At 39.9% G+C, this 72,089-nt stretch overlaps 2 protein-coding genes across 2 annotated transcripts; one reads left to right on the plus strand and one right to left on the minus strand.

Moving 5' to 3' along the window:
* Window positions 1-10,390: 10,390 nt before the first annotated feature.
* LOC107809927 (uncharacterized) lies at window positions 10,391-49,897 on the minus strand. Its single transcript, XM_075221496.1, has 20 exons — window positions 48,748-49,897; window positions 46,888-47,326; window positions 43,304-43,391; window positions 43,016-43,197; window positions 42,504-42,640; window positions 34,489-34,555; window positions 32,580-32,709; window positions 32,332-32,446; window positions 30,146-30,221; window positions 29,871-30,053; window positions 29,343-29,503; window positions 28,296-28,401; window positions 27,534-27,735; window positions 27,122-27,408; window positions 26,787-26,908; window positions 25,917-26,061; window positions 25,720-25,812; window positions 11,363-11,436; window positions 11,221-11,274; window positions 10,391-11,148 (listed from the first exon to the last, which is right to left on the minus strand). The coding sequence occupies exons 1-20, from the start codon at window positions 49,725-49,727 to the stop codon at window positions 10,863-10,865; spliced, it is 3,927 nt and encodes a 1,308-aa protein (XP_075077597.1). The 5' UTR covers window positions 49,728-49,897; the 3' UTR covers window positions 10,391-10,862.
* A 10,605-nt stretch (window positions 49,898-60,502) lies between these two features.
* On the plus strand, window positions 60,503-71,502 carry LOC142163813 (uncharacterized). Its single transcript, XM_075220958.1, has 6 exons — window positions 60,503-61,467; window positions 61,894-62,116; window positions 62,471-62,944; window positions 64,468-64,542; window positions 70,768-70,809; window positions 71,137-71,502. Exons 1-6 carry the CDS (start codon window positions 60,503-60,505, stop codon window positions 71,500-71,502), a joined length of 2,145 nt encoding a protein of 714 aa, XP_075077059.1.
* The last annotated feature ends 587 nt before the right edge of the window (window positions 71,503-72,089 follow it).

Genomic DNA, 72,089 nt, shown 5'->3' on the forward strand with positions numbered 1-72,089 from the left:
CATGGACTTACTTCTCAGACATGTTTTTGAGAGAGTATGTCCCTCAGAGCCTCAGGGACTCATGGCGCACGGAGTTTGAGCAGCTGCGCTAGGGATCCATGTCTGTGTCAGAGTATGCAGTCCATTTCAGTGATTTGGCCCGACATGCAACGTCCTTGGTTGCCACAGTTAGAGAGAGGGTTCGACGGTTTATTGAGGGACTCCACCCTAGTATCCAGATTAGTATGGCCAGGGAGTTGGAGATGGATATTTCTTATCAGCAGTTTGTGAGTATTGCCAGGAGATTGGAAGGCATGCTTGCCCGGGATAGAGAGGAGAGGGAGGCCAAGAGGTCTCGATAGACTAGTTCTTATTCTGGTGCTCGTGCCCCAGCAGCTCGCCATGGTAGGGGTTAAGTGAGTCGCCTCATTCATTCAGCTCTTCTAGCCAACAGTGGTGTCCCAGCCCCTTCTAGGCCCCAGGAGCCTTATTATGCACCGCCAGTATCTAGTGTGCCTCTTGCATGAGGTGTTCCTAGTGGCCAGTCCAGCAGATCTGGCCCGAGCCAGCCACAGCATTCACGCCCTCCCAGAGCTTGTTTGAGTGTGGCGACACTCGTCATATGGTGAGGGATTTCCCCAGATTTAGGAGGGGTGCACCTCCACATACTTCTCAGCCACAGTGTGCTCCACCGGGTCCTCAGGTTATGATTACAGCACCAGCTGCCACACCACCTGCTTAGCCAACCCGAGGAGGTCAGGGAGGTCGAGGTCGCCCTAGAGAGGGAGGCTAGGCCAGATATAATGCCATTCCTGCTCGTACAGAGGCAGTTGCTTCTGATTCTGTCATTACAGGTATTGTTCCAGTTTGTCATAGAGATGCGTCGGTATTATTTGACCCAGGCTCTACATATTCCTATGTGTCCTCTTATTTTGCCCCGTATTTGGGCGTATCACGGGATTCTTTGAGTTCCCCTGTTTATGTTTCTACTCTTGTGGGAGATTCTCTTATTTTGGACCTCGTGTATCGGTCGTGTTTGATTGCTCTTAGCGGTTTTGAGACCAGAACCGACTTATTATTGCTCAGCATGGTAAATTTTGATGTTATCTTGGGCATGGACTGGTTGTCGCCCCATTATGCTATTCTTGATTGTCACGCTAAGACCGTGATGCTGGCTATGCCAGGTTTACCGCTATTAGAGTAGAGAGGTACCTTAGAGTATACTCCCAGCAGAGTTATTTCATTTCTTAAAGCTCAACAAATGGTTGAGAAGGGGTGTGATGTGTATCTAGATTATGTAAGAGATGTCAGTATTGATACCCCTACAGTTGAGTCAGTTCCAGTAGTGAGGAAATTTCCAGATGTGTTTCCAGCTGATCTTCCGGGCATGCCGCCTGACAGAGATATTAAATTTGGCATTTGATTTGTTGTCGGGCACTCAGCCCATCTCTATTCCTCCATATCGTATGGCTCCTCCTAAATTGAAGGAATTGAAGGAGCAGTTATAGGAGTTGCTTCGGCCCAGTGTGTCACATTAGGGTGCTCATGTCTTATTTGTGAAGAAGAAGGATGGTTCTATACGGATGTGTATTGATTACCGCCAGTTGAACAAAGTCACAGTGAAGAACCGATATCCTTTACCTCATATTGATGACCTATTTGATCAGTTACAAGGTGCCAGAGTGTTTTCCAAGATTGACTTACGTTCAGGTTATCATCAGTTGAAAATTCGGGAGCCAGATATCCCGAAGACTGCTTTTAGGACCAGATATGGTCACTATGAGTTTCTTGTTATATCTTTTGGGCTGACCAATGCCCCGACAGCTTTTATGCACTTCATGCATAGTGTCTTCCGGCCATATCTTGACTCATTCATCATTGTGTTTATTGACGACATTCTGCTATACTCCCGGAGTCGGGAGGGTCATGAGCAGCACCCGAGGACTTTTAGGGAAAAGAAGTTATATGCAAAAATTTTAAAGTGTGAGTTTTGGCTAGAGTCAGTGGCATTATTGGGTCATATAGTATCGAGTGAGGGGATCAAGGTAGACCCAAAGAAGATTGAAGCAGTGCAGAGTTGGCCCAGACTGTCCTTAGCTGCAGAGATCCGGAGTTTTCTTGGTTTGGCGGGGTATTACCGTCGATTTATAGAGGTTTTCTCATCGATTGCAGCACCTATGACCAGGCTGACCTAGAAGGGTGCTCCATTCAAGTGGACAGAGGAATGTGAGGAGATCTTTCAGAATCTCAAGACAACTTTGACTACAGCCCTAGTGTTGGTATTGCCTACAAGTTCGGGGTCTTATACTGTATATCGTGATATATCGCGGATTGGTCTCGGTGCGATGTTGATGCAGGATGGTAGGTTGATTGCCTACGTGTCCAGACAGCTGAAGGTGTATGAAAAGAACTATCATGTCCAAGACCTTGAGTTAGCAACTATTGTTCATGCCCTGAAGATTTGGCAGCATTATTTGTACGGTGTTCCTTGTGAGCTTTACACCGATCACCAGAGTTTGCAGCATTTGTTCAAGTAGAAGGATCTTAATTTGCGTTAGAGGAGGTGGTTGGAGCTGCTTAAGGATTATGATTTCATAATTTTATACCACCCTAGGAAGGCCAATATGGTGGCCGATGCTTTGAGTTGTCGGGCAGAAGTTTGGGGAGTTTAGCATATCTACCAGTAGTAGAGAGGCCATTAGCGTTGGATGTTCAGGCCTTAGCCAGCCAGTTTGTGAGATTGAATATTTCTGAGCCGAGTCGAGTATTGGCTTGTATGGTCTCTCGGTCTTCTCTTTATGATCGTATCAAGGAGCGTCAGTATGATGACCCTCATCTGTTCGTCCTTCAGGACAGGGTTCGGCGAGGTGATGCTAGAGATATGACTATTGGTGATGACGGCATGTTGAGGATGCAGAGCCGGATATGTGTGTCCAATGTAGATAGTTTGCATGAGTTGATTCTCCAAGAGGCTCATAGCTCGTGGTACTCCATTCATTTAGGTGCCGCAAAGATGTATCAAGACTTGAGACAGCACTACTGGTAGAGGATAATGAAGAAAGACATAGTGAAGTATGTTGCTCGGTGCCGAAATTGCCAGCAGGTGAAGTATTAGCATCAGCGGCCGGGTGGGTTGCTTTAGAAGTTGGAGATTCTAGAGTGGAAATGGGAACGAATCACTATGGATTTCGTTGTTGGGCTCCCATGGACTCAGCGGAGGTTTGATGTAGTTTGGGTGATAGTGGATAGGCTGATCAAGTCGGCTCATTTCATTCCTGTGATGACTACCTACTCTTCCGAGCAGTTGGCTCGAATTTACATCCGCGAGATTGTCAGGCTTCATGGCGTACCGGTATCTATCATCTTTGATTGGGGTACGTAGTTTACATCATGGTTCTGGAGGGTTGTACAGCAGGAACTGGGTACTCGGGTTGAGTTGAGCATAACATTTCACCCTCAGACGGACGGACAGTCCGAGCGAACTATTCAGATACTAGAGTATATGCTCTGCGCTTGTGTGTTAGATTTTGGTGGTGCTTGGGACCAGTTCTTGACACTTGCAGAATTTGCTTACAACAATAGTTATCAGTCCAGTATTCAGATGGCACCGTATGAGGCTTTGTATAATGGCGGTGTCGGTCTCCGGTGGGATGGTTTGAGCCGAGAGAGGCTAAATTATTGGGTACAGACTTGGTTCAGGATGCCTTGGAGAAGGTTAAGGTGATTCAGGATAGACTTCGCACAGCCCAGTCCAGACAGAAGAGTTATGTGGACCGGAAGGTTCATGATGTTGCATTCATGGTTGGTGAGCGGGTTTTGCTCCGGGTTTCGCCTATGAAGGGTGTTATGAGGTTCGGTAAGAAGGGCAAGTTGAGCCCTGGGTATATTGGTCCTTTTGAGATTCTTCAGAGAGTTAGGGAGGTGGCTTACAGACTTACACTACCACCTAGTCTCTCTGCAGTTCATCCAGTGTTCCATGTTTCTATGCTCCGAAAGTATCATGGCGATCCGTCTCATGTGTTAGACTTCAGTTCAGTTCAGATGGAAAAGGATATATCTTATGTTAAGAAACCGGTGGCTATTTTGGACAAGCAGGTTGGAAAGCTGAGGTCAAAGGACATTGCTTCCGTGAAGGTTCAGTGGAGAGGTCATTCGATCGAGGAGGCGACTTTGGAGACCAAGCAGGATATGCGTAGCTGTTAACCTCATCTTTTCACCACTTCAGGTATGTCTCTATACTCGTTCGAGGACGAACAATTATTTTAAAATAGGGAGGATGTAACGACCCGGCCGGTCATTTTGAGAGTAATAGCCATGATCCCCTATTTACTGCTTCTCCCATATCTATTCCTGCTATTGTGACTTGCCGGGAGGTTTCGTTTTGGTTTTTAGAGTGTTTTGGGACACTTAGTCCCTAAATGGAGGTTTAAACTTTAGGATTTGGATCGTAGTCGAAATTGTGGGAAGACAACTCCGGAATGGAATTCGGTCGGTTCCGTTAGCTCCGTTAGGTGATTTTGCGGTTAGGGGCATGTCTAGATTGTGTTTTGTAGGTCTGTAGCTCAAATAGGCTTGAAATGGCTAAAATAGGAATTTAAGTTTGGAAATTTGACCTAGGAGTTGACTTTTTGATATCGGGGTAGGAATCCAGTTCCGAAAATTTTCATAGCTCTGTTATGTCATTTATGACTTGTGTGCAAACTTTGCGGTCAATCGGACGTGATTTGATAGGTTTCGGCATCGAATGTAGAAGTTGTAAATTCTTAAGTTTCATTAAGCTTGAATTAGGTTGTGAATTGTGATTTTAGCATTGTTTGATGTGATTTGAGGTTTCAAATAAGTTCTTATGATGTTTTAGGACTTGTTGGTATTTTTGGTTGAGGTCCCGAGGGCCTCGGGTGAGTTTCGGATGGTTAACAGATCAAAAGTTGGACCTAAACAGTTGTTGCAAAAGCTGCTGCAATTTTCTTCTACTAGAAATACAGAAATCGAAGGCCAGGATCGAGGGCCATGATCGAGGCACAGGATCGAAGGCCAAAATCGAGGAACATGATCGAAGGCGAGGATCGAAGCCATGATCGATGCCCAGGATCGAAGGTCAGGATCGAGGCCCAGGATCGAAGTCATGATCGATGCCTAGGATCGAAGGTCAGGATCGAGGCCCATGATCGAGGGCCATGATCGAGAGCCAGGATCGAGGCAGGACCGAGGGCTGCCTGGACAGATTTATAAAACATGGGACTTCATCCCCTGTGCCATTTTTGACGCATTGGAGCTTGGGGAGAGGCAATTTTTGGGAGATTTTCAGAGAGAGCATCGGGGTAAGTGTTCTTAACTCAATTATGATTAGATTACCCGAATCCATCATTTATTTTCACCATTTAATTAGTGTTTTGAGATTAAAATTTGGAAAAAAATTAGAAATCTCATAGAAACGAATTTTTGAGATTTCGGAGTCAATCCGGAGTCGAATTTGAATTAAACTGGTATGGTTGGACTCGTAATTGAATGGGTTATCGGATTTTGTGAGTTTTGCCGGATTCTGAGACGTGGGCCCCACGGGCAATTTTTGAGTTAATTTTGGATTTTTATTGAAAATGTAGTATTTTCTTATGAAATTGATTCCTATAATTTTTGTTGACTGTATCGAATTATTTTGGATAGATTCGAGCCATTCAGAGTCGAATATTCATGGAAAAGGCATTCTTACCGATTGATTGAGCTTGGTTCGAGGTAAGTGGCTTGCCTAACTTTGTGTGGGAGAAACTCCACGTAGGATTTGTACTGTTTTTGATATATGAGTGTTGTGTACGTGAGGTGACGAGTACGTACACGGGCTAATTGTGTAAAAACCCAATTTTTGTACTAAGTAATAACCTGATCTCCTTCTTATTTGAGTTCCATCAGAATGTGTGATATCCGGTTAGACTAGAATAGCATGCCTACTTGCCTTAATTGTTTACTTGAACTACATGCAACATGTTTAGTGAATTTACCTGCCTTTCCTTAACTGGTACTTAGGTTGAACCGTAGAATTTTGTGTCGTAACTATTGAATTCTATTGTTTGACTGCATATTTACTTTGGGACTACGGAACGGTATTTCGGGAGATCCCCATGTACTGCATATTTACTTTAGGACTACGAAACGATATTCTGGGAGATCCCCCTGTACTGTATATTTATTTTGGGACTACGGAACGGTATTCCGGGAGATCCTCCTGTTCTGCACATTTACGTTGGGACTACGAGACGGTATCTCAGGAAATCCCCTGTTGTTATCTCTGTGTACTGAGTTGTTGTCTTCTATTATTTCATTCTTGTTAAATTTCAATATTTATTCATTTGCGATATTTCATTCTATCTTGTGTTATTATATATATACCGGTAAGGCCCTGACCTGACCTCGTCACTACTCGACCGAGGTTAGGCTTGGCACTTACTGGGTACCGATTGTGGTGTACTCATGTTACTCTCCTACACATATTTTTCGTGTGCAAATCCAGGTACTCCTTATCAGCCGCACTATCAGTGAGCCGGGACAGCTTTGGAGATTTCAAGGTATATATGTCGCGTCCGCAGACCTCGGAGTCCCCTTCTACTCTTCCCCATGTCCATTATCTTCTGGGTTTTTTCTTTTGATAGACTCTGATGTAAGAAACACTAGATTTTCCTCCTGTAGTTTGTGATTCACGATGTTCCGAGTTTTGGAAATGTTGTGTAGTATATTGAGGAGTTGGTTATTGTACATGCCAAGTGGCATGGTACTCAGTTATAGTGTTATTGCTACAGTTAGTTATTAAATTTATGTTTTTATTTTATTTATTTCGCAAAATGTTAGACTTACCTAGTCATAGAGACTAGGTGCCGTCACGACATCATACGGAGGGAAAATTGGGTCGTGATAGGAAGTGAGCTTGAGAACGAGGTAAATCTCTTGTCTAACCTTGTAAGAGGGAACTCATCCCCTTCGGTGTATCTTGTTGTGTACTACTTGTGTGGGGAGCTACGTACGCACTGGGTGACGAGAGTCTGTGCATAGCAATATTTCATAAAATGTCCGGGTAGTCTTAGATCCACATCATGCTTTAATTGTATTGTTATGTTTGTTATGCATATTAATTGTATTTAATAGAGCTGAAACTAGGGAATTTAAAGTTGCAAATTTCCAATTTAGATTTCTTATTTTTGAGAAGAATTGAGGAATACATAATAACTCTGAGAAATCCATGTCCACTAGCATCGCAAGTACTTCCACGAACGAGGTAAACTTCTCTACTCTCATGGGAGCGGGTCGTTCGCCTTGGCAGTATAATATATGCATCTATGGTCAGTACCGTTCGATCCTCGGCAGTACACATAGTATTTTGGATTGGTCCGTATGACCTCGACATAAATCATGCGTGATATTACTCGGAGCCCGATTACACTTGATATTATGTTATGGCTTGAGAGATTATAATTTATTTAATGACCGAAATCGATTTGGAACTAGTATGTGTTAGATGGAGATTTTGGGATAATCAGTTAACGGATCATTTATTCACTGTCTTCTATTGTATTATTTTATTATTCACATATTCCATGCCTATTTAGAATTTTTATATTTTATTATTGGCCCGTAGTAAGTGTCAATGTCGACCCCTCGTCACTATTTCTTCGAGATTAGACGGGATACTTACATGGTACATGTTGTTTATGTACTCATGCTACACTTCTGCACTAATCGTGCAGGGTTTGAGGCAGGTGCATCTGGCAGTCATCCAGGCGCGCACCCACGTTACCCTGAGGCTTAGTGGTGAGCTACTCTCTGAGGCCGTTCTGCAGCACCCGCAGTCTCTCTTTTATATTTACTTTCTGTCTACTCTAGTTGAGACAGTAGTTTAGTGTTTTGTGTATTCTACTAGTTGCTCATACATTTGTGACACCAGGTCTTGAAAACATACTAGTAGACTTTATTGCTTTTAGCATTTATTTCATTGCATTTGCTCTTTCATTAGTTTTCGCTTTACTTTATTAAATTTTTCACTTCTCACTTATTTAATAAATAAAAATCAACTACTTTGAAATTATTAAAAAGAATAAATACAAGGTTAATTCACCATTGGCTTGCCTAGCAGCGACGTTGGGCATCATCACGGCCTATAAGAAAAATTGGGTCGTGACACTATATTATAAGCGGGAACACCTCTAAGTGAGAAGTCGAAATACCAAAATGTCCAGATAAGTTTGATCGACACTATTGTCCTTCTATTAAACATTACTGTTATACTATTTTTGGACAAGAATGTAAAAATAATTTATAATAAATAACAATAAATTAAATAATCTTGCTAATAATGTGAATTTTGAAGGAAATGAAGAGCCTGCTATTCAATTTCATCATTTATGTAGGTCTACTGAATCAAAAGCTGTGAAACATCATTGTTGTCGGTTCATTGAATTAGGAGCAATATGAAGAGTCAGAATTTTCTTTACCACACACAAATATGTCACCAAGAAGTTGCGACCAGTCTATCCAGTTCCCTCGGAGAATTGAGAAACTGCATACAAATAATTTGCTTACAAGTTCATATATAATATTGGGATTAAATGGTACATGGCAAACAAGACTTTTCATTTATCTTAGGTGATTTGTAGGGAGAAACAATGGAATTGCTATGCTGCAGTTGCAGACCCAGCTTCCTGGTGCTGCTCCTCTTTACTATCACTCAGCTTCCACACGAACGGCAATGTGGTTGGACTCATAGAGACAATTTAGGATTAGTTGTGTATCACTTCTTGGTTGGATTTTTGTCTGTAAGTTATGAACTTGAACTTTCTTTGTGACTCAATCGGACAAGCATTGAGACAAAATATCTTGATATATATTGTCATTCTAAAGTATCATTAATATAGCACGTATATATTTTATTTGTTCCTTGATAAGCATGTTCATAATATGCTAGAAATTCATACACATGTGCTTCAATCTCCAGTATATTATGCTGGAACTTTTCGTGTATTGGAGTTCCAGTATAATATGCTAGAAGTTCATACACAGGTGCATCAATGTCCAGTATATTATGCTGGAACTTTCCGTGTTACAGTAAAATAGTGATTATTTTTCAGTGATTTTGCAAACGCTGGCTATTTTTCAATTACCAGTCCGAAAACTGGCTAGATTCAAAAAAAAAAACTTAAATTTGCTCCAAACGCGCCGATACTCTTCCTAACCCCTCAGGTCTCCTCCAAATCATCCCAACAAGTCTAAATACCCTATATGGACTTGTCCAAAGGCTCACAATACGAATGGTTGCAACGCAAAATCAACTCTCAAGTTAAATTTATGAATCTTAAATTTTCAATTTTCATGCAATAGTGCCGAATCGCCCCAGCCCCTCCAATCCTAATCTGAATATACGTACAAGTCCAAAATCAATCATACCAACTTATAGGAATTTTCAAATGATTTTGAGACCGTTTACTCAAAAATGTTGATTTTGATCAACTTTCTTCACTTAAGGCCTCTTGTTAGGAACTAAGTGCTCCAAATCATTTTCGAACCTCTCGATCGGACCTGAACCAACCATACTTAAGTCATAAATTTACCAAAATAATTGGTTGTGTCGTTACACCATGTGCCAATAAAACGTATCAGATGAAGCAATCAAACAAATATCCCCGCTTTTTCATTCTCTTTCTGATCACCCAAAAAAAAAAGATCTCCCCTTCCCCGGTTCTGCCTATTTCTTCTCCTTCCCTCCTATTCGTCTTCTTCTTTATCGAAAACAAATTATTCAAACCTTTTACCTTTACAATCAAAATATCAAAAGCCTCTCTTCTTAAAAATGTGAAATAGAACAATCATTCGCACTCCAAATTGAATTTCTCTGTTCAGATTTTTATACACTTTTAGTTGCACATCCGGTGTAGCTAAAAATTATAGTTGTTTCGTTATGTAAGAAAACAACACAACGACAGACAACAAAAAAAAGAATACGGGGTAAAACACATGTTTTTGCCATATCAGGTGGAATAAAGTACCTCACCCGCTCAAAAATTTGGGTAAAATACACGTTTTTGGTTCAGGAGATGCACGGCGCCTGCAACCATATGCAAATTGGACGTTTCAAGTCGATTTGATTAGATTTTTCTCGAATACACCTACCGTCCTTTGTTAAACTATTCTCAAAAAAGTATTAGAACTTAGAAGGTCTCATTGAAAAGGATGAATTTGAATCCTGAAGTTATCAGTCAAACAACTTGATACTCCAAGTCCAAGACAAATAATCTTGGACTCCAAATCATTCACGTTGATGCAATTACGTGCAACAGTTATAAAGCTCAAGCATGCTTCTGACGGTTTGCTAGTTCATCGTGCATAAAAATGAACTACCACTTTGATGGTTTTATTGGTTATGAAATAACAATGAACTCAATGATTCAATGCCTATTATATAATTATAGTCAATCAATCAATATACAGCAGTTCCATTTAATACAAAAGAATTGATCTTGTAATCTGGCTAGCTTTCAAAGGACGTGTATTAAGGAACAAACTTCTAAACAGAACAATCGTTCATCTCAGTGGAATGAATTTACGAGTGGTAGTATACATGTCAAAAAAACATCTCCCACCAGGTTAAAAGCGTCGTCACCAATTCAGTCAGGATTGACCCACAAAGAACTGCAGATTACTTTCTCTATTGGATAAGTGCGACAGGCCAAATATTTTCAAACTGATACCAAACTGTAGTTCCGGCAAGGCTCTTGGCGCTTAAATGTCTCGAGGTTTAGGCTCAAATGTATGGTTCGGGGGAAGGGAAGCTTGTCTTGGTGACTCGGATAGTTGAGCCCGATATCTTAAGACGCACTGCAAAAGATATGCCAACCAAGTTTTTCTCAGTCAGAGAATGGTTGGGAGTCCATGCAAAGATGGACTAGTTTTCTCTGGTATTGTCCATAGTATTCACCGACTGCAATGACATCTTCACTTTCTGGGTTCAGTCCCGGCAAGTTAACCAACTTATCTGAAGATCTTAATTCATCATCCAAGCTAGATAGATATTCACTATGGATTTCCCGGCAAGCAAGTATAAACATGGCTGCTGTATCTGGTTGTTGTGCCCCACGAAGAGCAGCCAATGCCTCTGGCAATGCACCAGCAGCAACATACAAGATAAGTGCCCTGCATTGAGTTATTACTAGATAAGAAAACCATTGATTTTCTGGAAAATATCAGATGAAGAGATGATGATACCTCCAAATGTTGTGTTCAGAATGAAGAACATGCTGAGCCCACCTTAGCAAAACCCTGCAGGACAGACATTTTAACTTTTCCATATTGACAAGTATACTACTAATAATATCCACGTTCTCTTTAATCAAAGATAGGTATTAACCTTGCATAATCAGTTCCTTTTAAATGTGTTGCCGCTAATGTTGCAGCATCAGTCCAGCATCCAGCATCTTGTAACTGCCAAATAGATAGAACGTGAAATTAGCCAAAAAGTAGAGAAATATGAATGTGGCCTATCACTTGGAGTTGCAAAATCTGCACGCTAATGTAAGGCATAATCTCAGAACAATAAATTAGTAAGAGGAAACCAAACTCGTAGCAACTAGAGGATGCCCCTCTTGGAAGACCACAAAGATGAAAACACAACCCAGCTATGGGTGCATTTAGCACAAACAAGATTATTTTCGATGGAAAATGTTTTTGTGTAAATGTTTTACCTCGGAAAAACATTTTCTGGTATTTAGTAGGGTATAAGTGTAAATGGCACATGTTAAATTTAAAAGTGGAAGATAGGTTTTGATGATAGTGTTTGGTGATATCTTTGAGTATCAAAGATTGATTATAATGTTTTTCAAATGAAAATTTTAACAATACGGTTCACGAGTTGGTTGAAGCAAGTGATAATGAGTAAGAGTTGGGATACTTGCAGAAAAGAATGACATTTTCCCAAAAGCAAGGGAAGTCATTTCACCACTTTGATGAAAAATACTTTCTTTAAGAAAGAGTTCCCCACAAGGAAAAAGCAGTTTTGGTCCATGAGTTACTGCTTTACTCTAATTTTGTTCTCTGTATTATTAGCCTAAGTGCATATGATCTTTAAATTTATAACCTTTTTGAAGCTGGTTTGTTGCACGGAAACAGTGTATTTAAAGGCGCGCTTAAAGCGTGCTTAAGCCCTGAAGCGAGGCTCAAAACATGTTGAGCGCTTCGCTTCGCTTTGTGGGCGCTTCAGTGTTGCATCAAGGCTCTAAACCATACTTTTCCTTTCCAATGAGTGTAATCCTGAAAAGACGACACTAAATAATTGATTCTTCACTTTATCATAATTTTTTTCCAATTTCTTTGTCCATATATTTGTTATTCATGCTTATAATTATTGGTGTTAGACTACATATACATATTTTTACTCTTTCTCTAGTTGTGCCTTTTTTCATTAAAGCCCACGCTTTATTTGCGCTTTGCGCTTAAAGCCCCAACAGACCTTGGAGCTTTTTTTTGCACTTTTCGCCTTTGATAACACTGATTGAGTCTATTGCACTTTAATGTTTCCCAAGGGCAATTCTAGACTTCGGAACTGATTGTTGAATTCTAAACTTGCTTCTTCCCAGCACCTATAAATTCGTAAAGGAACATTATCTCTAGATATGATATGACGATAACTAGGATGTCTCTCAAAGACATTGAACCTTCCTGAAGAGATTACAACCATTAATCTCCAGGCATGCTATACTTTCTAATCATCTAAATGCCTCCAATTTCATCATAATGGCCAGTCAGATCGGAGAAACAAAATCGAGAACTGCACTTTGATTCTTATCAATAAATGATCCTGCTTCCCTTCCAATCGACAGTAGTAACTCCATAAGAAATTGTCTTGTAGAGTCTTTCAATGAGTTTTCTGTTAATTATGCTATCCGTCATCCCTGTCAGGTTCCACCAAAACTTCATAACAAGCACCTTCCCATAATTGACAGAAGATTGCAAAGACCTTAACAATGTCCCCTCGTCAAATATCCTCACGCAGGAGCAAATTAATCAACAACACTCGTGAAGATAAAAAAGAACTAAAATTCCACACCGATAAAATCTCCCATGTGCAGAATCTCATTCAAGGTCATTGCTTCAGCTTACTTCAGATAATGTTCGATTGAATGTCATTGAAATTGTAACTAGCCTTGTGTTCTTAAATAACTCATTTTTATCCTCCTTATCACAATAACTAACAGCATCCTTCTTAGCAGCAAATTTTTTCCTCGAAATTCCATCGCGGGATTTGGGAAATTTTTCATCACCGGATAAGAACAAGGCTAGAAACATTGCTCCAGTCTATGAGATGGTAAAAATACCAATGTAGATCTTAAAGTAGCGCAATAAAACCAGCATTCTCTCTCTCTCAATACCAATATATTTGTAACCTGTTGACTTTTGTTTTTAATCCTATAACCTTTTCTATTGTTTTATCATGCAAATGCTCTCAGGCACTCTTTTTGAGACTCTTCTCTCTCCTTCCCTCTAGGAGGGAGAATCTCTCCTTCTCCGGTTTTCTTCCATCGGAGATACCTTTCTCTTTCTCTTTCTTCCCCTCCCTCTGTTCTCTCTTTTCAAGGAATCACCTTCTGTGGTTGCTTTCTCCATTCTTATCTCTATCCAAGGTTTTGGAATGGGGGAGAACAGGATTTACTTTAATGCTGGGTTCAAATCTTTTGATATTACCAGGTGATCTGCTAGCAACTCAGAGTGGTATGAATGGGTTGATCATGGAATGGATTTGCTTCACTCTTAAGGAGGCCTCAAAGGACCAGAATAGAGTGGTCAGGAGATGGAAAATTTCAGAGCAGGACTCAGAGCACTTTTGCACCAGGAAATTTAATGAGCATGGGAGATACATAAGTATTCTGTCATTAAATGTTGGAGGAAGATCAGTACTTATTATTCATGAACCAGTCTTTAATGCAGGTTGGAATGAGATAGCATTTAAGATCAACAACTTCATTAAATACTCAAAAAAAGTAGCAGTGGTTGTTCCCCCAAGATTAACTGAGGCCAACTATCCGTATAAGAAGGTTGTACAAGATAGTAAATGGCAGACTAGGAGTCTTCGTGAAGCAGAGGTGACTTGTAACAGTGGAAATATTGACATCTCTGAATCTGCTAATGCACAAGAGAATGGGCCTTTGAAGAGATGTTTAGTTGGGAGTTTCGGAGAAGAAGCGTAGGAAAAACCCACACTTGCTGACATAAGAAGGTGGTCAACTTCAACTTGGAAAAATGTTTTTGGGGTGAACATCTATGAGATGTACTGGGATTTGTTCTTATTCGAATTCCCTAATAGATACATGGCTGAGAGGACCATTCAAGGGCAATGGTTCTGGAAAAAGCTCAGGTTGCAATTAGAATAGTGGAACCCCATGGCAGGGTGTATTTCAAATTCTATTGAAATCAAAGAAACCTGGATTAAAGCAGTAGGAATTCCCCTTCATCTGTGGTCGCATAGAATTTTTCAAGAAATAGGCGAATTCTGTGGAGGATGGGTGGCTACTGAAGAAGAAACAGAGCTCAAAAATCATCTGAAGTGGGCCAGAATTTTGGTAAGGAACAATGGGAGGAATCTACCAAGAGAGGTATCCATAACTAGTAAAGGAATCACTCACCACATTCCAATCTGGCTGGAAAGCAAAACCCAGGTATTGCCTTTACCCAGAGGGCAAATAGGGTTACCAACTGTGCTGAAGTACAAAAATCCCCTTCTTGCAGGGATTTCAAAGACAGAAAACACGTGGGTGGTACTTATTTGACAGCTGGAAGATATGTGAAAACAAATGCACGTGAGAAGCAGGTGGTTAGGTTTAATGAAGCAACTAAAATGAGCCAGCAAGCTGAGCCCAATGAGGAGGTTGCTTTTAATAATTCTTTTGGGCCATACTTTGCAGGCCAAGTCATTTTTAATGACTTAAAAGGTCCCACTTCACAAGATTTACTCAGCGATCTCTTTGTTGAGCTCTAGAACCTTATTCCACCCAAAAGTTGGTGCATGCAAAGCCTCAAAGTGCAGATTTTCAAGGAAACTGTGCAGAGATAAATGCGGCCATAACAGAGGCTGTTTTCGGGGGATCTTCTCTAGATTTAATTGGGGCAACAGAATATCCGGAGGAAAGAGAAGATGAGAGCAGGGGAATGGAAGAACAAACTTTGGAATTAGCACAACAAAATACAATAGAAAATTAGAAAGTGGAAGAGGCTGAACCTCTTCTCATTCAGCAACAACAAGCCATTCAAGTCACAGCAAGGGAGACATCACTATGGGTCCAAAAGAATTTGATCAAGCTGGACAAATTACTTGGGGGTAGATTTCCGGGGGCATGAAGAGGAGGCTTTGGAATTGTTGTTACAAGTAGATAGCTGCAGACAAGCTAGAAGGATGGAGCCTGACAGTGTGTGTAAGAAGACAATATTTAACGAGGAACACGAATTAAAAGGTCTAGTTACTTTCGATGTTAAATTCAAGAGCGAGGGGGAAAGGAGTAAGGGGAGGAAGATGCTTACCCTGGATCCATGCAGTTCAAAATAGTTTCATGGAATGTAAGGGGATTGAATGACAGGGATAAAAGGAGAATTGTGCAGAGTTTGGTAGTTGACTGGAATGCAGACATCATATGCTTCCAAGAGACTAAACTAGAGGGGGACATTAGAGAGATTGTCAAAGAAGTGTGGGGAGGAAGATGGGTCAGATTTGCTCACCTGGAAGCTAGTGGCACTAGAAGGGGTATCATGATGATGTGGGATTGTAGAAGCTGGGAGGGGGAAGTTCTGGAAACTGGTTGCTACACTTTGACTTGCAAGTTTATGGCACATTTTCAGAATTTTTCATGTCATATAACTGGGGTACATGCTCCAAATAACTACATTGAGATAAGGATAGTGTGGGATGAGATATGAGATATGTGCAATAAGGGGATTGATGGAAGGGCCTTGGGCTGTTTGTGGAGACTTTAATGTCACCAGATTCATTTCAGAAAAAAAGATTGTAGGAGGAGAACAAGGGGTATGGTGGAATTTTCTGATTTCATTGAAGACATGAACTTAATTGATCTACGATTAGAAGATGGTAGCTTCACTTGGTTTAAAGGGGATAATCAAGACATGGCTTCCAGAATTGATAGGTTCCTGATTTCTAAGGAGTGGGATGATAGTTTTAGTAATATAAAACAGATTCCACTGCAAAGACTAGCATCTGATCACATTCTAGTAGCTCTACAGGGGGGACTTGGAGCACTTGGAACAGGAACAAAAACTATTTTAAATTTGAGAATTGGTGGCTAGGAACAGCTGGTTTCAATGACAGAGTCAAAGAATGGTGGAGTTCTTTCAATTTTTCAGGCATGCCTGACTTTATACTGGCCTGTAAATTAAAAGCTCTCAAATCAAAACTCAAGGAGTGGAGCAGGGAATTTGGGATATCAAAGGAAGAAATTGTTAAGTCAAATGGCAGAACTGGATGAGGTGCTTGGAGATAGAATTTTAACCGAGGAAGAAACTATCAAGAAGACAGCAATATTCATGGAGTATGAGGAGTTGATCAAAAATGAGGAAATCTCATGGAGACAAAAATCTAGGGCCCTATGGCTGAAAGAAGGTGACAGGAACACTAAGTTTTTTCACAAAGTAGCAATGCACATAAAAGATTCAACAGTATTGACCAACTGATGATACATGGAGAATTAACAGAGGAGCCAGCTAGAATAGAAGAGGAAATTATTGATTATTATCAGAAGTTGTACAAAGAAACTACTCAATGGAGACCTACATGCCACTATGACAATTGCCCCGTTTTAACTTAGGAGGATAAGGAAGCTCTACAGGGTAACTTTGAAGAGAATGAAGTGCTAAGGTGCTTGAAGCTATGTGCAATAGATAAAGCTCCTGGCCCAGATGGTTTTACTATGGGGTTCTTCATCAAATGCTGGGAGATAGTGAAGTATGACATCATGAATGCTTTTCAAAACTTTTATGACAAAGAAGTTTTTGAAAGAAGCTTCAATGCAACATTTATTGCTCTCATTCCAAAGAACAAATGTGCTAAGGAACTAAGGGATTTCAAGCCTATCAGCATGATAGGTAGCATTTACAAATTGTTTTCCAAAGTTTTGGCAGAGAGACTAAAAAGGGTAATTTCACAATTGGTGGACTATCAACAAATGGCTTTCATTAAAGGTAGACAGATCATGGATGTTGTAATGGTAGCCAATGAAGCAGTTGATTCTAGGTTGAAACAAAAGAAACATGGTATCTTGTGCAAACTTGATATTGAAAAGGCTTATGACCATGTCAATTGGAATTTCCTCTTGAGCCTGCTAGAAAGAATGGGTTTTGACCAGAAATGGATGAATTGGATTAAATTCTGCATGTCAACAGCCAGATTTTCAGTTCTTATAAATGGCTCCCCAGCAGGTTTTTTCAAAGCAGAAAGGGGACTAAGGCAAGGTGATCATTTATCACCTTTTCTGTTTGTGATTGCTATGGAAGGTCTTAACAATTTGATTAAAACAGCCAATCAGTATGGGTGGATAAAAGGTTTTGATGTAGCTAGAAGGGGCAATGATAGTTTAGAAGTGAGTCATTTACAATATGCTGATGATACCCTCATATTCTGTGATGCTGAAGAAGATCAACTGAAATACCTCAGGGTGATTCTGGTTCTTTTTGAAGGAATCTCTGGTTTGCATATCAACTGGAGGAAGAGTTTTCTTTACCCTATCAATGATGTCACAATCATGGATATGTTAGCTGTTGTTCTGGGTGGTGAAGTAGGGGCTTTACCAACAATATATCTTGGAATGACTTTAGGAGCTAAATCTAAGTCAATAGGGATTTGGAACAATGTTATAGAGAAGTGTGAAAAGAAACTGGCCAGGTGGAAAACCCAGCATCTATCTCTAGGTGGCAGAGTGACTCTTATCAACTCAGTTCTTGATGCACTTCCAACATATACGATGTCCTTGTTCCCCATTCCAACAGGGATCATCAATAGGTTAGATAGCATCAGGAGGAATTTTTTATGGAATGGGAACAAAGAAAGGAAGGGCTACCACTTGGTGAAATGGAAAGCACTCACTTTTGGCAAGAACCTTGGACTTTGAGGGTTAGGGATCAAGAACTTGAAGATTCAGAGTAAAGCTCTTAGAATGAAATGATTGTGGAGGCTCAACAAGGAGAATCAACTCATGTGGGGAAACATTATTAAAGCAAAATATGGACAGGAAGACAAATGGATGACTAAGGAGGCCCCTACACCATATGGGGTTAGTCTATGGAGATCCACTAGATCATTGTGGAGTGAGTTGAGGAATGATTCCAAGATCAAAGTGTTTGATGGGAATAAGACTAGCTTTTGGAAGGACAATTGGCATGAAGTTGGCAGATTGGATGTGGCTTTTCCAGAAGTCTTCAATTTAGCTCTACATCGGCAAAGGACTATAGCAGAGATGTGGACACCTCAAGGATGAAACATCATTTTTAGAAGACATATCAACGATTGGGAAGCACAAAGAGTGGTTGAATCCTTCTGTGCACTAGAGCAGTTTAGTGGATTACAAGCAGGTGAAGATGTACTATGGTGGCAAGGCAACAGTAAGGGTTTATTCAAAGTTAATGCAGTTTACAAGAGGATGAATTACTCCAACCAGCAGATAGCCAATTGGCCTTGGAAACACATCTAGAAAACAAAAATTCCTCACAAAGTTGTTTGTTTTGTGTGGCTACTGGCTAAGGAAGCAGTCCTTACACAAGATAATTTGATGAAAAAAGGTTTCATTTTATGTTCTAGATGCTTTTTGTGTGGGGAAACAGCAGAGACAATTAACCATCTCTTCCTTCACTGTAAGATAACATCTCATCTATGGAGAATTATTCTTAACCTCAAAGGCATTTCCTGGACCATGCCTGGGAAGGTGATAGATACTCTTAAAAGTTGGGAGGAAACAGGACTACAAGCAAAGGACAGGACCAAATGGAGAATTATACCAGCTTGCATTTGGTGGACAATTTGGAAAGAGAGAAACTCCAGATGTTTTGAGAATGTGGAGAATGGGGCGCAGAAGATCAAGTTAAACTTTATTTTGTTGTTGTGTTTTTGGTGTAATCAGATCTACACAAATGATACTGACACCATTATTGATGTTTTAGAGTCAATATAGAGAGAGTGTCAGTGATAGTTTGTATATATGGTTTTAGTACTACCTAAGTACTGTTTTGCTACATATGAAATATAGAAAAGTTACCAGTTTCAAAAAAAAATTGAGACTAGTTTCATTTTTTTTTTGATAAGGTAAATTGTATTAATCAAAAGGGAGAGAACTCCCGTGTACACGAAGTATACCAAAGACGTAGAGAATTTACATCAGAACATGATTCTCTACAAAAGACGCCCAATCTTCTATACAAGTAGGGGCTAAATGAGTGCACCAAAAAGCGATCAAAGATAAAAGACTATTCTTAAGATGTGAAAAAGGAGACTCAATCTCCTCAAAAGCTCTCCTATTTCTCTCCTCCCATACTACCCACATGAGAACTAACGGGGCGAATTTCCACGCCCTTTGCTTTCTTCTTCTACGAAAACCGCCCCAGCTATATAACATTTCCTTTACAGTGCTTGGCATCACCCATTGAACACCAAATAGATTCAGGATTAACCTCCACAATGTAGAGGACACAGGGCAATGCAACATAAGGTGATCGACTTCTTCCCCAGAGTTTTTACACATGTAGCACCAACTAACAAGTGTAATTCCCCTCTTTCGGAGATTTTCAGCAGTCAAGATCACTCCCCTTGCCGCTAGCCATGCAAAAAAGCATACCTTCGTGGGCGCCCTAGGAATCCAGATCGAGGAGTATGGAAAAGTGGTCTCCTCTCTCACCAACATACTCTGGTAAAAGGACTTTACGGTGAACAAACCATCGCCACGCAAGCCCCATCTCCAATAGTCGCAGGATGGCTGGAGCATGTCTTGCCCGTATAGCAGTGCCAACAAGACTTGAAGCTCCGCAATCTCCCAATCTTGCATGTTCCTCCTGAATGAGAGGTCTCATACTACCCCCCTTCATGCTCCTTGCGAATCTGTTGGACCATCAGTTCCTTCTGGTTTGAAACTCTGAATACGTGGGGGAAGGAGACCCTCAGAGTATCCTCTCCACACCACCTATGATTCCAAAAGCTGATTCTCCTTCCATCTCCCACCCTGTAAGTGATGTTGCCACTGAATGCTTCCCAATTCTTCATGATACTCCTCCACATGCCACACCCGAAAGGTGTTGTGATCGCCTTGGTCCTCCAACCCCCTCCCGTTGAATCGTACTTTTCTACTATGACCTCCCTCCATAGAGCATGCTCTTCTACCCCGAATCTCCACAACCACTTTCCCATTAAAGCTCTGTTAAATACCCTAAGATCTTTCACTCCAAGTCCACCCCACTTCTTTGGGGAAGTGACTGTCTGCCAATTCACTAGATGAAACTTTCTAGTTCCATCCGCCGCATCCCACAGAAAGTTCCTTTGAAGTCGCTCCAGTTTTTCTGTGATGCTCACCGGTGCTTGCAACAGGGATAAGTAATAGGTGGGCATACTCGATAAAGTGCTTTTGATAAGCACTTCCTTACCTCCTTTTGACAAATACCGTTTTTGCCACCCTGCTAATCTTTTTTCAACCCGCTCGATCACTGTATTCCAAACCGTAGTATCCTTATATGGAGCGCCCAAAGGGAGGCCCAGGTAAGTAGTGGGAAGGGAGCCCACCTTGCATCTGAGAACACCAGACAAGGCATCAATATTAGTAACCTCACCTACCGGAAAAATCTCACACTTGCCGATGTTGATTTTGAGTCCTGATACTAACTGAAACCACTGCAGGACCTGCTTCAGGTATGTCAACTGATCCATATCGGCATCACAGAAAACCAGTGTGTCATCCGCAAAAAGCAAATGTGAGACTCTTCGGGCACTGAGCACCCCAATCGGAGCTGAGAATCCTCTCAAGAAACCTCCGTCTGCCGCACGATCCATCATTTTACTCAGAGCATCCATCACTAGAATGAATAACATGGGGGATAGGGGGTCACCTTGCCTGAGACCCCTGGAGCTGCCAAAGAAACCACACGGGCTACCATTAACCAGGACAGAGAATCTGACTGAGGAAATGCAGAACTTTATCCATCCCCTCCATCTTTCCCCAAACCCCATCCGCATCATAATGAAGTCCAGGAACTTCCAATTGACAGGGTCGAAAGCCTTCTCAAGATCTAACTTGCATAGTAAGCTGGGTTCTTTATTTTTCCTTCTGGAGTCTACAAGTTCATTTGCCACCAAGGCAGCATCCAGGATCTGCCTACCTTCCACAAACGCATTCTGGGAGGACGAAATAGTCATGTCAAGAACCTTCTTAAGTCTGTTGGAAAGCACTTTAGAAATAATCTTGTAAATGCTCCCCACTAGACTAATAGGCCTGTAGTCTCTGATACAAGATGCACCTTCTTTCTTAGGCACAATAGTAATAAAGGAAGCATTGATACTTCTCTCGAAAACACCATTCGCATGGAAGTATTCAATGGCTTCCATCAACTCCCCCTTGATGGTGTCCCAAAAGAGCTTAAAGAAAGCCAAGGAGAAACCATCAGGCCCGGGGGCCTTATCACCAGCACAACACGACACAGCCTCGTGCACCTCCTCCTCCTCGAAAACCCTTTCTAGCCACTCGCTGTCTCCCTCCCTTATATGGTTGAACTCTATTCCCCCAAAGTCGGCCTCCAACTAACTTCCTCTTTATATAAGTTCTCATAAAACCCCGTTATCGCCCCTTTTACCTCCTCCTCTCCCTCAATCCTCACCCCATCCACAACTAAGGACTCTATGAAGTTTCTCCTTCGATTTGCGACCGCCACCCTATGGAAATACTTGGTATTCGAATCCCCCTCCTTTAGCCAGAGCGCCCTCGATTTTTGCCGCCAACTAGTCTCCTGAGCTATTGCTAACTCGACTATTTCCCTCTTAACCTCCCCCAATCTCTCTTTCTCAGATTCGTCTAACTCCCCCGCCCCTTCCCCTCTTTCTAAATCCCCCAATTCATGCATAAGCTCCCTCATTTTAACCTCTACCCTCCCAAAAACCTCTTTATTCCACCTAATAATATCTCCCTCGAGCAATTTGAGTTTCTTCGAAAGACGGTATGAAGGTGTCCCTGATACCCCATAGCTTGTCCATCATTCTTTCATCTTGTCACAGAATCCTGGCACTTTCAACCACATGTTTTCGAATCGGAAGGGAGCACGCACCCCCCTCCCTCTGCATCCATCTAGCTAAATAGGCAAATGATCTGAAGTCAACCTAGGTAAAGGAATCTGCAGCACATTCGGCACCAACTCATCCCATGAGAGAGATGTCAGGAATCTATCAATTCTAGACCTTGAGTTGGAATCCTCCGCCCTGGCCCAAGTAAACCTTTCCCCTGACAGAGGAAGGTCAATGAGAAAGTGATCATTGATAAAGTCAGAAAACTCCTCCATGGCCCTCGAAATCACACTACCCCCTAATCTCTCCTCCGGGAATCTAATAGTGTTAAAGTCTCCCCCTAGAACCCATGGAATGTCCCATTCCCCCATAATATTGGCCAGTTCCTTCCAGAAAGACACCTTGGACCCTTCCCCTACCGGCCGATACACTCCCCCAAATCCCACTCCACCCCACTCACTCTATCTTTGACGAGAGCTGCCATAGAGAAAACTCCCTTCCTAATCTCCTTTACCTCCAAGCTTCTAACATCCCACATAAGTAGGATGCCCCCGGCACTTCCCACTGCTGGGACCCAGTCATATTTCACCCAGCTACCTCCCCAGACACTTCTCACGATCGCATCCGACAAAACTTCCATTTTGGTCTCCTGAAAACAAACTAGGTTGGCACCCCACTCCCTAACTCCCACTTTGATGATGGCCCTTTTGTTTGGGTCATTCATCCCCCTCACATTCCATGAAAGGATCTTAACTTCCATAAGCAACAATAGCCCCCATTTCCCCACCCCCCTAGCCGAGGTCCCTTTCTCTTTGTCACACACTCGCCCCCTTCTCTGATACACCACTATATCCCCTAAGTTATTTTGCTTAACACCTTTACCCAACTCCCTCCCTGCACTATCGTAAAGAGATTGTTGCTCAATCTCCCTCAACAGTTCTAACACCCTATCTTCCTTCCCTTCAACAAAAACACCTAGAAACTTCCCAAAGTTTAACAGTTTATCCTCCATCCAAAAAGACATATCCCCTCCTCCGATCCTTGACGAAATTGGGCAGGCTTCTTCTATATGTGCCCTTTCCTTGCTACTACTAGAGGAATACAAGACCATAGCATTGCTAGTACTAGGAGTTTTAACCTCCGAAAGGGTCTCACCGTTTCCTTGGGGGTCAGCAACCTCTGAAATTAACACCCCGCTGCTATAGGAATGTCCAGAACCATCAGTAGGGTAGCATGGCGGAAGAGAGCACGGAACCCTTGGCGGCATATTAACTGAAAATACTGGTCCGACACTAACATCAATTGGGGCATGCTCAACAATCTCCCTAGAAGAAGAAGAAGCTTTAAGTGTAGCCTCAGCACAACTAAGCCCAGGAGCAGGTGAGGGGTTGATGGAACCGGGTCCATCAGAGGCGGGGAGCCGTGGATTAACAGCACCATCCTTAGCCGGTTCTGCCCCTGCAGCAGCGTCCATCGTAGAGGGGAACATGTCACTAGATCTCGGTGAAGGAGTGCCACTGTGTGAAGCACCTTGGCCAGAGGAAGGAGGAACGACTGTTCCCATATGCTTAGGAGCCTTATCATGCGCAGCTTGAAATAAACTGGGCCCCTTAGGATCAATTCTAATGGAATTGGGGAAAGTTGCTGGGCCCATGTGAGGAGGCTCAGGCCTATACTTGCTGAAAACATGCCCGGCCCTATAATAAGTAGAAGAGGACCGTCTCATTCTGCCTTTCCAGCCCGCCTCACTGACCCATTCACGTCTTCTCCTCCTGTTAAAATTTTGTCTTCCTCCCCCAATTTCAAACCTCCCGTCTCTTCTCGATCTAACGTTTGATTCCGGCATAATCCAGTGATCCGGTGAACCCTCTCCTCCCCTCAGAGACTGATTTCCCCTCCCCTCCCTTCTATCTGACCTTCCCTTTTCTTCCGTCGCTATCACAGGCATAAAGATAGGGCGAAATTCAGGGCTCAACCAAACCCTATAACTCAAGTAGCCATCTTCCACCACAGTGGAGACAGGGATTCTGCTCCCTTTCCTCACCACAATCCTCACTCACGAGAGATCGTGTAAACTGCAAGTGACATCAATAAAAACCTCACAGATTTTCCCTATCTTCTTGAATAGGTCAAGACACCAAAGATGCACCGGGAGACCCACCAATGTTTCGCCAGTGAAGCGAGGGTCAAGACACCCATCATGCTCCACCCATCTGTCTAGATTTAAAAAGTTCCCATCGAACCACCTGTTTCCTCTGACAAGAATTTCCGAAGCTTGAGACGTGTCAACAAAACGAAAGAGATATTGAGTGTCCCCCAATTGCGATATTTTCAGCCCGTCCTTGACGTTCCATGCCTCTACTGCCCAGTTCCTAACAGCCTCCGGAGAACCAACCCATCTGGAGAAAGACCCAATGAGACTAGATTCCAAGAAACCCTTGCGCCTGAGAGTGTGCTCCTCGGACAGCGAGAAGTGCGGCTCCTGTCCTACGTCGAGCTTTCGATGGCATCTTCCCCCCAAGTTCTAGGGCTGGCCAAGAGACAGCTTTCATAAAAGACATGTTTTCCAGTTTTCTAGATTCTAGAAAGAAAAAAGAGCTTCTCTCTGTACAATCCATCATATTCTAAATGTGGCTGTCCCGGAAAAACTGGCCGGAAAAAGCCTCAATAGTCGGGATAACAGTATTCACAGTGGGTGAAAACAGTATATATGAAGGGAGGAAGGTTTTCTCGTACTGAACAAAGGAAACAATCGTCAGAAACTGGGGTTTAAAGGCCGGAAAAAGAAAAAGTCGTCGGAATTTGGTAAAACTGGCACGGGATGGCTCGGAAATGCCTCGAGAAGAGGCTGTCTCAAGAAAAAAATTGAAAAGTCGCCGGAAAAGGCCACACGCGCCGGCGCGTGGCTGAAATCTCGCCGGAAAGACACGCGAGTTGGCGGCGCGTGAGAGCTCAGTTGCCGAAGAAATTTACTGGGGTTTGGACGCGGGGAGCTTGGCTCTTGATGGGTGTGGTGGAAAATTAGGAAGAAGAAGAGATGGAAGAGGCTCGGCCATAGGAAGCACTGTTGCGATGGCACTGTTGTGAGAATTGGTCTCTCTCGTTTAATATATGTACTTTCTATACACATCAATTTGCTTAAAATACCAATATATATATATATATAAAATATTTTGTTAAGCTAGTCGCAATTTTCAACATGCAGAAATCAGCCTGAAGCAACGTAGAACCTTACAAAAATAGTGAATAGTTCCACTAAGAATGAAAGACAAATGAATTGGACGAGATGATATAAGATTTAATCATGAACTCAAGCTCAATCTGCAATAAGTACACTGCAGATAGTCATACATCTAGCTCATTATAGTTCAACAAACTGAAGGCATATAACTTCAGCATCAGTCAATTAATGTTCAAGGCAACATCAAGATCACTAAAAAAAGAGAATATATAGCGATCACTACCTGAGAACAAGCTTCTTGATACCTGCCAACAGCACAAAGAAGATGTGTTCCAGACAAGGACCGGTCTGTTCTCACCATATTGGCAGCAACAACCTACACAAGCATCACAACAAGGTGATTTAACAAGGATGACATTACAAAGAAAAAGAAGGAATTTATCTGAAAACATAAAATGAAATATTGAAAGGAAGAAGCACCTTCACGGCTAGCTCAAGTAAAGACGTTGATACAGCTGAAGAAAGGGCAACGGCACGCAATGCATTTGCATAGAAATACGAACTCTCTGGAGGTGTGGAGAGCAGTAAACTAACTGCAGCTTCTAGGTTCCCAATCGATACTAATCTGGTAACCAGAAACAAAACCGTCAAACCAAACTGTTGATTATTCAACAAGTCAAGATCAAATGACAGTCACCTAATTAATTCCTTGGAAAGATCAGAAGTTAATTGCCATAGATGAAAATCTTCATTCTTGATTCCTTTAAATGTTCTGTTGTTCCTAAAGAGAGCAATAAATGATATTGGTTCTATTGCTTCACTAGTTTCAGGGACTGGTGGGATTTCCTGGAACATTTGCAATAATAGATTTGTGAAATTGTTTCGTATTTAACGGATAAATACATATTCTGCCTCCTCCCCCCTCCCCAAAAAAAACTTGTACCGAAATCCCTTTGACACAACCCTCCTTCACAAATATTCCCACACTAAACCTTTCACCAACTACGTCTAATACACCACTTTGGTGTCACGTATCAATGGCGTCTGACACGTTTCATTAACTTTTAAAAAAAATTTAAAATTGATAGACCCATTTTCTTCATCTTCCCACCACCGGGGGGGGGGGGGGGTGAATATGCATTAAGCCTTAAAGATAACACTTGATGTATGCCACCTTCTTAACCCCCCCCCCCCTAAAATCATCTATTGCCATCTATTCCTCACCCTACAGATTGGACAATATCTAAGTTCAAACTGAACTAGCTCAACCCTGTCAACCTCATTGACCAATAATCCTGGCGTGCTGGCATAAAAAGATACAAATAGACCAGTTATATAGAGGACACTCACTCGTGTACACGGTTTTGAATTGCCTCTTCTCCTTCCAGCTTTTCATGCCAAGGAATCTGCTCATTAGCACGCCCCCACAACTCTTGTTGTTCAAAGGCCATCAGTTGAAGTTGACCATTGCCCTGCCAGTGAGAAGCCATAAGATCAATACAATATCCTGGGTCTGGGAGTAGAACTAAAGGCACCTAATTTCCTTTATTTCTTGACAAGCCACTAAAGGCACCTAACTTAAAAGGTGAAAACCATTCCTACGAAATTTGAGTGCAGACACATAGTTAAACAGTCAAACTACATGCAGATTATCTGTTTCATGAATATTCAGCATTGAAACTAACCAAATCATTATTTTTTCCCTTTCCAGGCCCTGACTTTCCCTTTGATGATATCCTATTTAACATAGATACTTCATCAAGTTCTGAAGTTGAAGCTGATTGAGGGACTCTTGTTGGAGACTTGTTAGTCAATCTATTCATCCAGTAGTTTAGAGCTCGCGGTAATTGCAGCCAGAAAAGAGCTTCCATGGGTTCACCAAATATAGCAGCAGCAAAGGCAAACCTTACTGCAGAACCTTTATCCACTAGCCCAGCATACAGTCTAACCGTCTCATCATTAAGTATGCACCCTTGAGTAACAGACAATGAAACATGTCAAATGCTTCACCAAGTGTATTGTCTTTTACACAGTTAAATGTAAATGCTGATCGACTATACATTCTACAACATAATATGGATTACACAAAAATAACACCTTCTCTACGATAAGGTTCCAGTACTTTGAGAAGCATCTCAGGCACTACAGAGTCACCAATACGGGGTGATTCAATCATGTGATTACGAAGATCTCCAGCTGTTGGAGTTCCAGGAACTTGGTAGTTAGCATCATCTGGCGTTGTACTCCATGTATTAAACCATGACGGCTTCACACCTAACTGTAAGATGGTACGTAATGCCTGCAGTAGAAAATATCCACTTTAATACGAACTTTTTTTCTTTACCGAAAATAAAGCTACAGGATTTGTTGCATGCCAACAAAAAGGCCGATAATTGTACTATTTAACAACCTTAACCCAAATAGTTAATTTTGACAAGTCAAATGGACTTCAAGTCTAACTCAACCCTAAAATCTAGCTTTTAGGGTGAGGACTCCCAAAGACCATATAAGTAGAAACCCGCTCATTACCTCAACCAACATGGGAAACCAAAAATCTGGGCACGCCAAGACTGGACTTTCAAGGCGTGAATAGCGTAACGTAGGGGCCAACATTGGACAACACAACAGTGGAGATCAGTCTGACTGTGATACAATGATTAAAAAGAAATGGACGTTCGGCCTAACTCAATCTCACAAGCTAGCTCATGAGGTGAGGATTCTCCAAGACCATATAAGGAGGCAACAACTTCCCCCAACCAATGCTGGACACTTAACAAATCTAAAAAAATTTTCTCAATAAAGCAGTCCTAACTATATTAGTTTAGCATGCTTGGTGGAAAAAAGTGAAAGCAAAGTTACCAGGGCATGTGGTGTGGGTAGTAATATGGGAGAACACAAAGGCACCGGTCGAAATCTCTCTTTGAGTGGTCGAGCTTGGGGACCATGGACCATTTTATTGTCACTTCTGCATAAGCAAAAAACAGTTTTACAAAGATATGCAAGTTCAGGAACCAGGAACTCTGTAAAACAAATATATCTAGAATAGACAAAAGTTTGAAGTATAACAACAACAAGAACAACAAAAAAACCAGTATAATCCCACAAGTGGGGTCTAGGGAGGGTAGTGTGTACGCAGACCTTACCCCTAACAAAATTAGATATTATTTTGGGTTATTGGAGAATGTAAAAGAAATTGCATCAAGTTAGTATTTCCATTCATACTGCAAATATCAATTTTCTGCCTCCAGGAGTAGAAATTGCACAATATCAGACAACCACAGGATTCACTTAAGTTGTTCTCCGTGTGTTATACGGACTAGCATTCCTTAGTTTCAAGGCTAACGCAGGGACCTTTAACAGTTTCTGGAAGTTTATTACAGTATCAGGATTCTCTAAAATGTAGCGGGTAATGACTGCAATTCAAAGAAGCTAAAGCTAATTTCCCAAAAAAAAAAACGAGTGTGACAGAGACAATCAGAATACCAAATTATTAAAATTAAGGAACCTTCTTGAAAAGGACCAGTAATAGAACAAATTGAAACAGCATCACAGAATAAAATAACCAATCAAATCATGATGAACTCGTGCCAACTCCTAAGCACGATTGCGGACGATAAAAAAAGCAGAAACCGAGATAAAGTATTCTTCTGGCAACTTTAGACAAGCATTTACTTATTTTATGAAGGCTCCAGACAAGCATTTACTTTATCTGTGACCATGCATCTAGGAGGACAAGAAAGTGTATTATAACCAACACTGCAATTATTCCAGAGTCTAGAGTAGGCAAGCGGCTTCCTTCTCCAGCAGGTTGGTACATTTCAATTTTTACTGAAAGATGCTATTTTTAACCCGGGAGAACAGATAAAACAGATAATAAGACAGAATAGTAAGCTTGTTTGGACATACATATTGACTTCAACAAGGCGAAAGCTGCTATCAGCTCCAGCAATACATAACACCAGTGGATCATTCTTATCTGATCGCAAAGGCAACCAATCGAGTTCCAACACAAGAGTTCCAGGAAATTGAGGTTGTAAAAGTGAATTGGCTAATGGATCGGGCGAGTCCTGCAAATGAGAAAAGCGATATAGTTTAGAAGCAATTAGAACTGTGTGCCAGACTTTAAGATAAAACCTTTGAACAGCCAATCCTTGAGACTTTTGGCGAAACCCATGCAAAGAACTTGAGATAGGGGTAATGGAATGTTCAAAATGAAGCAGCATTGGGATTTCTGATACTACTGGTTATACTCTTAATCAGCAAAGCAAAAGTATAGCAACTCAGCTACCATTATGTATCTCATTATCTGTATTTTGAAGATGGGGAAACCTACACAAATTCAAATATCTCGACTTCCATATAAAGGAGGACACAAAAGCACACAGAATATTGAGGCACATGCAAAGAAATCAACAAGGGGAATTTCTCGCTTACCAGATCAAACACCGAGAATGTGTTATCATAAAATAAAATGGCAATACGCCCACGGCTACGATCTCCAGGAACAACTGGTGAGAACTTGATTCTGCGGATCCCTTCCCTATGGGTATTAAATGAAGACGACTGTCCAGTAGTAACATCCCACCAACGTATGTTTCCAGACCTGTCTCCCATAACCTGCAGAACGGATGCATAACTGCCAACCTTGTTAACAAATAAGCAACTAGACAGAAAGTGACACTTCAATGTAAAAAGAACACATGACATACCACATGAGGCAGCCGATAGGCCATTGCTGTCACCAATCCCTCAGATGAAACAAATGAAGATGAAGGCCACTTTGGTCTGGAAAAATGACAATAGCATTATGCGAGGTACATTAGTACAGCTGATAGTAAAACAAAGACACAGAAAGAGATAAGCAGATTCAAAGGTAAGGTAATCTGATTCTCTCTCTCACACACACACCCAAAAGAATTTCACAAGAAGTGACCTACACTTCTCTTTTAGATTGTCCCAGAAACTTGACATCTTTACTTATCATTGAACCTAACAAAAATCGATATTATTTATACAATTTCAAGCTTCATGCTATATCTTTCAAACAATTACTCTTTTCATTTGTCTTTTGGGGTGCATTTCTAACTACTTAAGAAAAAATTTCTACCAATGTACTTTCCTCTGAATTTACAAGCAGGTGAACTAGGGTCATTTTTACTGGACGAGGGAGCCTAAGGGGTGATGCCAGAAGAAAAAGAGCCCTCTGCTCTTCAGAAATTAAAGAATATTAAATGAGCAAGTCAAAAATACAACTGTTTATGCCAAAGAAAGAAAAAGAAAATAGTACTAATCTACCAGCCCAGGTTAGTGTAAAGCTCTGACAGTAATTTATAACAATCACGATATGCAAATTGAACCATACCAGAAGCAGAAGAAAATTAACACACTTTTTTACTACAAGTATTTTAATTTTCTTCAGTTCCTCATACTTAATTTGACCAAGATCATTCGTGAGAAATACTTATTTAATTGACATCATACATCAAAATAGAACTGAATAATCAGTTTATTTTGGCGTTGGCTGCGTCATGGAGTATTACTCCTATTTCCTTTACAACACTTTCTTTTGCTGCCTCACTTCACCCATTTGTTTTTCTAGTCAAATTACAACAACAACAACAACATACCCAGTATAATCCCACAAGTGAAGCCTGGAGAGGGTAGTGTTTACGCAGCCTTACCCCTACCTTGAAGAGGCTGTTTTCAATAGACCCTCGGCTCAAAGCAAACATGCATAACCAATCACAACAGAATAGAGAAAAAAACGCAGTAGTGAGAAAGTCAAAAAAGCAGTAATACCAACAAGATAATAGAAAAACTAGAACTAAAGCATCAAGGTAGTAGTAGAAATCTAGGAATTTCTAGTCAAACAATAGTTTAAAAAAAAGTTATCCCAACTAACAATAAAGAGAATGCTCCTACAGTGAGAACCAAGGCAACATCTTGGAGATATTTACATTCTGATTTGACAGCAGGTCCTCCAATGTAATCTGCCATCTTTTAACCCCCATTCTCTGAGGACATACTTATCCTACAACTCCAGCATTTTTCTTTTCTTGTTATAAATTTTCATGCATAAATAGAGACCACTGATGATCTAATATCTTGCACTCACTGCAACAGATACCTCATAAAAGAAGATCAGAGATTTGCACTACAATTGAAAAAACATTATGAGGTACTAATTTTTGTTACCAAGTCATAAATAAAGATTTAAACTGGAGCTCAGAATTAAAGGAAGACCATAGGTACACCAAAATTATCTAATCAATTGCATTGGTTGCTAACAGGCCACAGGGATACACTTTAAATTCCTATTATATAATCAGCCTGTTCACAGCATATAGGCCATTCAGAACTGTCCGTTCAACAGCTGAGTCGCTGGAAGCTTAAGCAGATTACAACATCTCTGCATACTTTGATCGGCAAAAGAACCTTTGCATTAGGTTTAAAAGTAGAAACAAGAAAAGATTTAATGAGTTTCTGCCCAACTTGAAAGAGAAATAAATACACAGACAGATATACATAGAAGGGTCAAAGGAAGCTAATCTAAAGGTCGGCTCTTTGACCAAATTAATATTGATTCATAATTTTGAATCAATCGTTATATCTAAATATTCATTTTTGATAAAGAAGCATTATACCTTCGCATTTTCTGGCATGGCTATAACTATCAAAAGTCAATTGTTCTTCCATTGCTTTAGACCATGCTTTCAAATACACTCCCTACCACCCGCAAAATTTGATTGGATGTAATAGTCCTCAGTAAAATGAAATCAGAAGGGAAATATTTGTAACTAATTCTACAAGACTGGACGAAAATTGACTTAGACAGTTAGACCACAAATATTAACTAATCGACCATCATAGTTTTATAAACATTAGAAGAAGATACCTGAAGTCACGGATCCTTCGACCATGAACCTCGAAAACCCCTAGTGCACCATTGACTAGTGCAAAAGAGAAACTTTCTGAAAATTCATCTTGAGATCCATCTGTCCCAGCTCCTTCTGCAGTCAAAAATTTACTCCTTCAGTATTAGCCATCACAGAAAACAACAGATCGTAAAAGATATCGTTTGTAAGTCAGATAAAGAAATATATATTTAAGTAATGAGTGAAAAAACAAGTATGCTGAGCTCACTAGCATCTGCTGCTTTTGTTGGGGAGGATGTTTCTGTTGATGGTACGGCAGGACGATCTTTAGGCACTGGCCGTGGTACTGTTGGAAGAGTCCATTCTAGCACAGTGAACGGGAGAGCTAGTGATCTAAGCTGCATTGAAAATATGATACAATAAAAGCTGGAAAGTAAAGATAAAGAATGCAATGCAAAGTAAGACCAACCAGGCAGACAAAAAGATGTAATATTTCTACTATACTTCAATTATATTTCTGTGAAATAATTCTTCTCTAACAATAAACAAGGAAACATCAGGCAAGGGGGATTAATACTCAGCTTTTTCAGGAGTATTGGTGACACTAGCTTAGCTACAAGCATTTGGTCGAAGGTATCATCTCCGTCAGGTAGTTGACAATCCAGTTCAGAGCCAAATCAATTTGTGGAATAAGTTTTTACAAGTAACTTAGCGTGTTTAGATACAGAAACAGCACATGACTGAAAAGGAACTGACACGGAATTACATGGTAAGCAAATCCTAAATAGCAAAGCATTCACATCCACGCTTCGAATTCTAATACAAGCTCCGCTTTTTTTTCCAAGGGAGCATTTTTTCAAAAGCCTGACTGGCTAAGTGAGAAGAATGTCTGGAGCAAGAAGTGGCAGAATCTGATATTTTCATAGCTAATCTGGATATTAGCTTCGTAAAGCTTTTCTTTCTCACTAATTTATTGGAATGAAGCAACAACTGATTTTGGCTGTTACAGTTAATTCCAGTGCACGTATACTGCTGAACGTCCTCTCCCTTGGGATTCTCAGCAGTTAATCGATGTAACCTGATAAATTCTACTTTCATGGAAGGAAGTTGTCTCGAAAGACCTACAATCTCTTGGAATCCATGCAAACTTAGCACATAATAAAGCACAATGGAAGAAAAAATCCATATAGGCGACATCAATTAGTTGTGATTAATGTTTAGTTTACTAGGGAGTCTTTTAGTCTGGCTAAAGATTTGTAAGATAGTAGAAAATATAGAGAACTTCTAGTGCTAGAGAACCTAAATCTTCAGATATTGGATTGCTACCGGTCTAGATAGAGTGACATGATCAGTGTGAATATTCATATAGCCAACCACAACTTGCTTCAAATTGAGGCGTAGTTGTTGTTTATCTTTGCAATACAAAAACTTAAGATGGTTGATCATTCTGGTAGAATTGGTCTGGAGATGATACAATCACCCACAAAGTCCTACATCCTAAAATGAACCAAGCAATACTGAAAGGTCCTTTATTACTGGAGTCTCAAATTAAACAAATCATTTCTTAAATCAGAAAAAAGTTCTTTTAGTATCAAGTAAAGTTTAGCCATGCAAGAACTTCTCACAGAAAAAAAGATGGAAAGCAAACTCATTTTTCTTTTCCTTTTTCCGTTAAGGGTGGGGAAGTAACTAGTATGCAGGCCCAGTGGTCAATGAAGATAGAGCAAATATTGGAGATCAAGGTTCCAAATCCCAACAGAGACAGAGACAAACAAAAAATTCTAGGTGATCTCTTCTCATCCTCCTAAGCCTTGGCGAAAGAGCTACCCGATACTTGTGCTGATGGGAGGTAGCAAGTAACTGAAGGAATAGTTGAGGTGAGCTCAAGCTAATCCGAACACCACGTCATCAAAAGAAAAGGTGGGGAAGTAACTACATTTCACTGTGAGCACCTTCAGAGCACTTAGAATCCACAGTCAAATCAAAAACTATGCCTCAATCTCATTGACTAGGTCAACTTACAAATCACAATACTTCCATTTTTTTTAAATGGATCCACAATACATTCATTAATTCAAAAAATGCTATATCAAGATCCAAAAAGTAATTGCAACAACCCGGAAACATATTTTACTCGACATGAATCATGGCGAGAACAAGGGAAAGAACATATTTACCATGATTGGTGTCTTAGTCATAGCCCAAACTTCTACTGGTGCATCACGAAACAAAATCAAAAGGTACCTACATAATAGAAAACCACTTTTAGACTTAAAAGATTAGGGAACATCAAAGACTTTTATCAGCTCAATGAGACATGATAAAAAAGGACATAGAACAAGATGTGGAACAAAGAGAACACACATTGTGAGTCACTTAATGTTTTTTGGGACAAAGTAAATCATTAACTAGAAAGAATCACTCATATCGCAGGTATCTTGAGAGCAAAGAGGAATTCAGTACCCATTCATATATAATCTAACTAGCATCAACAAGAGTTTCCCTAAGATCCCCTTCCCCGAGTAGTTATGCTGCACTTAAAAGATTACTCGTGTCTTCAATGCTCCAGATGAGTTTAGGAATGGAAGAAGAGGGTCAATCATGGGGCAAGCCTGGAAAACAACCTCCCCAACTCCCGACTCCCAATTTTTTCTTTAAAAACAATGCAAAGGAATTACCAAACGGAAAACAATGCAAAGGAAGTGCTACATGGGCACAAAGCTGTTATTTGACTAAAAGAAACAAACAAAGACAAAGAAAAAGAGTGAATTTTGTACTAAAGCAATTTGAAGTGCATCAGCAATGGAGAAACAAAACTTAGTGGGAAGGAGGAAGAGACTAACTTATTTGTCTCTCTACATTTCTTTTCCAGAAATTGTTTTTTATTTTATAATTAAGAAAAACTCTTTCCATGTTTCATAAGTCAATAACACTAATGTCCTTACATTCATGAGGTGGCAGGTGCATCCATGATATACTGTGATCCCATGACACGTAAAATGGGTGCCACATTGTCTTTTCTAATGTCAAATAGAATGTTCAAAATAACAAACATAGTCCTTAAAAATCTAATCTCAAGAAACATGAAAACGCTCTGGAGCTTGGCCAACTAAAATTTCAACATTTCTCATTCCCTAGCACATGCATGCCTCTTGTAAATGAAATGGTATGATCCTTCAGCAAAGCCTAACTGCTCCTAGTCATTGTGAGAAGGCACGGGATAAAATATGTTATTGATATTGAATGAACAATACAATACAAGAGGTCCTTATTTCTAGCTATACTATACATGGACATACTACTCCTCTACCAATGTGGGACAATACTACACTATATACATGTTGTAAACTAACACTCCCCCTCAAGCCGATACATATAAATCATATGTACCGAGCTTATTACATATATAACCAATACGAGGACCAGTAAGACACTTGGTGAAAATATCTGCAAGTTGATCATTCGACCTCACAAACTTTGTAGCAATCTCTCCTGAAAGTATCTTTTCTCTGACGAAGTGACAATCAATCTCAATGTGTTTAGTTCTCTCAATGTGACACCGGATTTGATGCAATATGAAAGGCAACTTGATTATCGCACACAAGTTCCATCCGACTGATTTCACCAAATTTCAACTCCTTGAGCAATTGTTTGGTCCAAACTAGCTCACATATTGCCATAGCCATTGTTCGATATTCTGCTTCTGCACTAGACCGAGCAACTACATTCTGTTTCTTGCTCTTCCAGGACACCAAATTTCCTCCTACTAAAACACAATATACAGACGTAGAACGTCTATCAGAAGGTGATCCTGCCCAATCAGCATCTGAGTATCCAATGATCTGCTCATGACCTCGATCCTCAAAGAGTAACCCTTTGCCTGGAGCCGATTTTATATATCGAATAATGCGGACAACTGCATCCCAATGACTATCCAGGGAGAATTCATAAACTGACTTACAACACTCACAGGATAAGAAATGTTGGGCCTAGTCACTGTGAGATAATTTAATTTTCCAACCAGCCGCCTATAGCTTGCAGGATCGCTAAGCGACTCCCCCTGTCCTGGCATAAGTTTAGAATTCGGATCCATCGGAGTGTCAACAGGTCTGCAACTTATCATCCCGTCTCCTCAAGAATGTCTAAAGCATATTTTCTTTGAGAAATAACAATACCTGAGCTAGACTGGGCAACCTTAATACCTAGAAAGTACTTTAATCTGCCTAGATCCTTAGTTTGGAAGTGCTGGAAGAGATGCTGCTTCAGATTGGTAATACCATCCTGATCATTGCCAGTAATAACAATATCATCAACATAGACTACCAGATAAATACAGAGACTTGAAGTAGAGTGCTGATAAAACACAGAGTGATCAGCTTCACTACGAATCATGCCAAACTCTTGGATAACCGTGCTGAACTTACCAAACCAGGCTCGAGGAGACTGCTTTAGACCATAAAGTGACCGACGCAAGCGACATACAAGGCCACGAGACTCCCCCTGAGCAACAAAACCAGGTGGTTGCTCCATATAAACCTCATCCTCAAGATCACCGTGAAGAAAGGCATTTTTAATGTCCAGCTGATAGAGGGGCCAATGACGAACCGCAGCCATGGATAGAAAAAGGCGGACTGAAGCCACTTTAGCCACGGGAGAGAAGGTATCACTGTAATCGAGCCCAAATATCTGAGTATATCCTTTGGCAACAAGACGGGCCTTAAGTCGATCAATCTGTCCATCGGGACCAACTTTGACTGCATAAACCCAACGACAACCAACAGTAGATTTACCTGAGGGAAGAGGAACAAGCTTCCAAGTACCACTTGTATGTAAAGCAGACATCTCGTCACTCATAGCCTGTCGCCATCCTGGATGAGACAACGCTTCACCTGTAGACTTAGGGATGAAAATCGAGGACAAAGAAGATATAAAAGCATAATGGGGAGATGACAGACGATGATAGCTCAAACCGACATAATAAGGATTAGAGTTAAGAGTGGTCCGTATACCTTTCCGAAGTGCAATCGGTGTACTAGGAGCAGGGTCCGCAGCAGGAGCAGGGTCAGGTGCAGGACGAGAACCAGTTGGGCCTGATGGAGGACGCAAACGACGATGATAAGTCAAAAGTAGTGTTCCTGTGGCTGGGGAACAACACTAGACTCGTCAACGGTTGGCATGGATGAAACCTCTGTGGTCGAAGGTGGAGGAGGAACTATAGTAAACTCCTCAAAGGTCGGTATAGGTAAGACCTCAGATATATCATGATGGTCAGCAGAAGTAAAGAAAGGTTTAGACTCAAAAAATGTGACGTCAACTGACATAAGGTACCTACGAAGATCTGGAGAATAACAACGATATCCCTTCTGAACACGAGAATAACCAAGGAAGACACACTTGAGAGCACGAGGAGCTTACTTATCTTTCTCAGGGGCTAAGTTATGAACAAAACACGTGCTCCCAAAAACACGAGGTGGAAGAGAGTATAAGGGTGACTGGAAAAACAATACTGAATGCGGAATCTGATTCTTGATGGGAGATGAAGGCATCCGATTAATCAAATAACAAGCTGTGAGAACTGCATCGCCCCAAAAACGCAACGGAACACGAGATTCAATTAGAAGTGTGCGAGCAGTCTCAATAAGGTGCCTATTCTTTCTCTCAGCAACCCCATTTTGCTGAGGGGTATAAGGACAAGATGTCTGATGAATAATTCCTTGAGAAGTCATAAACTGCTGAAATTGAGAAGATAAATATTCTAAGGCATTATCACTGCGAAAAATACGAATAGAAACACCAAATTGGTTTTTGATTTCAGCACAGAAACTCTGGAATATAGAAAATAACTCAGAACGATCTTTCATTAAGAAAAGCCAAGTACATCTTGAATAATCATCAATGAAACTAACAAAATAACGAAATCCCAAGGATGAACTGACTCTACTAGGACCCCATATATCAGAATGAACTAAGGAGAAGACAGACTCTGCATGACTCTCAACACTACGCGAAAAGGAGGCTCGGGTATGTTTCCCAAGGTGACACGACTCACAATCTAATATAGACAAACTAGATAAACTAGGCACTATCTTCTGAAGTTTGGATAAACTCGGATGTCCTAAACGTCTGTGGATTAGAATTGGAGATCTGTAACTAGACATGTTGTGGAAGGACTGAGTGAGTTAAGGTAGTAAAGGCCTTCTGATTCACGTCCTGTACCAATTGTCTGTCCCGTACTGCGGTCCTGCATAATAAAAGAATTGTCAATAAAATATATACCACAATGGAGGACACGAGTCAAACGACTAACAGATGCAAGACTAAAAGGGCATCCAGGGACATAAAGAACGGAATCTAGGGTGATAGAAGACAAGGGATTAGCTTGTCCAACTCCTTTTGCCTTAGTTTGACATCCATTGGCTTAAGTAACAGTGGGAAGAGACTGTGAATATACAATATTTGACAAAAATGATATATTACTAGAGATGTGATCAGAAGCGCCTGAGTCCATGACCCATGGGCCAAGAGTACTAGACTGGGAAACACAAGCAAAAGAATTACCAGTAACAGAAGTATCAGTTTGAGCAACTGAGGCTACTTGTGGAGATGTCTGCTTACTTGCTCGATACTGAAGGAGCTCATTATATTTTTCTTTAGATAAAGAAAATCCTTGGTTACCTGGAGTCTCGGTCTGAGCAATGTAAGCATTTTTGGGTGGACGACCATGTAAGGAATAGCACATTTCACGAGTGTGTCCAAGTTTGTGACAACAAGAACACTTGGGTCTAGATCTTCCAAAACGACCTCCTCCTCGTCTATGCTTCATAGTTTGAGATGCCCGAACATCCATTATCTGGGATGCAAGAACAGAGGAATCAAGTATCTGTGATGAGATCACTGGTGGACGGCAGCTGGGGCAGTACATGCAGACCCACCAGTTGCCCCAGTTCAGGAGTAGGCTCCAGTTGTGGACGAGCCTGTGGGACCAGCTCCGGCACCACCCGTACCCATTGCGATTCCAGGCCTTCAAGAGGCCTTAGCTCAGATTCTGACCGCGTGTACCAGTCTTGCTCAGGCGGTCTCTGTTCCGGCCGCAACAGCCACTTCTCAGGCCGGGGGAGGTGCTCAGACTCCCACTGCCCGCACACCAAAGCAGGTGGTACAGCGATTCCAGACATCGGGGGCACCACCAGCCCAGCCGGTTGCAGTTGCTTGCTGCTCAGGATTATGTTATTCCTGCTATGCCTGAGGATGAGTAGCATAGATTGGAGAGGTTTGGGAGGCTCCAACCTCCATCTTTCGGTGGTGCAGAGGGAGAGGATGCACAGGGTTTCTTGGACAGGTGTCAAAGGATACTCCGTACGGCAGGTATTCTAGAGACCAGTGGGGTCTCGTTCACTACTTTTCAGTTCTCTGGGTTGCCTTCAGTTGATGGGAGGCTTACGAGAGGCATAGGCCGGTCGGCGCAGCACCCCTTACATGGCAGCAGTTCTCTGTTCTTTTCCTGGAGAAGTTCGTGCCTCAGTCCCGCAGAGAGGAGCTGCGCAGGCAGTTCGAGCAGCTTCATCAGGGTGATATGTCCGTGACGCAGTATGAGATGAGATTTTCTGAGTTGGCCCGTCATGCTATCTGGTTGGTTCCCACAGATAGAGAGAGTATCAGGAGGTTCATAGATGGCTCACTTTTCAGTTGCGGTGCTACTTTTGATGAGGTTGTCGACATTGCTCGTCAGATTGAGATGGTTCACAGCTAGGAGCGGGTTGAGAGAGAGGCCAAGAGGCCTCGTGGGCAGGGTGGATTTAGCGGTGTTCCTTCTGGGGGCAGTTCTACCACGGTAGGAGTCGTCCTTTCAGACATGCTTAGACGGCTCGCCTAGTTCACCGTGGTGCATCATCTGGCCATGGTTCACACAGTTATCAGCAGGGCCATTCATCTCTCAGTGCCCTCCCGGCTCAGAGTTCGTCCCGTGCTCCATCGGGTCAGGGCTCATCTATGCCAGGTCTTTCTACCAGTTATCCTGGTGCTCAGGGCTCCTTTCAGTCCCCAGCACCAACACCGGGGAGTTGCTATGAGTGTGGAGAGTTTGGCCAAATTAGGAGACATTGTCCCCGCCTTACGGGAGGTCCGGCTCAGCAGAGGAGCCAGTCTATGACATTAGCACCAGTTTCTTCACCACACGCTTAGCCAGCTCAAGGTGGAGCCCAGTTAGCTAGGGGTCGCCCGAGAGGGGGAGGCTGATCAGGGGGCGGCCAGGCCCGTTTCTATGCTCTTCCTGCCAGACCAGATGCCATTGCTTCGGATGCTGTGATTACAGGTATTGTCTCAATTTGCCATAGAGATGCCTCTGTATTATTTGACCCTGGTTTCACTTATTCATATGTGTCCTCGTATTTCGCTCATTATCTGGTTATGCCATGTGAGTCTCTAGTTGCATCTGTTTTTGTATCCACACAGTGGGTTATACTATCATTGTGGACCGTGTATATCGGTCATGTGTGGTGACTATTGGGAGTCTGGAGACTAGAGTGGACCTCTTGTTGCTTAGTATGGTCGATTTTGACGTGATTTTGGGTATGGATTGGTTGTCTCCATGTCATGTTGTTCTAGATTATCACGATAAGACCGTGACGTTGGCGATGCCGGGGTTGCCGAGGGTTTAGTGGAGCGGCTCTATAGACTATGTTCCCAGTAGAATAATTTCATACTTGAAAGCTCAGCGGATGGTTAAGAAAGGTTGTCTATCTTATCTGGCCTTTGTGAGGGATGTTAGTGCAGAGGCCCTGCTATTGATTCTGTTCTGGTGCTGCGAGATTTCCCGGATGTGTTTCCTGCAGACCTGTCGGGCATGGCGGAGTAATCGAGAGAATAATTCATCAACTGTCGGGACAGTCGGACTAGTCAAAATCTGGTCGCGTACTGAATCAAGATTATTAGGAAGTCCAGCGAGGGTAAGAACGAGAAACATCTTCTGTCGCTGCTCTTGTTGTTTTTCCACACTAGCAGAAACTGGCATCAACTTCTCAAATTCCCCCATGACTGCCTGTACTTGACCCAAGTAAGTAGACATATCCAATTCCTGCTTCTTTAAGTTTGTCATCCGTGATATCACATCATAGAAGCGAGATATGTCATGTATAAGGTGCGTGCCTTTGCCCAAACCAAATAACATGTCTGGAATGGACGAAATAAGGGCATCAACTTGGAATCAATAGATCGCCACAAGATGTTACATAACTGAGCATCAATTTTTGCCCAAAGTGCTATTGCCTTTTCATCTCCATCGCTAGACTGTTTGATTAGATGATCTTGAACACCTTGACCTCTACACCATAACTCGACAGATGAAACCCAAGCTAAGTAGTTTGAACCTCCCATTAAAGGTTCCGAGGTAATAATAGCACTAGAGCTTCCAGAACTCATGTTTCTAGACCCAAAAGCATCAAATCCCAAAGACATTGTTGCAAATTATTACCAAATAAGAGAAAGAATCAACTGTAATCCACTGAAACAGAGTACGGAAACACAGAAACAGAATACTGAAATACTGTAGCTGCCGGAATCTATTGTAGCTGTCGGAATAGTACTGTAGCTGCCGGAAAAACACAAAGTTGTCGGAATGAAATGAAAACACTAGGGGTAGGATCGGAATTACCAGACGACCCAACTGTTCTGAAGGAAGATTTTCAAAAAATGGCTGGAAGTGGTCGTACGCGCCGGCGCGTGAGCTTCTGGTGGCGCGTGGAGACGCGTGAGGAGGCTGTTGCCGGAGCTTTTCACTAGGGTTTGGTCGCCGGACAGTGACGACTCTTGTGGTAGTGTTGGATTTTGCACAACACTGACAGTAATGAAGCAGATAGAAAACAACCTTAAAAAAAGTACTGATTTCTCTTTCCCGGAATCGCTGAAATTTATGCACAGCGATAAGTCTCTCACAATTGCTCTGATACCATGTGAGAAGGCACGGGAGAAAATATGTTATTGATATTGAATGAACAATACAATACAAGAGGTCCTTATTTATAGCTATACTATACAAGGACATACTACTCCTCTACCAATGTGGGACAATACTACACTATATACATGCTGTAAACTAACACTTAAAGAGTAAAGATCTCGTTAAATTTACTGCGTCGGGGAAACAAAAGCAATTCATCTTTTCATGCACACAATATTTACGGGATGACACATGCACCTGCCAGAAGATGAAGCCCTTAAAGCTCTAATAGGTGCTCGCTCTGGCTTCTGTAGAACTCGAAATGGTCGATTGAGTCCACTTCGAAGACATGTCACAACAAGCCTATTGATGTAGCCACCTGCTTTTTCTGTACCCTGAAGTCCAAAATGAAGATTCCTTGTGAGGACATTCATTTTTTATATATAAACTAATGAATTTCCCTGTGCTTCATGCGGTTGCAAAAGATACTCAAATCTTAACATAACCCAAAAAAGGGAGGAAAAAGGAGGATAATTCACTTGCATTTGAGGGTGAAATAGCCCCTTAATATATTTAGGAATATTCATGAATCGATTTGAGTCAGTTTTTACCTAAAACAAACAGTATATGCAACGGAAAAAAGAATATGCAATGGAAGAGTACTCCTTGATAGAAATGCTAAAGAAGCCACTGAACAGGTAGAGAAGAAGATGCAAACATAATGTTTTAGCCTTGGAAATAGTGAACTTTCCACTGTACATGTTTGTCACCTGTGAGTACGAGAAAGAAACCAGCCGGGAATTGCCAAGCCACCTTAATCCCCTGACAACACTGTTATGGACTGCAAAGCTAACGGTGACAGCATTGGCAGAGACATCAATCACATCTATTGTACCACTTTGAGTTCCCACAGCAACCAGCGGAACAGCCACAGCTGGAGAGTTTCCTCCACCTTCATGATTGTAAGCTATTTAGTGGCAAAAGCAGCACTACCTCGTCCAAAAACTTGATAAATTTTATATAACACAAACAAAGTAGCAGTCCACAAATATACTTACGTCCCAAGGTAGCAGTCAAAGAAGGGGAAGGTACGGCCAGCATAGTCACTGCTGAAGAAAGAAGATGAAGCTGTCCCACTAGACTAATCTGCAATCGTAAACTGGCCTTCAGCTATAGTTAAAAAAGCTTAAATTCTAAGACAAAGGAAGAAATTGTTATAAAATAAAAACTGTAAAGTAAAGACAATTATAGAGAGAAACTAATATATTAAAACTTCAAACTTATGTACATAATGAACTGAAAACTCCTCTATTTATAGAAGAAAGGAAGCAGCTGCGAGGCTTTTCAGGAAGCAACTGCGAGGCTTTTCTTTAGCTGCTTGTAAGTTGTCTACATGAGCTGCTTGCAACCTGCCTGTTTAATAAGAAGCTGCTGCAAATCATTTCATTGAGCTGCTTGCAACAGCTGCTTGTAGATAAACTTCAACAGAGTACTAAATGGATAATCTTCTTCAGGAAGATTATCTATAGCGCAGTAATAAATGGACATCCACAATATAATTTTTTTCATAACAGAAATTAGTTTATCAATCATTTATTTAAGGGCCCATGATCACATGCTTCATTTTTTCCCTGTCAACCAATGAAAGGAGACCCTCCATCCCAGCAAGAATGACCAGAATGAATATTTTCTCCACTATTTGTGCAGGTATAACATAAAAAGTATACCTTGTAAAACCTATCACTCAACTGTGAAAGAACGAGGAATAGAGCCAACTCTTTTGGTTGACAAGGAAGCCCTATGAAAAGAGCTCACGCAACTCAAGTAACTGGGACACCAAGTCTTGAATTTTACATTACTGTTGTGCCTAACTATAAATAGGTTGCTTCATTTTAACCCTTGCACGCAATCAGTAAGTCCAATATATTTGTCTATATGATGCCTGCACCTTTTACATAATAAAAAAAAAAGATTGGAGGACGTCAAAGTACCACCTTTAGCGAATATTGTCAAGAACTCTATCCTACTGAATAGAAGCCCTGTTGGCTTTTTCTCCCCTAAGAGAGGAATAAGGCAAGGGGATCCTTTATCCCCTTTTCTCTTTATCCGAGCAATGGAGGGTCTGAGCAAAATGTTGGAGAAGGCCAAACAACTACAATGGTTGGAGGGATTTGGTATTGGCAGTAGACCAGAGTCTTCAGTCTCTGTGTCCCATCTATTATATGCCGATGATACTCTCATTTTCTGTGGTGCAGAGGAGTCACAAGTTCAATATCTCAACATCACATTGATGATTTTTGAAGCTTTGTCTGGGCTACACATTAACATGTCAAAAAGTGTCATATACCCTATTAATTGTGTACCTAACCTGGAGGTGTTGGCAGAGATCATGTGTTGCAATACGGGTTCATTCCCAACCACTTACCTAGGCTTTCCATTGGGGGCTAGACATAGATCAACTGAGGTATGGAATGGGGTTATTGAAAATTTTGAAAAAAGGCTAGCTTCCTGGCAGCAACAGTATCTCTCCTTTGGTGGCAGACTAACTCTAATCAGTACTACTGGATAGCTTACCAACCTACATTATGTCTCTATTTCCTCTACCAGTTAAAGTTCGAAAGCAGCTTGATAAACTCAGGTGCTCATTCTTATGGGAAGGTAATTCCAAAGATCACAAATTCCATCTTGTGAAATGGGATAAGGTAATACTTCCCAAATCACTTGGGGGTCTAGGAATTAAGGATTTGTCACTACACAGTAAGAGCATGTTGATGAAATGGCTTTGGAGGTATAATCAAGAAGGAATGAGTCTATGGAAGGAAGTAGTACAAGCTAAGTATGGCAGTGATAGTCACTGGTGTTCCAATATGGTTAATACACCCTATGGTTGTGGTCTATGGAAGGGTATCAGGAAGCTGTGGAATACCTTCTCTCTTAATACAACTCTCCAGGTGGGCAGTGGGGAACACATTCTATTTTGGAAGGATCTTTGGACTGGTCAAAGCACTCTGAAGGATGCTTACCCAACACTATTCTCAGTTGCATCTAACTCAAACTCTACAGTAGCTCAAAACTGGGAGGAGAACACTTGGAGCCCAAGATTAAGGAGAAACCTGAATGATTGGGAGATAGAGGATCTGCTAGCTCTACTTGGCAGCCTTCAGAACATTTCCATCAACAACCAAGGCAGAGATAGACTTAAATGGGGCAAGAGTAGGGGTGGTTCCTATTCAGTCAAAGCATGCTACTACAACATGAGCACTAACAAAGCATTGATTGATCAGTGGCCATGGAGGGTTATTTGGAAGACTAAAATTCCCCCTAAGGTTAGTGGTTTCTGTTGGATAACACTACAGGGTGCTTGCCTAACTCATGATAACCTTCTCATAAGGGGTTTCCAACTTGCCAACAGATGCCATATGTGTCTTAGCAATCATGAAACAATCAATCACCTGTTCCTCCACTGTACAGTTGCAACAGACATCTGGTCTATGTTTATTTCACTTTTTAGTCTACAATGGACTATGCCACGCAATGTCAGGGATGCCTTTGTGAGCTGGAGCTCCTGAAAAGTTGAGAAGTCCATCAAGAGAATCTGGTCTATGGTTCCTGCTGTTATTTTGTGGTGCATATGGACAGAAAGGAATCAAAGATGCTTTGATGGCATTTCAACTGTCAGACACAAACTCAAGGCTAGAGTTTAGTTTTACTTTTTTGCTGGGTGAATCACACCCCTGTGTATAACCCTGACCTTTTCTTGGACTTTATCAACTCTATAGTATTGTAATAGGTTTTTGTCCTTCCTTGGAGCTGATATCTCCTTTTCTTTTGTAATCATTGCATCTTCTGGATGCCTTTTAATTAATACACAACTTCATCAAAAAAAGTACCACCTTTAGCGACACTCTACCTACTATTTATTTGCTCCACCCCATAGACCCAAAATAAATGTTACCTTTGATGAGAAAGCAATTAATATAAGTTGCTCCCCCGTCTTCTCAATCATAGTAATGGAAACACTTCTTATTTAAAATATCTAGTCAAGACGCTTGGATAATAAATCAAATCTTTCCAAGTACAAGCAGCGCAAGTGCTTCAGTGATAACAATATAAGTATCAGAAAACACAGGCAGCAATAAAAGTGAGATTATAGGTAATCCCCGAATGTACACTCTATAAAACTCCCTCAATTCAAATATAAGCTGGAAATGTTGTACATGAATAATGGCTTTTGCCTTTTAAGCTGACACTTTCATGTTGTATACTCGCAAGAACTTTTTTCTTTGTCCTTTCCGTAATTAACATAGAACAGAATGGAACCTTCTCTAACTTATACCCTTTTCTGAAGCCAGTATAATCCAGTGAAATCAGAATCCCCTCTTTTAGTTTTATCTGCTTCTTCTTTCTATATAATCTAGTTTCCTTTCTTTTGTTTTTTTATCAATATATATTTTTTGTAAATATACAGATTGGGGGGGGGGGGGGCTTAAGCTAGTGATGTCAATAATATATATTTTATACCCAAGTTATGCCTGTGAATGTGGTTAATCCATTGTTCATAATTTTGTTAGTACAGTGCCAGTGCAATCCAACATGATATTCGACATTGTTTTATGACCAAAGTTATGCATGTTCAACCAACCTTGAAGGACACTTCATCCTGGCTTGTAGGGGATTTTGAGAGACTGGTCCTGCTGCTAGTACTAATCTCAGAGATGTGACCAATGGGAATCTCTGAAGGTATAGTTTTACAGGCTTCTACAACATTATCTGGATTTGTCATGTCCTTCTGAACATCTACAGATCCTTCAGCAGTCAGGAGCCATTTCCATACTTTCCCATCATCAGAAATGGAGATCAAACGAGTCTTAGATAAAACAAGAGATTCATCACAAAAATCAAATGGATTATCAAAATCCACATCAACTGAATGATGTGCATCTGAATATAGCTTGCCAATATTTTGAAGGGCGGCAACTGAATGGGAGATAACAGCTGCAAGAATTGAGGGGGAAGGAACAGATGTGCCAATTGAGGGCATTAGCTCTTCCATCGCACACACTGTGTGCACTTGCTCTCCGCTGTGACAACATGCAGATTGTTATCCCTTTGAACTCCCATGAATACAAGAATTCAGTAATTATAATGCAAGAAGAAAAAAAAACACAAATATCAAAGTTTCTAGTCACGGTCATGGAAAACAAGGACAAAGAAAATGTTTACGAGGGTAAGAAAAATTAACCAATAGACTAATGAAAAAGAGCATTGCATATGAGTGCTCGCAGGAATTGGTGAATTCAGGCTGAAAACAACATTTATCTGGCTACCACAACACCAAAGAGCTCCTGAGCTAAGTCATGGATATCTTTAAGAAACACCACAATCCATACTACATATACCTACAAATCAACCCAACTATGAACTTCTTGAACCCCAACTTAATCAGCTTGCAAAGTTAGTTCAAGAATATAAGGTTGGATTAAAACTCCCTATTATGAGATGCTTGTAGATCAATTAATATCAGTTAACTAAACCTCAAATTCAGAACTAGTTGAGAACGAGTATACGAATCCTCCATGTCCGCTTTATCCGGGCTCAATTTGTTTTAGTACTATACAATTTGTCCTTTAAGGTAAATTAGGTGTACTTTAAAGTTAGAGGTTCTCCAAATCTCACAATTCCACACACTGAATTACAAGTCTCTAACTAGATTAAAACAATTTCTAGCTAATACCTGAACAAACTTCGAATTGAATGTAAGTATAACAACAATGACGAAGTTGTTTTATCGCCTATAAAGATCTGCATTATGATTTGTTCTTAGCAAAGTCAACATTGATTAGAGCACATAGATCTTTGGGACAATTTCCCTCGGTCTGATTTTAGTTCTACCTCATCCTTTTTTTTAACATCTCCAATCATCATAGTACCGCACTAATGGACTCAATGCATTTGGAGGTCTAAGTGGGACATGTTTAAACCCTTCCTTAGGTGCTCATAAATCAAGATAAATTCATTTCTTTTTGTTCTCTTTGGTTATACAACTAAAACACCAAAAATAATCCAACTTTATCTCGCATGAAACAACAAGGAAAGCAAATGAATGTTCGTGGATGCGAATCAATACCCTAAACATCTCGACAACTGCAGTTTAGCACAACCTTTGTGAATTGAAGTATTCGCACATCTTATTTTTCCCTCTCATCGGAAAACTACAACTATAACCTTCTAAGTTTGTCGCAAGAAACATTAAGGTTCACGCACGGGCAAATGCAAAAGTCAATATAGTCAACTATATAGTCAATCATTCGCATGGCAATAACTGATCCTAAATCATAATCAAAGAGTGAACAGAATTCATAGTTTGAAGTTAAATGCTCCAACATGCATAGTACAATACACCAAAACAAGTTAAAAATCACATGTCAATCACGTAAAGCTACAGAAATCAGCAACTACAATGTCGAACTCATGCCAAGTAAAGTTTCTTTTAAGTACTTACTCTTTCCGCCGCCAAGTACTGAGCTTTCCATCAAGATGAGCACAGTACAAAACCTCAATATTCGAGTCGGGCAACACCTCGACAAACTTCCCACATCCCCGGGGCAGTCCAGCAGAGAACAATGCCGTCTCATACTGCAAATCAAACACCACCAACTCCCTTGGAAATGCCACGAACATCAAGTGCCTCCAGTGCGGCGAAAACGCGAATTTCGCCATGTACGTCGGAAATGTAGCCGACGCCGGAGCTCCATTACCACCTCCGGTAGCAGATGAAGATGAATCTCTCTCTAGCTTCAGTAATTCAGAAGCGTCCGTACGAATCTGAAGCTCCTTTAACACGACATCATTCTCCGTATCCCCTAACGCAGTTACTGAAAGCAAAAATCCTTTAAGCCCAAGGGCACAAAAATGGCGGGAATCAAACGGATCACGACGGATACACGAGAAATACTCCGGCGACGCGTCGTATTTGAAGAAACAACGACCGGTTGAAGTATTATAAAGAGAGAGCAAACTCGGTCCGCAGAGAGCAGCTAGGATCCACGAATCCGGTCCAGTTTGAACCCAACAGAGATCCTGAATCCCTAATTTAGAACCGGAACCCGAAACGGTATCGAAGAAAACAGTGGGTGATTTAGACCGGAAATCGAGTAAACAAATTCGGCCTTGACGATCACCGACGGCGAGGAGGAGGTGATGTTGAGGAATGTCGATGAGATGCGGGAGAGGCTGTGGGGACCACTTAACGGAGGTAATGAAAGGGGAAAGTGAGGTAGTGGAGGTGGTAGGGGGTGGGAGAGGGATAGTGGTGACGAGTTGCATGGAATGAGTTTCGACGACTGAAACAGAGCTGCCGGAGGAATAAGCGAAGAGGCCGGCGGGAGAAATGTCGACGGATCCGCCGTTGGAACGGGATGGTGGGCCCGGTAACATACAGTCCCATGACTCATTGGGCGGTCTTTGAATTTGTATCGACATGTTTTATTGGTTCAAACTTCAGTGTCCAAACTCAGAGCTGAGATTTGGGAATTGAAAGAAAGTTCAGTAAGGACTGAAGAAGATGGCCATGGACATGGTAGCACGTTGAACAGTCAAATTGTAAAGTGATTTTGATGAATAAAAAAGGTGCAATTGTTTTAATCAATATGTTCTTTCTTAACTTTTTTTCTTGGAATTATTGTTAACTAGTCAATTTGTGTTGTAAAAGAAAATAATAAATTTATGATTTTGATCTTATTATTATTTAATTAAATATAACATACTGTTAAATCTATAAATATCTTTTCATAATTCTGGAGTATTAAAATAAACAAATTAATTTATTTTTTTTTCAAGAGATTGATCAAAAAGCTAGTAATGTGTACAACTAAAGTTCCCAAAAAAAGGTCAAATCAAACCATCAAATATATATTTGTTTTAGGCAAAGAAGTAAAAATAAAAAGAAGTAGCTGCGGTGGCACCACAACAAAAAGACTAAATAAATATCTTTAAAAAAGTTTTACTCGCTCACTATATATTTTTGTCACACTTTTCCAAATTAATTCTTAAAAGTTTAGTCAAGCAGCCTGATAATCCGGCATGTTGTTGCAATGGGGTTTACTTTACTAAGCATATATGAAAGTTACCGTTCGAAATGCTTAAACGTTTCATCTACTTTTGCTGGTAGTTAGTCTGTGGATCTTATTGCTGGACATAAAATCACAAAATATAAAACTAAAAATTAAAAAGAAAAAAGAGAACACATAATGTAGCTAAGTGAGTCCTTAAGATCTTTCATATCCGGTACAACAAATGAATAATGTTGGCTTTAGGCGAGTTTTGATACCTGCTCAAAGTTCAACTATGTTTGATCTTACAACTTGAGATAATGAAACAGACAAAGTAATTTCCTATATTCCAAAAGAAGAAGCCATACAAAAATACCGTTGCTCGACAAAAAAATAAAAAACTTCACCAAGTTTGAGCGACTCTCTCTCACGAACATAGAAATTACTCTTTGATGTTCGTATTGTACATAGCAGTAGACATATATCAAATGCCTACATAGATCTCCATAAAAGACTTCTGCAATTCTCCTTATTTATGATGAATCAGAATAATCTTTCAAACTCTTCAAAATAAAAAGATTGTTATACTTGACCATCATATTGTACAGTAGCAGAATAGTCTTCTTTCAATACTTTTACTCCTCCTTCTATTTCCTTTCTTCTAATAATGATCAAAATTAAATTCTTTTTCTGCATGGTGAAGGAGATACTGGAACTCGGGTCTGGTCAATTTGGAGATGATAAGCCAATTTCAATGGGGTATTACAAGGAGAAGAGAGATGAACCAATGCTTGTTCAAAGGGGAAAAGTACGATATGCTTTATAAGCAAAGAGAATTAGAAGAAAAAGGCTCACACATTAATCCTCATAAAATATTGTATTAATCAATTTAGGAAGAAGCACACGGAAGCCACACATTAATCCTCACAATTGTTGTATTAATCAATTTAGGAAGAAGAAAACGGAAGACATACAAGGAAAACAGAGAGATTTCAGGAGAGTAAAGGAGTAATAATAAATAGAATTAATAACGAAATAAATAAATCTGGTAACTTTAAATTTCTTCAATTTTTTAGATGGAAAATAAGGATAAAAGAGCAAAAAACTGAGAAAAGAGATAAATAGGTTTCCTTGCATATAAGAGGTGTCACATCACATTTTTATTTCTCATCTATATATATATATATATATATATATATATATATATATATATATATATATATATATATATAGAGAGAGAGAGAGAGAGAGAGAGAGAGAGAGAGAGAGAGAGAGATATTTGTTATATAGACTTTAAAGTATTTGAATCTAATATTTGAAATTTGTTTGTTTCATGGAGTATAAGAATAGGCAATATGAATTAAAAGAACTTTATTTAACATCATATGCAAGACACGTCTTAATTGGTATATTTATTGATTTTGTTATGCACTAGATATGAGTATATGTCCAAAGGTTTTTTTTTTTAAACAATTTTTAGATAGAGGAAATATACTACTCTTAGAAAATATGTGATTTAAAGTATCAAAGCAAGTTAAAACAAAATAAAAAAATATGACACGAGTTATTCAATCTTTTCCATGAACTAATTTGCGTTTTCTACTAATGATTGGTGTTGGATCTATTGTTAAAGATATAATAAAATAATTATTTTATTTTTCTCATTTATGTGGCATAGTTTGACGGTGCCTGAAATTTAAAAACAATTTTTAAAAAAACTTGGTTTAAAACAAGCCTTAAATAATTTTTTGTGGCTATGAATCATTTCATTAAGAATAAAATGATTAAAGTTAAATTATTTTTTAAAACAGAAAACTATGACATCTTTATGTGATAGAATAAAAAAAGGTGTAACACATAAATGGGTCAGAATGAGTACTATGTTTTAATAATCCAATATTTGAAACTTATTGGCTTGATTCATTTGAATTCACGATAGGTAAGCGAACTCAGCGGGTAAAACACTTTTTAGAGAAAGTTCTTCATTTTCAGAATACAAATTTAACTTTAGTTAAAAGTGAGAGATTTTAGACCACATATGTGAAGCCGGATGATATTAAAGACAATAAACAATCATAAAAGATGGAAGATCTTTTAAAAAATAAGTAAAAACATAACGAAAGACAATCCTATATTGATAAGGATAATACTCTTTCTTTTTTTAAGAAAGCTGAGCACCCAAGGAAGCAAGGTGGTGATATCTGAGGTAGATGAGGATCAAGAAGGCATGACAGATGAACCAATCCCAGAAAGAAGACATGAGCTCATGGCGTCAAAACCAGTTGGAACTGGTTCCACACTTTTACTTTGGATGATGTAAAGGTTTCAAAATGGTCTCAAAGGATCCAAGACTTCTATACTAAGATGGTGACCAAAAATTTGGTGGAACGAGAAAAGTATATAATTCTGTCAGAACTCACTTCACGGTTCTCAGGAATACTCCGAGATTGACGGAGACATCAACCTGAAGCAAGCCTTTGTCTCTTCCCTTCCAAAATTATTGGCAAGTCGAACCATGACTATCATTGAAGAAAAGTTTCAGTCAATAATAGCTCCACAAGCTGGCTACATCAGGCAAGCTATTTTCGTCATATTGGAGGATATTTGTACAAAGCGCTCTGCTCTAAAACAAATTATCCAACACAATACAGCGCTTGACAAAGCATGTCGCAGATCCGATCTGATCACCGGATCACGATGTTCCTGCCACACATCAAGGCGATGGAAAGGATTCAGGAGGTTCAGATGGGCACGAATTCCAGATTGAAGATCAAGGTCCAGGAGACGCACAAAATATTTCAAACGAATGAGGCCAGGAAATTTACACAAAAAGAACAGATGCTTTATTGCCACAAGATTGGACATTTCGCAAGAAATTATCCCAATCGATGAGATATGTCAAACTTCTTGAAGAAATTGAAGATTACACTAGCATACATCTCGAAGAAGAAGAGGACCACGAATCCATATTCTCTATGGATGATGAACCCAGTGAAGAGACATTATTCTCTCTTGATATATACGAAGATCATGGTGATGACCACTACCAAATTTCAGAACCAGCAGCTAAAGAGATCAACATTCTCATAGTCATCCCTCAGGTGGAACATAAGGTTTATCCATCCAAATAGGATAAACCAACATAAATCATTACTTTCATTGACACCGGTGCTGCTTGTTCACTCATGAATTCAGCTATTCTCCCTGAAGATTAATGGGTGCCACACTTTAAGGATTTTAATACTGCATCAAATGGGATCCTAACTACCACAGTCATCACAAAGCACCCGATCATAATTGAGTTTTTTTCAGGATTAAAGTACAGAACCAAGTTGATAGTGTCTGATGTATCAAGAGAAGACCTTATTGTTGGATTTGACATTTTCAGACAACTAAAAGATCAACTCGGGATAACCTTTAAGAAGCAGTTCAAACCTTATTCTGAAATTTCAAGGCTATTCCAAATCACCATCGATGAACAAATCAAAAAGATTGAACAAAATCTCATTTAGTATTCATGTGTTGAATCCCACGAGGATTTTATGAAGAAAGGCAAAAGCCCATTATGGAAGAACAAAGAGTTTTTTTATCAAGCTCTCTTTCAAGAAGAAAGAAAACATCAATCTAATAAAAGCCAGTCATTCAGGCATGAACCTAGATCATTTCCAGCTCGCAAAAAATGAGTGCGAAGAACTCTTAGAATTTGATCTAATAGAGTCATCAGATTCACAATGGGCATGCGAAGCATTTTATATCAACAAAAGAGCTGAGTAAACAAGAGAAAACTCAGGTTAGTTATTAACTACCATCATCTTAACCACTTCCTCCAAGATGATAAATTTCATATCCCAATTAAACTCACTCTTTTCTCCCACTTAATCAAGGCCAAATATTTTTTTAAATTTGATCTTAATCTGGATTGTTGCAATTGGGAATTCACCCCAAAGAAAGAGCCAACATGAGATTTTGCATCCCCCATCATCATTTCCAATGGAAAGTCATGCCACTCGAATTAAAAATTACACCCTCCTTGTTCCAAAAAGTCATGATAAAAATATTTCAGCCCATCATCCATACATTTTTGGTTTACATTGATGACATCATGTTATTTAGTGATACATTGGAGGAACATGTCAACTTGCTATGTCAATTTGAGACACTGGTAACACAGTATGGGATTATACTTTTAGCCAAAAAGATGATTCTTACTCAAAAGGAGATTGATATTCCTGGAATGCATTTTGTCTAATGTGCATACAGTCCAGGACCACATATATGTCAGGAACTACTCAAATTTCCAGATATCAGCCCCACAACAAGCAGATCCAATAGTTCTTGGGTGTAGTAAATTATATAAGAGATTTCATCCCAAATATCTCTACATACATTTCTCAGCTCACAAAGATGCCCCGTCATGGGGAAAGGAACAAGATAAAGCAGTCAGGAAAATAAAAGAGATATCTAAAGATGTCAAGTCCCTTTACATCCCTTCAAAAGGTAAGAAGATACTGCAAACTGATGCCAACAATGAATATTGGAGTGTTGTTCTATTTGAAGAAAAAGATGGCTAGAGAAAAATATGCGGATATGCCAGCGGAAAGTTCAAAGATGTCGAGCAACATTATCACTCCACTTTCAAGAAAATTCTTGCAGTAAAGAATGGAATCAAGAAATTTAATTTTTTCCCGATTCGTATAGAATTTCTGATAGAAATGGATATGAAGGTTTTCCCAAAGATGATCCAGATAAATGCAAAAATTATTCCCAATCCTCAGATTCTAAGATGAGCCCAATGGTTCTCTCCATACAAGTTCCAAGTCAAGCACTTGAAAGGAAAAGATAATATCCTCACTAATTTTCTGTCTCGACCTGAAGAACTTTCAAAGAGATTTCCCCCCAAAAAGATAAAGTCAAAACAAAAGCTAACCAACCAGATCTTCATGTTTTCAAATATATGAGGAACAAGTTCATTTAAGCCAACGGATCATCCACCGAAGTTGTTCGGCCTCATGGATCCCTTTGATTTATCAATTATAATGGAAAGAAGAACTTATTATGAACTCCAGGTTTTCTGGCAACATGGAGGATCCATTCTTAAGCCTTATGGGGTCAATCCAAAATATCCATTTTGTCATATATTCATAGCACAAGACAAGGATTTCCCCCAGAAACTTTTATGGTTTTTCTTGTACTTATGACATCAATATTATATTTTCATGGAATTCAAGTGCAATCAAGGATTTTGACAATATTGAACCTGCTCTTAAAATATTTCTATTATGGTTCAAGCCTCGAAAATATTGGATAAAATATTTCAACGATTCCTACAAAGGCAAAGGTATTCATGTTCTATAGGCCAGTAAAAATTATTAATGGAAAGGTCCAAGCGCAAGCAGAAGTATCATTCTGGTGGAAATTTCATGTGTCCATTTTATCCATGGAAAAAGAATATAGTTGATGGTAGGCTAGAAACACATGTTTTAGTCGTAGTACTGCACTCTAATTACTGCATTTTACGTGTGTTTGAGCTTAAATGATAGTGAATTACACTTATTATGTGTCTTATGCCTTGAAGGAAATAATCTCGAGCTATTAAGGTAATTTGGAGCTAAATCGAACAAGTTGGAGCTTTGAAGTGTTAGTAGAAGCCCAAGAAATTAAGCCGAGATCACGTTCGGGGGCCGAGGACCAAGTCTGGATGTCAAAAAATACAACAACAACATCAACCCAGTAGTAATCCCACTAGTTGGGTCGGGGGAGGGTAGAGTGTACGTAGACCTTACCCCTACCCGGGGGTAGAGAAGCTGTTTCCGGGAGACCCTCGGCTCAGAGACAAAAGATCTGTAACAACACAGAAATCAGAAAAATAGAATCAACACCGGAAGAGACAACAAATAAGTGGAAGGGCAATAAGTATGTCAATAATAAAATTGAAAAATAAATTATGAAAATAAAAATCATGTGATGAACAACAACCGCTAGCAGACCTAGACCAAACTCTATCAGACTAGCTGGAAATCAAAAAGTGGATGAAAGAATTTACTCTAAGAAAAAGACACAGCCACGCCACATTGGGCGTCACGCGGCACGGTGCGACAGTGTAAATGGGTCTGACATGCGTTTTGCATGCTCTCTGAATTTCCTCACAAGCGCGTAGCATGGCGCGACGTGCCTGTACAAGTTTGTCAGAGTAATTTTCTATTTCGACTAGGAAAGAGTAGTTTCGTCCATGCTTATTCCTACATGGTATAAATACATCAAAAATACGATTTTTAGAAAAATTTTGACCTACGAAAGAATTGAGAAGCAACCAAGGCAAGAAGACACAAGAATTCATCAAGATTTCAACCAACAATCGGTGCAATACAGGAGTTTGTATTGAATTATTAGCGTTGATGTTTTCTTAACCTTATTGAGATGGCTTTTTCCATTGCTATAGATTAGTTTCCATTAGGGTGTTGACATATACGGTGTTTTGATAACTTGATTAGGGATTCGACTCTTGATAATTGTTGGAATTAATTGATGGAGTTTTAATTCGTATTGTGGAGTTATTTCTTATTTTGCCTAACTGAAAGATGAGCTTGATATTGAATTTATTTACATCTTATTCTCTAGTTTACATTTGTGATTCAAATAGGTAATCGAAAGAGCCTCTTGAATTGTTAATCGAACTAGAAAATAGGGAAATATTCATGAGAAGTTACCCTTTAGATCATAACTATCATTTTATTCGTTGCAATTATTTGTCGTGCTTCAATTGGATTAATTGCTGAAATTAACGTTTAATCGAGAGAGGAACATTAACTTCAAGTGTAATCTAATTATCTGTTGAATTCATGAGAATCAACAATATTTATAGAGTGAATTAACTCAAGAATTGGATCCCGAGTCAATTATCTTGCACCTATCCAGTCAATTACCCTTATTTCTCTCATTGATATTTCTTCGTTACTCATTTGTTGTCCTTTGTGATAAATTATTAATTGCTTAATATTTAGTAGTTAATCGTAGTGGATAGTAATCAACTGAAGATTATTCGAACACTGTTTAAATCCAATCCACGTGGAGATGATAATTAAACTATACTATCTTTGACTAGCGAGCAATAATTTTGTGTTGTGTTTTGCGCTCGTCAAATTTTGGCGCATCAATAGTGTTTAAAATAGTTTTTAGTACTAATTCAGGAACCAATTTTTACTTTAGTGTATTCTCATTTTCTCACTTGTGAGCAGGATACATGTTTGATTTCTCTAGTGTATGACTCGATCTTCTTCAAAGGAAGTGATACCCTATGAACCAGAGTTGGAGAAACACATGCGACAACTAAGAAAAGAAAGATAATTAACATAAAATTTCTTGGGTTATACTTCGACTTAAGATAACATGGCAAACAAAGAAATTGATGGAGTAGACTTAGCTGCAAGAGAGGCGGCACAACAAGAAGCTGCACAGATAGCAGCTGAAGTAGCCCTCAGAGCTACTGAGGACACTATCGAAGATGGTGGGGTTGAAGATTTAATCTAAACCGACCCTTGGTTGAAGACCAGTTCGAGATTCGAGAATGCATCACCTAGGTCTGGAAGATCATTAGGTGACTATGTCTGACCAGTCTACAATCAAAGACTGTCAAGTGTCAGACCTCCACCTATAGCAGAAAATAATTTCAAGTTGAAGCAAAGCTTGTGTCAAACCATCCAAAACAATTGCATCTTCAGAGGGAAGGTGAATGAAGATCCTAACACTCACTTGATGGACTTTGAAGAAATCATGAACACCTTCCAATGCAATGAAGTATCAAAGGATGCGGTCTACTTAAGGACATTCACCTTTTCATTGAAAGATGACGTGAAGCACTAGCTTCGTATCTTACCCACAAGTTTGATCAGGACATGGGAAGATATGACCAAAAAGTTTCTTGACAAGCACTTCTCAACTGAAAAAACATGGAAATTCATAAGGGAAATCCACAATTTCTGCCAGAAGGAGACAAAAATGGTTTTTAAAGCCTGGGAAAGATTTAAAGAGATAGTGAGAAAGTGTCAGTACAACAGAATTGACTTGTGGATGCAACTCCAGGATTTTTGGATGGACTGACACCTTCCTGGTGACGAACTCTAAATACTGCATGTGGAGGTCCACTAATGAAGAAAACTCTGGAGAAGGTTATCTTAATCCTTGGTGAATTATCTAAGGATGCTAACCAGTGGCCGGCTAATAGTAATGACAGAAGAAAATCAGTTAGGATTCACCAGGTGGACTCTAACACATCCATGAAAGCCCAGTTAGACACCATGGCCAAGGAGATAAGAAAGGTGACATTGGCCAAGGTACAGAGTGAGCCGCAAGCAGCAAATGACTTTTGTGGAATGGGACACCCTACACATAAGTGTCAAGCTTCACCTAAGGAAGTCAACGCTGTGGGGAACTACAATAGAGAAAACTACCAAGGTGGGAACAACTATAATGCTATGTGGAAAAAACATCCAGGTTTTTTCGTGGAGTTCACCTAGTAGGAGTTTGAACTGATGGCAGCAAAATAATCCTAGACCCTAGGGTCAAGGACCACCAGCATTTCAGAACCAACAGAGGCAGCAATACCAGCCACAATAGTCAAATCAGTCTAGTATGGAAGATCTCATGAAGGCGTTCATCAGCAAATCAGATGAAAAATTTGAGACTCAGGGCACGACTATCTAAAATTTAGAAAGGCAAATCGGACAAATTGTAAAATTTGTTATCTAAGAGGGCTCATGGGGCTCTACTCTCTGACATTGAAAAGAACCCAAAGGAAATAATCAAAGTTGTATCTCTAAGAAACGGCAAAACCTTAGCTGACCCAGTGAATATTCAGGCTCTGCTCGCTGGATTCAGGGAATGGTAAATTACACAAAGAAAAAATGTGAAGAGCAGAAAGGATAGAGTAGTGGGATACAAAAGGAGATTGAAGAAAGTAGAGATATTCCAGCTCTACCATTCCCTCAAAAGATGAAGCAGGAAAAACTTGACAAATGTTTTGGGCGGTTCTTGGAGATGTTCAAGCAACTTTATGTGAACATTCCCATCATAGAGGTACTCACTCAGATACATGCTTATGCAAAGTTCTTGAAGGAAATCTTGTCCAGCAAGAGAAAATTGGAGGAGACAACAGTGGTCAAGCTGAATGCCCACTATAGTGCCATATTGAAAAATAGAATTCCCCAAAAGTGTGGGGACCCAGGAATCTTCACCATACCATGCTCGTTGGGGAGTGAGAAATTCGACAATGCCCTATGTGATTATAGTACATCTATAAATCTAATGCATTTGTTTGTGTTCAAGAAACTGGAAGGGGAGCTTGGAGTGATCAAATCGATACTAATGTCCCTACTACTGGCTGACCAGACCACCATTTTGCTTGAGGGAATCATTGAGGATATTCTAGTTCGGGTGGACAAGTTTGTGTTCCCCGTAGACTTTATTGTGGTAGATATGGAGCTAAACAAGGAGGTGCCTCTAATTCTACGGAGGTTATGTACAGGTAGAGTTATCCTTGATATCTACGAGGGGAAGCTTATGCTCAAAGTGGGCAATAAGAAAGTGTGTTCCAGATAAAGAGCATGATGAAATACCCTAGTTATGAGACGTCTGCCTACTCGTGCTTCAAGGTAGATGTTGTTGGGAAATTGGCTGAAAAATATAAGCTTGACAGGCTTGTGGGGGATACTCTAGAGAGGTGTATTACTCAGTCTATCACAATGGAGGATGAAGATCCTGAAATAAAGAAAGAGGTTGAAACTCTTGAAACTGAGGATCAAGTGGTGGATGATGAGGAACTAAAAGAGGAGGCTTGTAAGCCTAGTGTGGAATTAAAAGTCCTCCCTACTCACTTGAAATATTCTTTCTTGAAACTAACAATTTTCTTATGATTATTTCTGCTTACTTGACAAGTACATAGGAGCAAAAGCTGGTGGAGCTGTTGAAAAGTACAAGAAGGCCATTGGATGGAGTATAACTGATATTCAAGGAATCAGTCCAGCCATTTGCATGCACAAAACTCTACTGGAAGAAAATAGCAAGCCAGTGGTGTAGCCCCAACAGAAGTTGAAAAAATTTGGAGGAGTTAGTGCACACGAAGATCATTAAATTGTTAGATACGGGAGTGATTTTTCCCATCTATGATAGCCAATGGATTAGTCCAGTGCAAGTTGTACGTAAGAAAGGGGCATGACGGTGGTGAAGAAAGAAGATAATGAATTGATCCCAACAAGAACAATCACTGGGTGGAGAATGTGTATTGATTATAGAAGGTTGAATGATGCAACAAGGAAATACCACTTCCCACTTCCTTTCATTGATCTGATGCTCGAGAAAGTAGTTGGACATGGATGCTACTATTTCTTGGATGTGTACTCAGACTACAATCAGATACCCATTGCCCCAGAAGATGTTGAGAAGACCACATTCACTTTACCGTCAAGTATTTTTGCTTACATGAGGATGCCATTTGGGTTGTGTAATTCACTTGCCACTTTTCAGAGGTGCATGATGTCTATATTCTCCTATCTAAATAGGAAGTGTCTAGAGATATTCATGGATGATTTCACCCTCTTTGGTGATGACTTTGAGGACTGCTTGAAGAATTTGGAGCTTGTTCTTGAACGTTGTGAAACCACTCACTTGATTCTTAACCGGGAGAAGTGGCACTTCATGGTGAAAGAGGGAATTGTCCGAGGACATAAGGTGACTGCACATGGCATTGAAGTTGATAGAGCTAAGGTTGATGTAATTGCTAGGCTCCCTCCACCGACTTTTGTGAAGAGCATAAGGAGTTTCTTGCGACATGGTGGGTTTTATAGGAGGTTCATCAAAAACTTTTCCAGCATTACCAAGCCGTTGACTGCATTGATAGCGAAGGATGTCGAGTTTGTTTTCACTGTGGAGTGCTTAAGAGCATTCGAATTGATAAAAGAAAAGCTTGTGAGTGCTCCTATTATGGTGACATCTGATTTGAGCCAGACATTTGAGATAATGTGTGATACTAGTGATGTAGTTGTAGGGGCAGTTTTGGGGCAAAGAAAAGATAAGATGTTTAGGCCAATCTACTATGCAAGCAGGACGTTGAATGATGATCAAGTCAACTATACCACTACTGAGAAAGAGTTCTTTGTTGTGGTCTTTGCTTTTGACAAGTTTATATCATATCTGGTGGGGAGAGTAAAGTGATTGTACACACTGATCACTCAGCCTTGAAATACATGTTGAGTAAGAAGGAGTCCAAGCCGCGTCTGATGCGGTGGGTGTTGTTGGTCCAAGAGTTTGACTTGGAGATAAAAGATAGGAAAAAATCAAGCCACAGATCATCTATCTCGACTTGAGAGACCTCTGGTTGAAACAATTGAAATAAGGGAAGAGTTCCCTGATGAGCAGTTTTTCTCCATTATTGCGGTCTCCGAAAGGCTGCCTTGGTATGTTGACGTAGCCAACCTTTTAGCTAGTGCATGATTTCCTCGTGACCTCTCTCATGATCAAAGAAGGAAGCTTCAAGGTGAGGTGAAAAGTTATTTTTGGAATGACCCTTTCTTGTTTAAACTGTGTGCAGATGGTGTGATTTGAAGATGTGTGCCTGAAGGAGAGATGGCAAGCATTCTATATCATTGCCATGATAGAGCAGCTGGAGGACACTATGGTGGAAATCGCATTGCAACAAAGGTCATGGGAGCCGGTTTCTATTGGCCTACTTTGTACAAAGACGCACGGGCATATGTTGCTGCATGTGACATGTGTCAAAGGGAAGGTAATATTAGCAAGAGGGATGAAATGCCTCTCAACTCCATTCTGGTATGTGAAATTTTTGACGTTTGGGGTATTGACTTCATTGGCCTGTTCCCATCGTCTCATTCTTATGAGTATATCCTAGTAGTCATTGATTACGTATTTTAAATGGGTCGAAGCAATCCCTACTAGGACGAATGATGCTCGGGTAGTGTGTGAGTTCTTACGGAAGAACATCTTTACCCGCTTTGGGACACCTCGAGTGATTATCAGCGACAATGGGTCACATTTTGTGAACAAGCAGTTTGCTGCATTGCTCTCTAAGTATGGGTCACATACAAAATAGGAACCCCGTACCATGCCCAAATGAGTGGGCAAGTTGAAGAGGCTAACTGTGAACTTAAATGAATTCTTGAAAAGACGGTTAGTGCTTCTCGTAAGGATTGGTCTGTAAAGTTGGACGAAGCTCTATGGGCATGCAGAACTGCATTCGAAATGACTGTAGGGACTTCACCATTCAAACTATTGTATGGAAAATCGTGTAACCTACCTGTTGAGATAGAACATAAAGTTTATTGGGCAATTAAGATGCTTAATCTTGATCTTAGTCTTGCAGGTGAACACATGTTGGTGCAGATGAACGAATTGGAGAAGTTTAGACTGGACACATATAAAAATGCGCGAATTTACAAGGAAAAGACAAAGAGGTGGCATGATCGCCTAATTAAGACAAAGGAGTTTCATGAGGGGGACAAAGTCTTACTATACAATAGTAGACTTAGGTTGTTCCCCGAAAAATTCAAGTCAAGATGGATAGGTCTGTATGTGGTAAAACATGTCTCACCATACGACGCCATTGAAATACAGGATAAAGAAGGGAATGAAGGTTTTAAGGTGAATGGGTATAGGTTGAAACCGTACCTTGTTGGAGAATTTTCCAAGCAATCCTCTAGCATCATGATCAAATGAGCCTAAGTGACAGAGTCAAACTGACGACTATAACTCAGAACTACTTCTAACCCTTTTTTTCTTCCTTTTGTAGAATAGTTTAGATAATTGTAGATTAAGATTATTAGAGTTTAGGAGTTTTGGTACTTCTTTGGACAGGTATAAGCATGAATTGGACACAAATAAGTACATAATAGAGTTGGGATGCACACCATGGGTTATAAAGTGAAAAGAAATCGGGAACTCTGAGAAAAGAGGCCTAGTGCACCGCGTGGGGCGTCGCGTGGTGTGCCGCACCATGCCAAAGGGTTGTTTCTAATAAAAAGTATAGTCTCTGAAAAACCCCACTATCGCACCGTGTGGGGCGCCACACCCAGCGATGCGGTAGTGTAAATATTTTTGGCCAGATTTTAAAAAGAAAATTGAAAAAGTTAAAAACAAATATGGACGCCCAGTCCTACTCTAACCCCCGTCTCCCCCCTCTTTCCCCTTTATTTTTTTTACTCTCCTCTCTCATTACATTCTAACTCAACTCCCAAACTCTTTCTTCTTCTCCAATTTCTTCCACACCCACCTCCTATCACTCCCATCCAGCTTCAAGGTAAGTTCCCCCTCTCATCTCTTCTATTTCTTTTAGTGTTTAATTATAGTATTTAGCCAATTTTAATTTAGTTCAACCAAACCCTAGGTAGTTGTAGTTTTGATAAGTTTTTTAGTTACTTTGCTTATTATGGCCGAAAATTGAGCTTAACTTGTGGGGTTTACATTGTTTTTTTGATTGTGGTGGACTTTTGGTATGTATTGGTGCTTATTACATTATTTTGTGATGGAGTTTGGTGGGGGTACCTATATGGCCGAAAATTGGAGGAAATTTTGTGCAAATGTGGAGCATTTTGCGCTATTGTTACATTGTGGTGTTATTGTGGTTGTTATTAGGTGGTTGATTTGTATTGTTGTGTAGTGGTCCTAGACCAATTGAAGTTGAAATTATGAGTTGAACTTTATGAATACAATGTGTTTGATAAAATGCCCCATGACATAGAAGGTGAAGTTGTGCTTAATTAGAGGATATTTGTTATGAGATAATATGATGCTTGGTGATAAGTTTTCTAATGTGTTGCTAGCTACTAATTGGGGTGTCCGATTCATGCTAAGTACTCGTGTAGTGTTGTATTATAACTTCTTAATTTTGTTAGTGGTAAATTAGAACTTCTTATTCTTCTTTTCTTAGTTGCTAGTTTAGATTCTTAATTTTGTAACACTAGTACAGTCTATGGTTATGTTGTTGTAATATTATGTTGGTGGTTGGGTGGGTTGTTGATTCCTTGTGGCGTGCGTTCGATGGGGTAGTCTGAGTCCCTGATATACATTGTACTTGTGAACATGCCAATAACATAAGTGTGGGGTGGTTACCCTTTTTGGTTTTGATTTTTGTTTTAAGTGTTGTAGTTAATTGTGTTCTTGTGCAGGTACAATGTCTCGCCGTCCTAGAAAACGTGCTAACACAAGTTCCTCCGAGGTTGCCTCTAGTAGCCGTAGAGGAGGTATGTGGTCACCTCCCCCCGCCCCAGTCGAGGAAAAAGAGGAGCGCATTGATCCAGATGTAGATATAGTACCAGGTTGCAAGTATGGCATTCGGGTTGTGCCAGCTCATGCTAGGATCTGGTACCGGACCTTTGTTCCGCCAGTGAGCCCCGACCCGAAAGTTAGTATTGATGATGGAAAGCTATCGAGGAAGTACTAGGGGATTTACAACAATATCAGATACCTAGGTTTTGAAAACTTATTCCGTCCCGGTGAGTCGGTGAACGTGAACATGAACATGGTTAAGGAGTTCTAGGCCAACTGGCAACCTAAGGCCAGTTTGGATGCGGTGTACGAGGTGCAGGTGAGAGGCAAAATGATCCCCTTTTCCTCATAGGTGATTGTCACGCCCCTCTTTCTCGCGAAATCAGATTTCGACACGTGACAACTCTTTTAAAGGAAGGTGTTAAAAGAGAGAGTCGCCACCTAATGGGTTTGAGGTGCGTTAGGGCACCTATTTGCAAATAACTCTGGTTTAACCAGTTTGCGTCACCAAAGATCGGGTAAGGGCTCAAATTACCTCAAATAGAAGGTGTTAGGCACTCTTCGAGGTCCACAACTGTGGGTCCTGGCCGAACTTGAATTATATGAATTAGTCAAATAGTCAGAGAGAAAAACAAGAAGTTTGAAAAAACTCATTCTTAGAAAGTCCTTGAGTAAACACAGATAATTGGTTTAAAGACAAGATGTGTGTCTTAAGTTTTTTAGCCTAAAGGATCACCCCGTGCAACATAAATAATACTTCGTAACTCCTTCGAGGTGGGGTATTACCCATATTATTCAGCGGGTACAGACTATCATCTCCTGCTACCCGATTACTATCTTTAAGTTTTTACCTAAAGCGCACTAGTTGATTCTAAACCATGCCCTATGTGTGCACTACTCGTCTCATGCCTATGGCCCAGGAGGCGTTTGGACCTCTATTTTGGATGATTTCTAGACTTAGCTTAGGCTGCTAAGAAATGATAAAAATAGGCGACATACAAAACAAGTTGGACTTCATGTAAAAGCAATTAAGGGCTCAAGTTATCCTCCACACTTAGACAACAAATGCACACGAACAAATTTTCACATTAAACGTTAGACAATATCAAGATTGAGGCAAATTAAAGCCATTAGGCCCTATAGACATGGTTTTTATTTGACCTTGATTTTGAACGTGCAGACAGTTTTGTATGCAAAGTATAATTTCTAAGTGACTACACAGTTGCCTACTAATTACAGGTTATAAGCGATTAAACCTATAGACATGCTATCTAGGTGATTTACGCAGTAGTTGGCAGTGATGACCCTTGGAAATACTCAGAATTACTCAATTTGATCCTATAGGCATGCTTTCTAATAGTGGCAGAGCTAAGCAATGAAACAGTATCTGAAAAAAGTTCAATATTAACATTTTAAGGCGAGTGATATTATCCTATAGGCAGGATTTCTAACAATTAGCGATTGAAACTGATTTTTTATACTTGGCTCCTATAAGCATGTTTTCTAGGTGAGCAGTATAATAACAACATCATATTAATCAATTGAAATTCTATAGGCATGATTCCTAGATGAATATTAGTATCTAATGAATACGCTGCAGTTGTGTACATTGAAAGATTGGTCATTGACACTTTATTTCCTATAGGCATGGTATTTAATAAAACACATAGGAGCAGAATATGTTAAACGAATTAAACACTCAGGTCCTATAGACAGGTTATCTAACAACACATAGGAGCAGAACATGTTGAGTAAATTAAACACCTATAGGCAGGATTTCTACCCGTTCATGCAAATATTAGAATAAACCCATTTTTCCAATTTTACTACCACCCCAATTGTTATTACAGCATTATTAGAGGCCCAATGAATGAATCAAACTCAACCTCGAGTCCACATCGTTTTACAACATTCCAAAAGTCATATCTTTTCATTTACATAAAGCAGCCAGAAACCAGTTGATTCAACAGTAGGTAAAAAGGCAAAGTTGAGCAATTAAAAAGGTGGCAAAGAACCAGGACCCTAGTGTGTCAAAGTTCCCATAGGCTTCAAGAACCGAGGGCAGTGCTCAAACTAGGGAGGTTAATAGAGGATATTCAAGGAATGACTAAGGACCAAATCCTAGTGTGTCAGAGTTCATAAGGGTCTCAATTGGACCCCGAGCAATGCTCACACTAGGTAGCCTTGGCTTTCAGCCTGGCTAAGAATGAGAGCTAAAAAGAGGCCAGGTAACAAGTGAAGTAAACCAAGGTTGAGAGACAAAACTAAGGGATACAGACATAATCAAGTTGCATATATAGCAGATAGTTGAACTAGTCATAGAGTTTAAAAACAAACTTAGCAAAGATTTAGAAAACAGGTTCAACACTTAGTGCATAAACAGTCCTACATTAGCAAAGCCAAGGGAAGAACAAGTTTGCAGGATTGATGAAAGGTATCATACACAGCTCATAATACAAAAGAAAAGGTTAAAATTATACTAAATATAAATCCCAGTGTTATGAAATAATCACACTAATTTGGTGGCAGAACTACATTTAGACATGATGAGAAAACAAATTACTACAACTACTGGTGAATCAGGGGATCAAAAACATGCTAAAGGGGCATATTGATAGAGAACTAGTTGTGATTGACAGGATTAAAGCATGCTGCATAAGCAAGATATAACTACAGAAATTCAGAATAGACTTGTGTCATAGAATAGATATAAATATTCATGTTTTGAACACAATTGACTAGTCGACTAAAGGGGATACAAATTATGCAAGTAAAGCTGTTTACACAATAAGATTGATAGCCCAAAGCAAAATAAAACACCACAGAAATGCTTACAAGTGCAAAGATACCAAACAATAGTAACACATTGAGAAGAATCTAATTTACTCGAATCAAGTTTAGGCATGCTCTGAGCTATCAACATTATGAAGTTAAACGTTAAGGAGATCTAAAAATTGAAGTAAAATAAACAGAATCAAAACAACCCAGAAAACTCATTAAACTAACGAACTTCAGAAGTGAAGACATATGCAAATTGCATATGCATAGGAACGAAATTACAAAGGTTCAGTAACTCACCAGTTAAACGAAAATACAAGAAAGAACAAAAGTCCACAGTGTTCTGAACATTAACGAGAAGCAAGAGAATTTAGTGGCCTTGGCTTTCAGTCGGCCAAGAACCAAAGTATAGAACGAGATAATGAAGAAATAACAGAATAACGCTTTAAATTTAGCGAGATTATAGTGATTCCAAAGTCTGTCTAAAAAGGGGAAAGGGAATGGGTTTATATAGTGGTAATAATCAGCACATAAGTAAGGAAATACAAAAAATCAGACCATAAAAGGAAAGAAGAACACATAAATCAATTTAAAATCAAATTAGGAGAATAAGCCGGTAAACCCTAGTTTTAGGGTAAGTAAGAATCGACAGAAAATACACAATTATTTGGACTCACAGTAGTATATGATGAACATAGACGGAATAACATTCAAAAATCAGGGATTTGAGCCGCTTTTGCTTTGTTTTTGATGAAATCTGCTTGCCATGTTTAGGCAAGCACTATAGGAGAGTAGCCAGTACCAGAAGGGGGTCGAGTATGGTAAGTAATAGCCATGGAATCCCATATTAGGTGGGATTAGGAGAAGATTTAGGGGCCGGCGGCTAGGGTTCTTGAGAGAGGGAGAAGGGGTTGAAAGGATTTAGGGGCGGCGGCTGGTGAGAATGATTAGGGTTAGGGGGTGCTTAGGGTAATTAAAAGGGAGGGAGTAATGTGGGTTGTTGATCTCAGAGATCAACGGCCACGATTAGAAGGGGTCTTGGGTCGGGTTGGTTTAGATGGGTCGCGACTGTGTTAGGGGTTGGGTTAATTTGGTTTGGGGTGGGGGTTATTTGGGCTAGTGTATTAGGTTTTGGGCCATTGCTTGGTCCGAAAATGGGTTTAGAAATTTAGGCTAGTTTTTAAATACCCAATAGTTAACAAAACATAATTTATAAAAGTAATTAATAAAAAAAAATATTATTTGTGCACTAAAATGATTAAAAATAATTACTTAACATTATAAAAGTATAAAAAGTTATTTTTTTGCATAAATAATGTAATTATACATGAATATGGGCTATTATTGCAAAAATATGCAATTAGCCCTAAAATGCAAATATAATTATAAAAATGAAATGAAAAATATTTAAAACATACATGTTTTTATAAATGATAAGTTTAGATGATTAAATCATCATAAAAATAATTTGAAGGATAATTACTGGATATTTATATAATAAAATACAGAAATAAATCGATTTAAAGCCTTTACAAATTATGAAAAATGCTTGTATAGGCTTATAAGCTAAAAATCAGGAGTAGTTAGTTTTTTTTAGTTTTATAGGAATAAAGAATCTTGAGTCACAGTGCTAATTTGAAGCAATTTTCCTTGACTGCATATGCCTTGAGAGTGGTGAGTACCTTAGTTGTGACGCCTAGGATCAGTTCTTGACTCGCAGATAAGTGCATTAAATTGGTTGATTGTGACTCTGCTTAACTGCTTTGACTGGAGAGTCGGGAGAGATTCGATCCTAAGTGAGTTATGTGCCAATGTGAGAGTGAGGTTTGTGTTGATATTCTGTACAAGTCAGTTGATGTCTAAAACTTGCTCCGTGTGTTTGCAAACCGAAATAACAGTCTTGCTCAGTCTAGGAAGTGATATGGGAATTTCTTTGTGATCCAATTATATGCTTATGAGCCGCCTAATTGTTGGGTATCCTAGTTAGCCCTCTTGAGCCTATAATCCTATTTTATTTGGCAACCATACTACAAGCCTGACCCCTTTGTTTGAATTGGCTATATGTTTGAATCGTTTACCTCTCTTGAGCACTTGATATATTTATGAGCTTGTTAAAAGCTAAGTGGCGGCATGGTTGGGTTTTTGAGTGGAACTATAAGAAAGGGGAAAGGTGCATTGTTTGAAAAAAATTGTAAGAGCCACTTATAGGGAATTGAAAAAAGAAGAAGAGAAAATCAGAATCTAGAAAAAAGAAAAAAAAATAGTATTTGTATATATTATAAAGAAAATTATTCCTTGCTAGTGGTGAATCTTGCTTTGTTTGTGCTTAATATGATGTGAAGGTTGGGTTGAAATTTGTGAAATTGTATGTATTAAAGTGCTCAGGGAGGTTTCCACTATATCCATATGTATCCTACCCGTTCCGCAGCCTACATTACAACCAAAATTAAGTCCTACTTGATCCTCGATTTAATGAGCTCAATTAGTAGAGTATTACACTACGGGAAAGTCGATTGTACGTTTTCTCTAGCGCATGAATTGTATTTTTGAGAGTGAGTTAATTCTTTCTATCTAGAGTTCCTATTTGTTCTTGAATTTTACTGCATGTGGAACTACTCTCTATTGTTTGTGTGAGGGCACATGATTTGCGAAGGTAAGGTAAAGTCTTTGACCTTTATGTTAGAGTAAGTGAACAGGTTGTGAAAAATATGTGGTGCTTTTGAGGCGAGATTTGAAACTAGGATGTTATGACATGGTGCTTAGGGCTGGGCATATATCGGGTAAAACCGATAACCCGAACCATTAATTATTTATTGGGTTAACGGTTCGGTAACCGTTTAGAATTTTTTCACTATTGGTTATCGGTTCGGGCCTCGATTTGGCAATTCTGTTATTGGGTTAACTGATAACCCAATAAGGATTAACGAAATTACTACTTTACCCTTAAGTATATATATATGCAGATATGCTAGGGCTTCATTCTTTCCTATTCTTTCTCAGCTTCAGCCGCATTCTTTAGAGTTTAGACTCTTCACTCTTTAATTGCTTCACAGTTCACATTTCTCGGCCGCATTCTTCAGCTTCATCTTCATTCTTCGTGTAAGTTTTTAGTTGCTTCATCTTCATTGTCTACATGGAACTCGTTTAACAATTTCTAGTCAAGTTTAAGTTGGTCTTCCACGTTAAGCACTCCTAGTGGTATGCAAAGGAGTTGTGATGATATGATAATTGTCTATGCTGCTCCAACTAAGTCTTATACTAGGAAATCGTAGAATGAGCTTTAAAAATGAAAAACTTCTGAGAATATTAATTGTAAAATCACAGAGAAAGTAGGTGTAGGATAAAACCAGTATGTATTTTGTTCAGTTGCCTTATGTCTAGATTCTTTTAATTCATTTTTTAAGATTTTGTCATGAAAATAGAACCTTGCTGGTAGTGCATTCACTGATCAAAAGAAGTTACTGGTACTGCAGTGTACAGTCGGTAGTAACACATTTGATTAGTTATATTTGGTGCTCAACTTCTTGAGTAACTCTTAAGAACATTGACTTTTTAAGCTCAAATATGTGCATGTACCTTCAATTTCACAAATGATAAATACTTTGTATTGCTCAGGATATGGAGGTTTTACTTGTGATTGCATTGGAATAACTATGCATTACATTGCTCTTTTCTTTTTCTTGTATTCCAAAGTCGTGTTAACTAATGTGTCAACTCTTTTCAAGCTTTCAATTTATTTTTTAAGATTTTGTTGCCTCGCTGCTTGATTTCTTTTAAATTCAAACTTACAGAGACACAAACGCATGGCTGAAAATATCATAATTGATAAGGTGATTGGTGAAAGTGGATCTTCTAATTCAAATGCGACAGCACAATCTCAATCAGTTCAATCGACATTAAGGAGACAAAGAAAAAAGAGGTCTCCTGAATGGGATCATTTTGACCAAATTATTGATTCGGAAGGAAATCAAAAGGGTGTCTGTAAACATTGCAAAAGAGAATATTTTGCTGATACAAAAGTTAATGGTACGAAATCACTGCTTACACATATGACCAATTGTAAAAAAATACCTTTAGATGTTGCACAAAGTCAATCAAAATTAGCCTTTCAACCTGTTCCGGGGGGTAATAAGGGTGATATAGCTGTTGTTCCTTGAAAATTTGATCAAGAACAATTTAGGAAGGCTTTGTGTTGTATGGTGATTATTGATAAACTTCCTTTCAGCTTTGTTGAAAATGAAGATTTTCTGAATTTTATGAAAGTTGCACAATCTTGTTTTCAAATTTCTTCACGTAGAACTGTGACTCGTGACTGTTTTGATCTTTTCAATGAGGAAAAACGTAAGTTGGTAAAGCTTTTTAAAGATCAGAGAGCTTGCCTTACCATTGATACTTGGACTTCCTTATAACGAATAAATTATATGTGTATTACTGTTCATTGGATTGATAGTGAATGGAAAATGCATAAAAGAATTATCAACTTTTGTCCAATTTCTAGTCATAGGGGTGAAGATATGGCAAATAGTATTATTAATTGTTTGAAAGAGTGGGGGTTACAAAAGATTTTTACTGTCACAGTTGATAATGCTAGTTCAAATGATGTGACAGTGAAGGAGCTTTCTAAGAAGTTAACTAAATGGAGGACCAATTCCATGAATGGTAAGCACCTTCACGTGAGGTGTATGGCTCATATTATGAATCTTGTTGTTCAGGATGGTATAAAAGAATCAGTTGTGTCTATTGA

This window comes from Nicotiana tabacum, chromosome 9 (genome assembly GCF_000715075.1).
Source record: "Nicotiana tabacum cultivar K326 chromosome 9, ASM71507v2, whole genome shotgun sequence".
NCBI lineage: Eukaryota > Viridiplantae > Streptophyta > Magnoliopsida > Solanales > Solanaceae > Nicotiana > Nicotiana tabacum.

Excerpts from the sequence above, each read along its gene's own strand:
- LOC107809927 (XM_075221496.1), bottom strand. The coding sequence starts at position 49,727 with ATGTCGATACAAATTCAAAGACCGCCCAATGAGTCATGGGACTGTATG. Across the intron at positions 43,392-46,887 it reads AGGATGAAGTGTCCTTCAAG|ATTAGTCTAGTGGGACAGCT; the intron begins GTTGGTTGAACA and ends TTACGATTGCAG. Across the intron at positions 27,409-27,533 it reads GGAACCTTATCGTAGAGAAG|GGTGCATACTTAATGATGAG; the intron begins GTGTTATTTTTG and ends CTGTTACTCAAG.
- LOC142163813 (XM_075220958.1), top strand. The coding sequence starts at position 60,503 with ATGACGGTGGTGAAGAAAGAAGATAATGAATTGATCCCAACAAGAACA. Across the intron at positions 62,117-62,470 it reads TGCCTCTCAACTCCATTCTG|ACGGTTAGTGCTTCTCGTAA; the intron begins GTATGTGAAATT and ends ATTCTTGAAAAG. Across the intron at positions 70,810-71,136 it reads CTGATCAAAAGAAGTTACTG|AGACACAAACGCATGGCTGA; the intron begins GTACTGCAGTGT and ends TCAAACTTACAG.